Source organism: Phaseolus vulgaris, chromosome 6 (assembly GCF_000499845.2).
Source record: "Phaseolus vulgaris cultivar G19833 chromosome 6, P. vulgaris v2.0, whole genome shotgun sequence".
NCBI lineage: Eukaryota > Viridiplantae > Streptophyta > Magnoliopsida > Fabales > Fabaceae > Phaseolus > Phaseolus vulgaris.
The window spans coordinates 13,043,332-13,115,420 of record NC_023754.2 but is presented as its reverse complement, the minus strand read 5'-3'; the positions used below and the strand labels follow the sequence as shown (position 1 = coordinate 13,115,420).

Sequence of the window (72,089 nt, the reverse complement as noted above, 5' to 3'; positions counted from 1 at the left end):
CAATATAAAATTGGTTGAGTAAAACTCTCTCGCTCTCTCTCACTCCTTTTAATTTTGCTTTTGTTGCTGCTATAAACAATCGGTTAAAACGAAGTTTCAACCGATTGAAATTATGCAAAGAGTTTCTTAATCATTGTTTGATTGCTTTCCTTTATTGCTTAATCTGTGAATTATGTTGAATCTATAACATGTTCATATCATATCCATATCATGTTATTAGAATCACATCATCATTTAAATGTGACCTAATAATATATCATTAGTCTAAAATATAAATAAATGAGAATAAATTTTAATAATGTCATACCTTTACAAATCATTAAATTATGTCCTATATAAGTTTCTCAATCACCAAAATACCAGTAACACAACCTAACAATGAGAGTTAATCAAATAATTAAAAATAAATCTTCTTATAAAAAAAAATCAAACAATTTAACAAAACCCACCAAAGTTCTAAATATATGTATATGCAAGTATTTCCATCTAGTCATAATCTCAAAGTTATCTTGATTTTCATTATGTTCTATGCAAGCTAGAATATTAAGAAAAACACTACAAGAGCTCATTGATCATCTCAAAACTCAAAAAAATTGTTATACCTAAAAATTCTAAGCATGCATGATTGCATGGAGGAATGAAGTGGAAATTGACAAGAGAAAGGAGTAGAAGGAAGTTACTTAAAACAACACTCACAATAATTGTTATACTTCATCTTAATTAACTTGTAGGGAACTAAAATACCAAGGAAAGAATAAAAGAAAATAATTTTGAAATTTTAGAGAAAAAGAGGAGGACAATTGGAAGATGAAAAAAAATATGAAGAAGAAGTGATAGTTGATTTTGTGAATGAAAAAGGAATATTAAATTTGTATTTACACCAAAAGAATTGCCCATACTTTCCCCTTCCTGTTTTGAGTTCATTTCACTATAAGAAAATTTGGTATTACATACAACACCGATCCATATGTTAGAGACCAAATTTGTATGTAAAACATAGTTACATACAGAAAAAAAATTGTATGTAAAACTGTCGTAGGTAACTGTTACACACGTATTCAAAATCCGTATGTAATACATTAATACCAAAAATCAAGGAAACATAGGGAGAGAAGACGAGTAAGAAGTATTCAAGATATAAAACTTGTACTCATATAAAACTATCGCTTAAATTTTTAGATGAAGACACCATAACAGACATAAAAAAGAAGCATAGATTGAATATAAATAAGTACATTTTCTACCTTGTCGGCTCTTGAAGCTTTAACAAGTAATAACAAGTGTTTATTTTGATCCAATTGATAGCCAAAACAATCATCTCTATGTACATATGCTCAAAGTATTCCCTTACTGTGCACTAGCTAAAGCTTCCAACATTGAGTTATGTGTATGAATCTGGGACTGTAGAGCTATTACCACCCCCTAGAGTGACATAAGATTTTGGTTTGGCTGTTTTAACTTCCTCAAACAAAACTCTGGCTTTAGAAAACATGTCATATGACCATAAAAGCATTGTATTTATGGCCCCTAGGTTAGGAGCACAGTGCTCTCTCATTTATTTAAATGTGTATGGAATCATCAATATGCCCACCATCCATGGAAGACTTAATCTTGCTAGTGAAAGTAACTCCAAAGGCTTGGCGCGAGAAAGATTTCTAATATTGTCAACCTGTAGCCATGTGCGAAGGTCAATGCATCTTAATAAGGATTTATAAGTAGTTACACGTTCATCTAACCACATATATGCAAAAAGAAAAGTATGAACAACCAAATTCAAAACCTAAAACCCCATCCTTAATTACTAATTTTATGAAGAAGGAAATGTTGAATTTTAAGTTCTCAGGACCTAATATGTCCACCACCAAATTTCTCAAGGTTAGATTTGAGTTTACTCCAAAAGATTGAAAACAATACCTCTAGAATAACATTTCTCCACCTCCCATAGTTGCAAAGGTAACAAGCTAGCTCGTAATATACACCACTTGTTCTGATTACTCCTTTTCTTTCCATGTCCTAATGGCTTTCACAACTTCTTCAACTTTACCTTCCTTCAAGAAGATTCTCACCAACTCTAGATAAGTGATATAAAATATATATTAGGCTATCAACTACCAAATATCAGTAGCAAATAATCCCAAGAAACTAAAATACTACCTTTATAAGTAAGGGTTTTCAGAACTTCCCCACTTCTCTTCATCTTTCCAAAAAACTCACAGACAAGATCATAATTCCCTGACTCCAACATTACCTTGTAACAAGCAGCACCTGTAAGACTTGAATACAAAATTGCTTTGAGGATGATAACATCTAAAGGTAACATTTTCCTCATCAAATAATTTTCTCATTCAACCATAAAAGACTCTGAAATAAAATATAACTTAAAGTAACATGTAAATAAATAAAATGGAAATCTAAGCCACCATACAAGGATATATAATGCTTCTATACAGGGAAGATAGCAATAGTCACTTGATAACAAAATAGTTACCTTATAAATAAGACAAATAGATTTAGTGAGACTACTTTTTCCAAGAACATCTTATCTTGTTTTTTTCCAAATAACATGAAAATGACTTAACTATACTGAGCTAAGTTGTTACTTATTAATGACAAAACAGGCTAAAGATGATAGCACAAGAAGTACAAATTTAGAAAAACAATTCTCAAATAGATCCCGCTCATCCAAAAAAGTAAAAACAGTGGAGTTAATTGTACCCCCTGTTTCAATACTACAATATACATGCTTGATAAATTACTTGGTCTTAGATGTTTTCATCCTGTAATTACCTCCATTGCAAGTCCATAAGTTGCTTTGTTAGGTTTTAGAACACTTTTTGCCAGCTGCTTAAAAACCCATGACACACCTTTCCACTGCTTGGATGGAACACAAGCATTAAGCACCTAACAACAATTGAAGAAATTTAATGATTCAATAAGTCTGCAAAATTGCATTCATTAGAAAGTTGTATAATAAATTTTAAAATGTAGTTGTTGTCTTACAACATTGTATATAACCAACTCAGGTTCAAGAGCTGGATTCCAAAATTTTTTGCGATGCATAAATGCTTTGGGTTTCTGCCTCATGCATTCCACAATATTCAACAACTCTTTCAAAAGACTAGCTTGACCAAGCGTAACTGCAATGCTATGAAATAGAGGGAATAAAAAAACCAATGAAGAAAACTTGATGTTCAATGATAATTTGAGAAAACAGAGAAAGAATTTGAAGATGTACAAACGCTAGCAGAAGCAACACATAAAACGGGCTTGGAACATTCCAATTTGAGCAATATCTGTGCATCCTCGGTTTGGTAGACAAAAACTTTCTCCTTCGCGGCCATGAAAAAGTGGTCGCCAAAGGATTGAACTTAACCAGAGTAGCCTCCTTGTCGAGGCACAAATAGCAGTTGCAGCGACCGTGGACGAAGTTGACAACAACGAGGCAATTGTCATGACGAGGTTGCGTGGGAAGGGGAGGTTGGGAGAAGCGTAGAAAGAGAGGGCGGTGACAAAGGCAAAGGGTTGGTGGAGGGAACCAAGAGAGGAGCTAGTGGAGAGGTCGTAGAGGTGAATGGTGCAGACTAGGATTCATCATACTCATGGTGTGTTTTGTGCTTGGAAACATACGAAACTTGTTTCACATATATGAAAAACACTTTATGTTTTTAATTTTGTATGTAATACCTTTATTTAAGGATACAATCCGTATGTAATTATTCTCGTTTTATGGCGCCAAAATTATACACTGATTAAATTAATCTGTATGCAATCACCTTTTGCTTACATACGAAAAAATCCGTATGTAATCACCTTTTGCTTACATACAAAAAAATCCGTATGTAATGTCTATTTACATGCTTAATTAAATTCGTATGTAATCAACCCTTATACGACTCATGTATACATTATCTTTAGATAAATTAAAACTTACAAATAAAATTTAAATTTACATTTCACTTTTCACTTTTCAATTTATTTCACACACTTACACCATCACATAAAAAAAAAACATAGTCCTTACATTGAATGCTAAGAATGTTTATTTTAATTTACAGGTTAACACACTTTAAATAGTTTTCTAAAAAATTTTACCACTTAACTTATTTATTTATTACTTCATATTTTATTTTGTGAAAAAAAAAATTCTCACAATTTATGAGGGAATCACACTTGTTACATATTGATCTTCTTTTTGTGAGGTAATTTATATGTAAATTGTGACAAATTTTTTTCTTACAATTAATGCCAAATAATGAATATAATTTTTTCTATTTATATTGTGACATAATCAAGAGAATTGTTATAATTAAGTGCAGATTCCATTCTATATTTATTAGGACAGATTTGTTAGTGATTTGATTTGTACAACTTTAAACACCCATTATTTCTGGCTTTCATTACCTATTATTTATTTCCTTAATTAGATTGTAAAACAGTTTATAAATAGAGACTATAATCACATTTGTAAAATATCTCAGAAATATATTTCATCTATTTCTTTCAATATGGTATCAGAGCCAGTTCGAACCTATCCTAGCGAGTGTTTGTTGGATTTATCAGGCCAACCGCTATCAGCCCGTTATCAGACCACCCATAATATGTTGTCCCACGCACGAGCTGTCACTCTCGGCGTGAGGGGTGTGTGTTGGAGATCCCACATCGACTAGAGATTATGACATTTCATTGTATATAAGTGGGTGCAAACCTCAACCTCATGAGCCGGTTTTATGGGGTTGAGTTAGGCTTAAAGTCCACTTTATAATATGGTATTAGAGCTCCTGATCTGGGAGACTTTGCTTCTGCAATTTTTTTTAGCAACCTTCATTGCTGTAATCATTGTCCTTGGCAGCCTTCATTACTGCAATTAATTTTTTTTTTGGACAACCTTCATTGCTACAACTTTCTATTTTCCTTATCTTTTCTCCATTGACCACCACCACCACTTGCACCATTGACCGTTACTACCACCACCATTGACCGCTGCCGACCACCACCACCGCCGTCGCTCGTCAGAAACTGCATCGCTCGTCAGAACTGCCATTGCTAGCCGGAAACTGCCGCTGGAAACCGCCACTGGAAAAATTTTCCGGCGGATTTTTTTGTGTGAACAGGATCAAATTTTGCCAATCTGAAAAACGAAGTTGGTTTTGAGCTCTCATGGACTCCCTTAGTAAGCCATCTAGCTATTGTTCCTTTACTACGAGTGGTAAGAGTTCTAGTTTTTTTTATCCTTTAATGCTTCTAGTACTGAAAATATCTGAATTATAGACTCTGGTGCTACTGATCATATGACACCTCATTCCTCTTCTTTTTCATCCTACACTGCTTTATCTAGTAACCCATATATTACTGTAGCTAATGGTTCCACTACCCCCATTAATGGTCGTGGTAACATTCACCTTCAACCTTCATTTCCTTTAAAAAATGTGCTTCATGTTCCCAAACTATCCAATAACCTCTTGTCTATTCAAAAGATTACCCAAGATTTAAATTGTGCAATGGTATTTTTCCCTTCCCATTATGTTTTTCAGGATCTTGCCACGGGGAAGACTATTGGAATTGCTAAAGAGTAGGGTGAGTTATATTATTTACAGCATGAAGAAAGTAAAAAGTGTGCTAGACTACAGGCACACACTTCTAATCTTCAACAAGGTCATGAATCTTGGTCATCCTCTCAGATATGGCTTCAACACAGACGTCTTGGTCATCCTCCATTTAGTACCCTAAAGTCCTTATTTCCTGTTTTATTTACAAAAGTGTCTGCTTAGTCATTTCATTGTGATGTTTGTCATTTTGCTAAACACCATCGGACAACTTTTCCTCACAATGGTAATAAAATTTCTAAACCTTTTGATCTTATTCATTCAGATGTATGGGGACCTTCACCTATTCCCAATATCTCGGGTGCAAAATGGTTTGTTTCATTTATTGATGATTGTACTCAAGTTACTTGGATATTCCTCATGAAAGATAAGTCTGAAGTTTTTCACTTGTTTGTAAAGTTTTACAGAATGATTCAAACACAATTTGAAAGTCCAATTAAGAGATTGCGTTCTAATAATGGAAGAGAATATGTGAACCAAAACCTTTCCAAGTTCCTTCAGGAAAATGGAGTTGTTTATGAATTAACCTGTGTGGACACTCCTCAACAAAATGGGGTTGCTGAAAGGAAAAATCGTCATCTCCTTGAGGTTACTCGAGCTTTACTTTTCCAAACATTTGTTCCTAGATCTTACTGGGGGGAAGCAGTCCTGACTGCCACTTATATCATTAATAGATTACCCTCTCGGCTTCTAGAGGGTGTTACTCCTATTCAGGTTATGACCACATTCTATCCTTTTATTCCCATGTTAAATAGTCTTCAGAATCGTGTCTTTGGTTGTCTTGCTTTTGTCCATGTTCAAAGTCCTTATCGGGGTAAGTTAGATCCTCGCGCCATCAAATGTGTCTTCATCGGTTATGCCCCCAACAAAAAAGGGGTACAAATGTTATCATTCTCAAAGTCGTAAAGTTTATATTTCCAAAGATGTCACCTTCCATGAAACAAAGTCATTCTTTCCCAGTTCTCAGCTTCAGGGGGAGAGTATTCAAGAAGTTGAGGACCTTGAGTTGCCACCTTTTCCTTTGTTGCAGGATTTTGTTCTTAGGGAGAATGACAAAGACCCTATGCCAACATCATTACCAGAGAAGAATAATAAGGACAAATACTTTGGGAAACAATATCAACGAAGGCAACAAGAACCCGTCCTGATCGAACAACAACTTCAATTGTTTGAACCGGAGATAAGAACTCATACCTATGAGACTTTTGAGAACACCTTAAATGAAACTAACCTAGATGATTTACCTATTGCCTTGAGAAAAGAAAAAAGATCTTGTGCCAAATATCCTATATCTCAATTTGTGTCTACAAAAAAACTTTCTATGCAGCACCAGAGTTTTCTTTCAGTTATTGATTCTATTAGAATCCCTACATCAGTACAAGAAGCCTTAAAGGATGAGAACCGGGTTCGAGCCATGAATGAAGAAATGAAGGCATTAGAAAAGAATGAGACTTGGGAGATTGTAGAGAGACCAAAGGATAAGAAGGCAGTGGGTTGTCGGTGGATATACATAGTGAAGTATTAGTCTAATGGCACATTGGATCGATATAAGGCAAAGTTGGTTGCAAAAGGGTACACTCAAACTTATGGGATCAATTATGAGGAAACTTTTGCTCCAATAGCAAAAATGAATACAGTCAGAATTATTCTCTCCTTGGTAGTGCACTTTGGTTCGAAGATGCATCAATTTGATGTTAAGAATGCCTTCTTGCATGGAAGCTTGGAGGAAGAAGTATACATGGAGATTCCACCTGGTTATGGTAATGTTAATGAAGAAAATAAGGTGTGCAGACTTAAGAAGGCCCTGTATGGTCTTAAACAATCACCTCGTGCTTGGTTTGGAAGGTTTACTCAAGCTATGGTATCTTTAGGGTACTGACAAAGCCAAGGTGACCATACTTTGTTTATAAAACATTCTCAGAATGGTAAACTCACTCTACTTTTGGTCTATGTAGATGATATGATTATTACAGGTGATGATGAGATTGAAAAACAAAATTTGAAGCAGAGACTAGCTGCTCAATTTGAGATGAAGGATCTTGGGAAGCTGAAGTACTTCCTTGGAATAGAGGTTGCTTACTCGAGACATGGCATCTTTATTTCTCAAAGGAAATACATCATTGATCTTCTCAAAGAGACTGGTAAGTTGCGTTGTAAGACCACTGGAGTGCCAATAGAGCAAAATCATAGGATTGGGAATAATGAGGAAAACCCAAAAGTGGAGAAGACACAATATCAGAGACTTGTGGGAAAACTCATTTATCTATCACACACTAGGCCAGACATAGCCTATGCAGTTAGTGTGGTTAGCCAATTTATTCATGATCCAAGGGAAAGACACTTGCAGGTGTTGAATCAAGTGTGTTCAAGCTTTGAAGAATCCAAACCCTTTGAAGATTGATGGAAGGCTGGATGTGCTTGTTGTTGCTGAGCTGTCTTTAGATAGAATCTGGGGTAGATTATATGTGTTAAATCCACTCTTGATTGAATCCAAAGCTTAAGCATTCTCAAACCTTTTAAATGAAAGTGTTTTTCAAACTAAGTGAAAAACAACCTGTTGTTTTGTCGAAACAACTGATTGTTTTATACTTAGGTGTTTTTAGAAAGGTTGAAAACTGTTTTTGATGGTTGACTTGCTCTCAAACCAAAACAACCAATTGATTCGAGCATTCAACCGATTGTTTGTTTTGGGACCATAACAGAAAACTATTTTATGCTTTGACTGAGCTTTAAATGATTTTATAACTGATTACGCTCCAGTTTTAAATGCTTTGACCAGTCTTTGAATTCAATAAATAGTCAAGGTCACTTCTTTGGTGGTGTTGTAAGTAATATAGGGTTGATTGCTTAGTGGATTCCCCAGGGGTTTCTGGGAAGACTGAATGTAGCTCTTGGTTAAGAGTGAACCAGTATAAACCTGTGTGTTCAATCTCTCTATCCTTGAACTCTTTAAATTTAGTTTTATATTTGTGAATTGGTATAAACAACCGATTGTTTATGTAAAACAACCGATTGTTTTTCTAGTGCTGTGCTAAATTGCTTTGTGTTTTTGGCAAACTGAATTCTTAATCAAGTTTTCTCGAAGTAATTTCATTCTATACTTAAAAGTTTGCGAAAACCCTCTTTAAACCATTCACCCCCCTCTAGTTTAAAGCCATACATTCTTATAGCAGGAAGTAGATAGAATTCTTCAGTACTTAAAAGCCTCTCCAGGAAAATGATTGTTATTCAAAAAGGGAGAAAACTTATCCATGAAAGTATATACTGATGCTGACTATGCAGGATCGATTGTTGATAAGAGATCCACCACAGGCTACTGCATGTTCTTGGGTGGAAATCTGGTGACATGGAAGAGCAAGAATCAAAATGTAGTTGCAAGATCAAGTGCAGAGGCAAAATTTAGAGCCATGGCTCAAGGGGTGTGTGAACTCTTATGGATGAAGATCATACTTGATAACCTAAAAATAAAATATGAAGCTCCTATGGGTTTGACGTGTGATAATAAGTCCGCTATCAGTATTGCACACAATCTGATTCAACATGATCGAACAAAGCACGTAGAGATAGACCGACACTTTATTAAAGAGAAGTTGGATGATGGTCTTATAGCCACTGAGTACATCCCTTCAAGACTCTAATTGGCATATATGTTTACTAAGGGACTTCCAACAAAACAATTCGAAGATCTTACTTGCAAGTTGGGAATGATAGATATACATTCACCAACTTGAGGGGGAGTGTTGCATAATCAAGAGAATTGCTATAATTAAGTGCATATTCCATTCTATATTTATGAGGACAAATTTGTTAGTGATTTGATTTGATTTGTACAACTTTAAACACCCATTATTTCTGGCTTTCATTGCCTATTATTTCTTTCCTTAATTAGGTTGTAAAACAGTCTATAAATAGAGATTGCAATCACATTTGTAAAATATCTCAGAAATATATTTCATCTATTTCTTTCAACTTATATTATACTTTTTTATGAAAAACATTCTTAGTTCTTTGTTTGCGACTAATCAAACATATACTTGTAAAATATGTACAATGTTTAATTTTATGATGAATTTATTTTTGTCTCAAAATCTCCCACTAATTAATTGTGACAAAATTTCTTTACCACTAAAATTGATTTTATAGTAATTAATTACTTCATAAGAAACTCATTTATCAAAGTCATTTATGGGTGAAAGTCATGAATTTCACACTAAACTAATATTGTTGCCATAAAAACATATTTTTACAAACCATATATGTGTCATCCTATAGAAAAATAATCTTACATCATCAATATAATACAGATTTACAAGAAACCATTGTATAAATACATGTGAAAATTTTGTAAATACTAAAACAATAGTTTACATAATATCTTTGTAATTGATGTAAAAAGTAGATACAACATTAGTTGTACAAGGAACTTATGTAGTATCTACTATTTACATTCAATTACATAGACGATTGATATAAAATGCCTTGTGCAAACTTTATTGGTAGTCTTTGTAACTAATGTAGAAAATAGATACTACATTACTTTTTTTTAATAATTGATGTAGTGTATACTTTATGCACCAGTTGCAAAGACAATTGATGTAGAGTCTCTTTTATTTGGACATTAAACTATTTCTTCTCGCTCATTTCTTTCTTGAAACCACGTTTTAATGTGAATTATTTTCATTTTTTTCTCCTCAACTCGTGTTTTTCTTGTTTTCCTCCTCTTGACACCACCACTGACTACCACCATCTTCTTTGCAAGCATAGCCAAATGTTAAGTATTCCATTCCCCTAAAGCTCCTTTATTTCATTCTCTCATGTAAAAGGCACTCTCTCCTCCTGCATTGCGCCACTAGTCCTCTTCCTTCATTGTACACCACTGCATAACTAGGTGACTTGTGCACCACTGATGCCTTCCTCTTCTCATCATCACCACTTCCTTTGTCACTTCCAGGTTAGTTGATGGAAACTCATTCAGCCACAACATCCATATAATAAGGAAGATGAACACCTAGAGCTTTGTTTAGGGATTTACTAGCACATTGATGACTTTTATTTTGACAAGTGTACCAACTCAAAAGTGATAGATTGTCTCTAAGAACGAATATCGAAAACATCATTGACCACAATATTGCTTGAAATACACGGGACAACGATTATAGTTATATGAGTATAACACATGATAAACCCTTAAAGGTTACTCCCTCGACACAGTTCTTTGTTTGGAGGGCTTTTTCAAATAAGATAGTAACCAAACATAATCTGTTAAAAAAGGGAGTTATCTTGAGGGACACAGTGTCTGCCCTATGTGGGAGGCAGGAGGAGACAAATTCACACAGTCTTATTACATGTACTGTGTCAAATGAAGTTTGGAATTTATGTAACAGTTGGCTTGGTATTAGTTCAGTGAACCACAATGTCCTGATTAATCATTTTGAACAGTTCTCTTGTTCCTATTTCAATAATGAGAGTAATAGTTTATGGAAAAGTCTTTGGATCTCGGTGATGTGGAGTATTTGGAAGCATAGAAATAGGTCTATTTTTAATCATGCAAAGGTTGATGCAAAGGAAATGATGGATTGTGCCTTCATGACTGAATTGATTTCTTGAATTTTTGGAGGATTTGCATAAGCTTCAATGGAGGAAACGTGAAAGGATGGCTCTCATGGAGCTATGGATTCCTTGAAGGTGCATGATAGGTAGGGAGAGGGATTGGTTGGGCCATATCACTTGAGCTAGGTGAAGAAGATGATTAAAGTGTCTATCTTAGAGAGGCAAGACAAGAGAGTGAGATGGCTAGCAATTTTGGCAGCAATTCACTCATTCATTAATCTTGTAAAAACATGAGCCAAACACCTCAATTTATAGGAGAGAGGGCTGAACATTTTGGAGCCAAAATTTGAAAATTCAAAATAAAACTCTCCAACGAGAAGGTGCCATGTGGAGTCATGCTTTCCATGTTTATCTCACACCTTCCAAGCTAAATCATCTCCACTCCTAGGTTGCCATGTGGACGTTCATGTGCTCCATGCTAAGGTGATTTTCTTCCTCCAATATACCTTAGACGTTTTAAGGTTACATTGGGCTCAAAGAAGCTCAATTGTTACCCTAACTAGTCACTTTTAACCCTAACTAGACCTATTTTACTATTGGCCCAAATACAAGCCCAAAAACCTATGCTACTCTCAAATACATGGCCCATAAAATCCTAAAAAATTTTATACAATTTATTTAAGCTAAAGCTTGACCAAAAAATAATGTTGACTAATTAGTAGAAACTCAGTCTTCTTGTGTTCTTCTGACCAAAGCTCTAGTTTATGTTTTAATGAGTTGGAGGTCTTCTTGGATATGTTTGTACATTCCTTCACCCTAGAGTTGTCCTCTTGATTGGGCCTACAAAAGAAACAAAAGCCCAATTAGACCCATATTTGCAAATAAATCAATAAACAACATTTAGGTCTTCATCCTCCTTATTATGTGGTTGTGTGTGGCTGGGGGCTCTATCATCAGGAAATATTTTCCATGGCTCAAGTCTAGTCTTGGGCTTGGATGAAACATAAAGTAAGGAAGGTCATTTTATCTTTTTCTGACTGGTTGTTGTCTCCCTTAATTTGCATTAACATGGAAACTAAATAAATTTGCTCGCATAAAATTTACTCGTTTATACTTGTGCATGTATGAATGGCTATAATGTATGCTCGTTGTCTCTATGTTTTAACTCATGCGTAAATACGTTACTAGGTTTTTATGCATTCCAAGGGTTTATTTTCCATTTTCTTGTGCTGACTGAGAAGCATGGAAGGTTTTTGTTCTATCTGCAGGTTGTGGTGTAACATCATTGGGTGTGTTAGAGCTCCTTGTGATGGCAGCACGGTTGTGGAAAACAAATATCATTTGGTTGAAAAAGGATGCAGAGAAAAGAGACCAAAGACGGTGCATGAGACAACAGAAGGACTATGGGATCTGCAGCCTAGATTGGAAGCAACAAGGCAAAATCAGAGTAAAGCTTTTCTTGACAAGTGTAGAATGAGATACCTTTTGCAGCAAAATAGTTGATGCTAGTGCAAGTGAAAGCAATGCAGATTGTCTTAGTAGCTTTGAAGGGATATTTGACCATCACCGGAGGTCTTTGTGGGAATGGTTTTGGGAGTATATGTGAGGAAAGCGGTTTAAAGTATATTGTGGTGGAAATATGGAGATTTGCTACATAATATGTTTTATTTTGTTTTTTCTATAGTGTTGAAAAGTGCAGAGTTGCTGCTCTGAAAAACATTGGTTTTTATAAGTTTTTCAGTTTGTTGAGATGTTTTTAGATGTTTTCTTGTGATTTGTTTTAACACTTGTATAAGGGTTGTGACACCCTTAAAATGTTCTCTTTAATTAATTTAATCTTTCTTGAAAAAAAAATCAAATTACGATAAAACAATGATATAAAAAATATAATTAAAAAAATAAAAAAACCCTTGAAAAAATATGAGAGATCATGATATATTTGTTTTAGAAAAGGCGAAACAAGAAGTAAAAATTAAAACGAAATAGAACATACATTTTAGTAAATTTGGTTGTGGTTTCTCCATAGTTTATCCTTACTTGAGGTTCCATAAAAACTCCTATTGTTTAACCAAAGTCAGTTTATAAAACCTCCATTATGATTATTTATTATTGTAACTTAAAAAACTCTCAGTTAAAAATCGTGTTAAAAATTAAAACTTCTCCTTGTGAATGGTAGATTCTCCACCATGAATCCATTGTAAAGGCTATCATGCATCCAATAGCTTATGTTTCTAATGAATTGCCTAAATTTTCACTTTCATTTGGATAAACTAAACTTAAATTTTAAAGACTCCTAACTCTAACCAAACTATTTCTTGTGCTAAACTTATTAATGTGTTAGACAAAATTAATAAAAGGAACCAATTTATTGGACGTGTGTAAGTTACAAAACTAAAAGCTTTAAAAAAAACTTAAAGAATAAAATATTTATTTCATAGTTTTTATTATTTCCAATATAATTATTTTTAATTTAATTATAGTTATAATCTAATAATGAAACCGATAATGTTACATATCATAAAGTGAGGGTAATGATTGATATTTTATGAATTTCTCACATTTCATTGAACACAATTGCAAGTTAATTTTTGTCTGTAAGTTTCATCCAAATTAAAATGTTTTAAACAGTTAAAATCGTACATTTTTTCCATTTATCTCTGCTGTTTCCTTAAACAGGTGTTAATAATTTAAAACTAATTCGATTAAATTAAATAAAGTAGCTCCTCATTAGTGCTTACTAGATTCAAAAAAGCTGGTTTAACTTGATATATTAATTTGATCTGATAGGTAGAAGCTGAATTAGGGCAACCCAGAAAGCTGTATGTGAGTAACTTCAATCAATCACAATCAGAATCAAACCTGATTTTATGACATCAAAAATAATAATCCATCAGTCAAATGTAAAAGTAATGTAATTATAGCACTTCTTTCCCTGCACGCAGCTTTATTACATTTCAAATCAAATAACACCACCAACACTGTTAAAAGTACTGTTGTTTGTGATGAATTAGGGTTTGTAATCTGAGTATATTAACCAGTCAAAAGTTACGAAAAAGAAGAAGAAAATGTTAACGTTGAATAGTTTGATTTTGAACTGGTGAGATTCTCCATGAGTGGGTGAGAAAGTGAGAAGAGGTGAGAATAATCTGAGAGAAGCAAAAGAAAGAAAGAAGCGAGCCAGCAATAAAGACTGAGAGTGATGATACACACAGCAACAGCCTTATGGCAGTTCAAAACACATCTGCATTTGCATTTGCTTTGCATGTGACATTTTACTATATCTGGTCTTGTCTGTCTATAAATAAATCACTCATAACTTACTGTTCATAACCATTTAAGAAAATAATAGTAATGATAACAACAAGTATAAATCAAATTTAATTTAATTAAAAAATATGAAATAATTTATTATTATATATTATAAAAAAATATATTAAATACTAATTAATATAAAGATAAATAATAATTAATTATTATATTAATTAAGTTAAATATTATTTTATAAATTAAAAAATTATTAATATTTAAAATAGTTTCTATTATTAATAAAAATTTATAAGATAATTTAAAATAATTATAAGATTTTAACTACTAAATATTTTAAATTAATTTTTAATTAAATTAATGACTAATTTATAAAGTAATTTGTAATAAAAAAATATTAGTAGTTAATGTTATATAAATTTAAAAATTATTTTATAATTTTTTAATAATACAAACTAGTTTAGATATTAATAATTTTTAGTTTATAAAATAATATTTAACTTAATTAATATAATTATTAATTATTTTATCTTAAATTATTTGATATTTAATTATTTTTTTAAAATATCTAACTGATATATATAACTCCTGATTGTTAAAAGCTATTTCAAACCTTTTTATTCGTCTTTTTCTCACATTTTCACCATGCATGAATATAAGAACTTGTGGATGGAAAGCCATCCGTTACAATATCCATATAAGAAAGTGGTTAATGATCTATAATTTTGTTTAATAGTTTATTAGCATAAATGTTGGTTATTAATTCTGATTTTATTATTATTAATTTTGATTTTATTATCTTTAAACTATTTTATCGTTATTATTGCATTAATGGTCGGTAGTATTCCTATTTTATATATGATTGAGTAAATCAAATTGAATAAGATCACCTCAACAATTTTTGCAATCTTGTGGTGTTATTACCTTTTGCCTTCTCTTATTTCCTTCAATTAGTTCTTACAACTGGTATCAAGAGTCAGCCTGTTATCATGAACTCTACCCAATTATCAGTCTTTATCCTTGATGGAAAAAATTACAATCGGTGGTATGTGCAGATGAGAGTTTTGTTTGATTATCATGAGTTATGGGATGTCGTTGAGAGTGGAGTGTCTACATTAGCTGCTAATGCAACTGAGGCACAACGAGTAGCGCATCGTAATCAAAAGAAGAAGGACAATAAAGCTTTGTATCTCATCCATCAAGGGATGAATGACGAGACGTTTGAGCAGATAGAAGGAGCAATAACTACCAGTGAGGCTTGGACAATTTTGTCAACCAATTATAAAGGTGATGACAAGATCAAGAGGGTGCGTCTTCAAACCCTAAGACGCCAATATGAACTGCTGCAGATGGAAATCACAGAGAATGTTAATGTCTATATAAATAAAGTTTTTGCCTTAACAAATCAGATGAAGACCAATGGTGAAATACATTCGGAGCAGACAAAGGTGGAAAAGATTATGAGATCTTTAACTCCCAGATTTGACCATGTTGTTGCCGCAATAGAAGATGCCAATGAAATTTCAAAAATGACAGTAAGATTATTGTCTGGTTCCCTACGAGCGCATGAGCAGAGAATGAATGACAATAAGATTGAAAAACCAATTGAACAGGCTTTACAAGCACAAGCCTCAATTGGTAGCTCCTATCATAAACATGGTACTTATTGTAGTAAAGGTCGTGGTGGCCAGAATCATGGAGACGTTGAGCAAAACAACACTGGTTCCAATCATAATCCAAGTTCAAATAACTCTTGGCGCGGGGAACGTGGTCGCGGAAGACTAGGAGGTATTTATAATAAATCAAATATTGAGTGTTATAATTGCCATAAACGCGGCCATTATGCAAATGAGTGCAGATCAAAAGGTGATAATCATGTTGCCAATTATGCTCAAGAAGATAGTAATCACGAACAAGATGAAGAAGATCATGCAGTACTAATGGCAGCCACATCAAATGAAACTCCAAACAATCATACTTGGTATTTGGATACAGGTTGCACAAATCATATGTGTGGTAAGAAGGAGTTGTTTGCAAATTTGGATGACTCATTTCGCACAAAAGTGAAATTCGGTGATGGCATGTTCGTTTCGGTGACGAGAAAAGGGCGAATTCTTATCACTTTGAAGAATGGTGATCACAGGTACATCTATGATGTTTTCTATGTACTTGATATGAAAAGTAATTTGTTGAGTATGGGACAGCTGGCTGAAAAGGGTTACGTGATGCACATAGTTGAAAATAAATTATCAATTTTTGATAAAAAAAAGGTAGTTTGATTCTTAAAACCTTTTTATCAAAAAACTGCATGTTTCCAGTAGATTTGCATATGAGTTATTTCAAGTGCTTGAATGCAATAGTGAATAATGAATCGTGGTTGTGGCATTTACGCTTTGGGCACTTAAACTTTCAGAGTTTGGAAAATCTCTCCAAACGAAATTTAGTGAATGGTTTACCCCATATTCATCACCCTGATCAATTGTGTGAGACTTTCATTTTTGGAAAGAATCACAGGATACCATTTGTTAAGGAGCCTTGGCGTGCAAAATTTCCTTTGGAGCTTGTTCATACAGATGTTTGTGGCCCGATGAACATATCATCAGTTGGAGGTAATAAGTATTTTTTAACCTTTATTGATGTTTATTCAAGGAAAACCTGGATTTATCTATTGAAAAGCAAGGATGAGGTATTCCACTGCTTTAAAATATTTAAAGCATTTGTTGAAAGACAGAGTGGCAGACAAATTAAGATGGTGCGTAGTGATGAAGGGGGTGAGTACAAGTCTAATGAGTTCAAGAGGCACTGTGAAGAACTTGGGTTGCAGCATAACATAACATGTCCCTACACACCTCAACACAACGGAGTTGCTGAGAGAAAGAATAGAACAATCATGGACACGGCGAGAAGCATGCTTAAAGCGAAAGGTATGCCAAATTATTTTTGGGCTGAGGCCGTAACATGTGCGGTATATTTGATAAACATATCACCCACTCGGAGTGTTCCTAACACAACTCCGATTGAGGCATAGAGTGGATTTAAACTCAATGTGCAACACTTGAAGGTATTTGGGTCAATTACTTATGCTCATGTCCCCAAGGCAGCAAGATCGAAGTTGGATGATAAGGCAGTGAAGACCATTTTCATTGGATATAAGCATGGGGGATACAAACTGTACAATCCAATGACAAAGAAGGTGATTGTTAGTCGTGATGTTACATTTGCCAAAGATGAGGAATGACAATGGAATGCAACAACTGAAATGGATTCCAAAACACGATATATTTACGTTTTGAATAATGATGTGGAAGATGAAGTCACTCTTGAAGCACCTACAGTTCAACCTGAAGTTGTAATTCAACCTGAAGCTATAATTCAACCTGAAGTTGCAACTATGATGGAGCGACCAAGAAAGCAGCAACGACAACCTGTACACCTTCAAGATTGCGAAGTAAATCTTGATGATGAAGTTGATGACAATGGAGATTTAGTTCACTTTGCTTTTTTTGCAGATTCCGAACCCGTGAGACTTGCAAATGTCATTCAACACCCCAAATGGCAAAAGGCTATGAATGAAGAATTGATTGCGATTGAGAAAAATAATATCATGACTCAAATTGGTTTTAATCTAGATGTTCCAATTAAGATTTATGTTGACAATGTCTCTACAATTAATCTTGCAAAGAATCCGGTTTTTCATCAAAGAAGTAAACACATTGATATTCGATATCACTTCCTGCGAGACCAAGTTGGGAAAAACATGATCAAATTGGAATATTGCATATCAGAAAATCAGTTTGCAGATATTTTCACTAAGCCATTTGAAGATCAATGCTTTCATCAAGTTAAGAGATCTGTGGGGCATGAAGGTTGTTCCAAATCAGAATTAAGGGAGGATGTTGGTTATTAATTCTGATTTTATTACCCTTAAACTATTTTACCGTTACTATTGCATTAATGCTCAGTTTACAGGCCTGTTAGTATTTCTATTTTATAGCTTCCAATAATTATAATTTTATTACATATATGATTGAGTAAATCAAATTGAATAAGATCAGCTCAACAATTTTGCAATCTTGTGCAATTACCTTCAATCAGTTTCTACAATCTTTTGCCTTCTCTTATTTCCTTTAATTAGTTCGTACAATAAAGACCTAATTGAGTTTTTATGTATCCTTTGTAGGTCAAATAAAGTGGAGAACTATAGGATGAAGAAATTTACAGCGTACCCCATAGAAGACTTTCACACCATACAACAACTAGAGTTTTGTTCAAAAGATTACAAGAAGACTTAGACTCAACTTACCTCACCAGGTCCAAGTCCTTATCATTTTAGGCCACACTTTAATCTGAACATTTGTACATAATATATTAGAATTTTTTGGATCATGTATAAGGTCAAGTAGTATAGAATAATTGGGTTTTGTATTTGGACCAAGTAAAGTATGGTTTTGGGCTTGTATTTGGGCCTATAATAGATTTAGGTTAGATTATGATTTTTTAAACCTAGCTAAGGTTTCAATCGGGCTTTCAAGGACCCAAGGTGAACCCTAGACTCGTGTTAAGGAGGAGAAGACGCTCTAGGGTAAAGAATGCATGTCTCACATGCCTTGTTCGTGTGGAAAGTATGACTAGTTGGTTTCATGTTTGAAACTCTTTCAAACTTGATTTTTTTTCACCTTTTTTTCCTCTTCAAATGGATTCAAGTCTCCTATAAATAGAAATACTCCTCTCGTATTTTTCAACTTGGAATTAGTAATGAAATGTTACCCAATTTTGGTCATTCTACTTGATCCTAAGTTTTCCTTAGGTTAGTCTTCTTATAGATTAGCCTCGACTCTTTTCTAATGAGTTGACTTCACCTCTCTCTTGCACATTATTATCTCTTTCACTTAATCATAGAAATTTATCTTGCATTTATCAGTGCTTTCGCACTTCAATTCTCATCCATTATCCATCGAAAGAAGAAACTAGAAAGAAGACTAGAAGAAGAAGAAGGATTCATTTGGTATCTATGATTATTTTTAATATTTCCATGTTGTTCTTTAATTCTTTATAGTTGTCTTGAATGTTTGTATCGTTTAGATTCAAGTTATTTTCTCTTTCTTCGGTTCAAAATCTTTAGTTCTTCTTAAACCTTCATGTTTTAACTTTTAGGTGCTCCATTTGGTATTTCCTAATGAGATTTTAGGACTTTCAAATAAAAGAAAGATAAATTTTGTTATATAGAATTAACTTCTGGAACAGGTCCTATATCAATTCCTCCATATCGAATGACATCAGCGCAGTTAACTGAGTTCAAGATGCAACTAGAAAATTTATTAAAAATTCTCCATAATATATCAAATAATCTAATTGGTTAAAACTAGATTTTTTTTGTTCATTTCTTTTTCCTATAACTTGAAATGTTTTGTTCCAAATTAACAACTTGGATGAATATGGCTCAATTTAATTATTCAAACTTTTAACTACTAAAAAATACAACTTAACTAATTTAAAATTCATTCTTTTGAACTATACAATTTTGATCTTTAACACTTTTAACTCTTTAATATCTCAAACATACCATACATAACTAACCAATGTCTACAAAAAATATTTAATCATATTACACCATGAACATCTTTCCCATATCACCAAACATTCATATCAAGATTTAACAAATTTGAATATATTTAAACAACACATAATTCTTACATAAAATAAAATATTGTGACCATGTTACCAAAAATCATTAAATAAAAAATAGTTTTAGAGATAAAAAATAATTAGTCACTACTATATTGGTATCTAAATTAATTTTTATTATTAATAAAATTTATAAATTAATATCTAATTAGTTACCAAGGTCTTAACAACCAACTTTAAAATCTAAAATAATTAGTAAAAATATAAATTTATTCATTTAATTAAATAATAAAAATATAAATTTACAATTTTTTTTAATGTATTATACGAAGAAGTGGAAATCTCATTATTCAAAGTGGGGTAATGAAAATTTCATATTAAAGTTATGTTTTAAGAAATTCACCAAACATGTGTTGGTGGAAAGAGGATGATATTAAAATGAATTTTATATATATAAAAAAGGTGGATTAGTTCAGGTTATTATGGCTTTCACCAGAACCTTTTGGTAGCATATATGTTCCTAGAATCATATGGTGTAGGACCCCCCTTGTTCCCTTTCCGAGTGAAAACCTTGTCATTTTCAATGACCACATGCATTTATGTTAATTTAAAGTTCGAGGACTACCACTCAAATTATTGTTCTCCTATGCATAAACCATATCTTCATATCATGATGGTTTCATTAATCAAACTTAATGTCTAACTATATTTTAATTAATCATTTTATTGTTTTTTCTATTAAAAGATAAATATAAGTTAGATTGTAATTTAATTGAATTATCAAAGAATTTTAAAAAAATCATTAAGTTAGGTTACGCTAAATTTATGTATTTTTTTTAATTAGATTCAATCCAACCTATTCTATTCTTAATCAACCTAATCGACCAATAAATTTGTTCAAATAACAAAGAAAAATTAATTTAATTTATCTGAATTATTTGGGTCTGAACGAGTCCTCTAATTATCCAATTTAGTGAATATCCCTAATTAAAATTGTGTAAAGTTAAAAGATGGGCTAAAATTGATGCTACTGTAAGCAAGGGAACATGAGTTGGAAATCTAAGAGTTTTATTATCAGTGAAATAAATGTATTCATATGGAAGAAGGTGAAGAGGTTAGGTTGATGGGTGATGATATACTTATTCGGTTATTTAAGTGTATTTATTTAAACATGTTTAGAGAAAAAAATTCCCTATAAACATTTTTAGGAAGAAAAAAATGCACGAACAATTTTATATATAATTTGTTTATATTTTTCTTTAATTTATGTACAAATTAATTTTAATTTTTATCACTTTCTTTTCTTAAAAATATTTGTAGAAAAAATTACGAATAAATATTTTCTAATATATATATAATATCTCGACTAGGAAATTTACAATTTTAATATATTTTTGTGATGACACGTGTTACTTTAGGGTTATTTTATACTTTTTGAATCATTAGGCATACATCTATTATTTTGTAGGTCTTCATATTTGATGTTGTCTCTATCTTTATCATTTTGCAAGAGGTGGAAAAAACAACAATATATCTTTCCGTTTAATCTGTTTTTCATTTTGACTTTATTTTTTCATCTCTTGCACATTTTTCTTTATTTATAGTTGTGAATAAGCGGTAGGAGTACGAGTCTTTTTTTTTTTTTGAAAGATATAGGTCTATTTCATCATTGTTTTTAAGAAATAATAATGTTTTTTCATATTTTTTAGTCGATATTTTTATGATATATGTTTTTTTTTATCTCTTACACATTCTCTTTATAGTTGTAGACAAGCATTAAGAGTAAAGGTCCTCATCCTAGAAACATATGTAACTTGCGTCTCATCATTAATTTTTGAAAAAATAAAATATATTTTTTTTAATTTTTTAGATAATGATATATTGATAATCTATATTTTTTATACAACACACTGTAACTCTAAATATTATTACTTTAATATTTTTCCATATTATTTAATTATAAATTTATTTTTTATTATATAAATAGTTGTATATAATTTTCATGTTGTCAAAATATCATTTTTCCATATTTTAAAGACAATGTTTCAGGTTATATATATCTTCTTCTCATTCTTTATCTCTTACGCACTTTTTCTCATTGTAGACAAACAATTATTTCCTAGGAGAATGGATATGACTATTAGTTTTTAGAAGTACTAACACTATCTTTTGTAGTTATAGACAAGTGATATTAGTGGGAATCATCTTCCTATAAGCATATGCCAGTCATTTTTTACTATTTTAGCATATGCCAATTGTGTTTAACGAGTATTTGTTCGAAGTACTACACTATGTTTTTTCACATTTTTTAGTGAATGTTTGAAGTAGTGTGTCTTCTTCTATTTCTTTATGAAATCAATATGTATATTTTTTTAAAATAATTGTACTGTTTGGTCGTTTTTGAGTCTTGATCCGAGCATTTAAACCTATCTTTTTGGTCCGCTTAGCTTAGGTCTAATAGATAAAACTTGGCCTAATAAAAATAGGCCCAATGGCCCCAAAAGAGATTGACCTTAACAGTACGAAAATACGTTAAACACTCTAAAAACAACAAGAAACATAAAAATAACTGAATATATAGTTGAATTAGATAATTATATTTATTTATCATGAGTTTAGCAAATATAAATCGTTAGAGACAATAGTCTGTATATCAGCGCTGTTAAAATAAAGGGGATATACTAAATAATTTATTATGTGGTTACTAACTCCTAAAGAAGAATCTATGAGTGTTATAAAAGGGCCTTAAGATCCCAAACAAAGGTAAGTGTCATTCTAGATACTACACACTACACTCATATTTTTATGCTCTCACTCACTTGATCGCTAGAGTCTTGTCAACAGATGGAGCTCCCCCTCATTGTGATCTTCTAGCATTTAGCATTTCAAAGCAGTAGTGTTGAAAGATTGACCCAAAATCCACCTCCAACACCTGATCCAAATTTGTTGGCGAGAACAATAATGATAAATGTAAAGTATTATGAAAAATAACTTAAATATACAAAAAGAAAATGTTGAATTGAGTATTAAAATTATTTGTAGTATATGACAAGAGCAACATGTGACATGGCCTAGATGAAGTAAATATTCCTTCAACATATTCATTTTCACTTTAGGATATAATTAGTATGAAATTTCATGCTACACATATTTTTGATGAAATCAATATGTGGAAAGCATAATAGGTGGAAAATGATAAATGTAAAATATTGTGGAAAGCAGTTCAAATACACAAGATAGTTGAATTGTGTTTAAAATATTTTGTAATAGATGAAAATATCAACATCTAACATAGATCAGATGAAAGTTCTTCATCCTCTTGTTAGATGAGAGTTTCCTTCATCAGACTGGGTTAAAATTAACACTGATGGGGCTGAAATTAACACTGATGGGGCTGCTAGGGGATATACTGGTCTTGCTACTTGTGGAGGTATTTTTCGTGGGAGTATGAGGGAGTTTATTGGTGCTTTCTTTGTGTTTCTTGAAGTTCAATCTGCTATGATTGCTGAGTTTTATGGAGTTATACATGCTATAAAGGAAGCTCAAAAAATGGGGCTTAATAATGTATGACTTGAATGTGATTCGGCCTTGGTTTGTGCTACGTTTACTGTTAGGACTAATGTTTTGTGGATGTGAGGAATACTTGTCTTAATTACTATGAGAAAATAAGGTCTAGGGTTACTCATATTTTTCGTGAAGGGAATGTGTGTGTTGGTAAGTTGACTAATTTAGGATTTATTCACAGAGAATCATTTCATTGGTATAATAGGTTTTCATATAGTCTGTTCTTAGAATTATTTATGAATAGGTATAGTCTACCTATGTATCGTTTTTGTTAATATATGGACTTTAGTCTAGTCTCCCATATTTTTTTTTGTATTTTTTTTCTTTTTTCTTTTTTTAATAATACTTTTTTTTATGTGATAGTAGATAAATGTTGTTACTTGAAGTATCAAACTAGCTGAGATGTTAAGTTGCATAGTGATCCCTAACCTACCAACTTTAAAAATAAAATAAAATATACCAGATGAAGTTTTCTTTGGTAAACTCAATCTAATGTTGTAAACTACGTATCTTATAGTAAATCTAAACATTGACTTATCATATGCCGATTTATATATACTTTGCCTTTTGTGTTTGAAATTAGAGACCAAACAACTACAGTCACGAGAGTGCTTATAATAATTTTTTGGAAAAATAAAAAAAGAGTATGATATAATATAAAACCTAAAATTATAAGGATTAAGAATAATATATTTTTTTCTCAATATATTTACTTTTAAATTTTTCATTGGGTCTCCCAAAATTATTTTTAATCTAAAGTAATTAATATTTTTTTCAAGATAATTCACTTTAGTATATAATTTATTTTGAAAATCATTGATGTACATATTTTATGAAATTAATATTTATATTTTACTAAATAAAGATAAATGTAAAATATTTAAATGTTTTGATATTTTATATAAAAAAAAGAAAAAAATAATAAAATTAAAGAAATTAAACGTTTCATCTATAATTAGCATATGCCATAACAAACTCTACTTTTCCTTCTACTAAATTATTATAATATCGTTTATTTGAACCATTGAAAAATATATTCTTAGTCATCAGATTATATACTTCAAATAGTATGTTGTTAGGGGAGATTTATAATATATGAAACTCAGACACACCTCTTAAATGGTGTGTTTGTGTCAGACATACGCATCGGACACCAACACTTGTATGACACTCATAGGACATGTATTAGTGAAGTATACAATTCAAAAAAATATTTGTTGAATTTCTGACAATTCTAGCACGGTTCTAACATAATTAAAAAAAAAAATACATTAATTTTTTAAAAACTCAAATTTATTGTATAAATTATTATTATTATTATTATAAAAATAAGGAATAAACCCTTTTGAATCAACCATGAGAAACATCTTTCTACTAAAAAAAGCTAAAACATATTTGTCCACATAAATCTTTATTGTCAATGTATATAATTCATAATTATATAATATATAGATTTAAGTCCCTGTGTCCTACATTTTAAAGATTATACGTATCTCCGTGTCCATGTCGTATTAGTGTCTGTATTAGTGTATGTGGACAAAGTCGAAGCATTCTATTATACTAGTAAAATACTACTATGGATTATGATCAAATATATCATATTTGAGTACATACATTATCTGGACATAAAGTCTTCAAAACAAAAATACATTATCAACTCATAACACATTAAACTAAGAAAACATCGATCGAAGCCCATTCGTTTCCTCCCTCATTTATAACAAAATTTGTTTTTCTACCATATATGATAATCATAATCAGTACACATAACACTTACAAAGATAAATTAATAAAATTAAACATAATATCATATATATATATATAAATCATGGTTATCAAATCTTAATTTTACTTACAGTAGCACAAAATGTATAAACAATGACTATTTATTTAATGCGGTTTTAGGATTAGTCGCTGTCATTCAAAACGTAATGACATTTTTTAAATTAACTTCATTTACGAATGCTGCTATTTGTAATAGCCGCATTCTTAAATAAAGCGCATGATTTACGAATGCAGCTATTTAAATAGTCGCATTCTTAAATCAAAGCGCATGATTTAAGAATGTGGCTATTATAAATAGTCGCATTTGTAAATCAAAGCGCATGATTTAAGAATGCAGCTATTACTAATAGATGCATTCGTAAATCATTTTTTACCCTAATTTTGCACTTTCATACTTTCTTTCTTTTTGGCGCTTTGCGTTTTCTCTCTGTTTCTACTCTAGTGTTCCTCTCTTCTTCTGCGAGTTTTTAATGTGTTCTCGTACCATTGTAAGTTCGTTTCGATCCGCTCTCTTTCTTCTTCACCAATGGTTTATAAATTTTTTCGTTTCACTTATTTGTTTGTTTTCTTGCATTGGCGGAGGGTTCTCTGGCGCTTCATTTTCTCTTTTATTTCTGATCTCGTGCTTCCTCTCGTTTTCTGTGAGCCTTCATTGTCTTCTTTGTGCCATTGTAAGTTCATTTTGAGTTCTCTTTCTTCTTCACCATTGGTTTATATATTTTTTTCATTTCTCTTATCTATTTGTTTTCTTGTATTGGCGAAGGTCACCACTGCTTCATTGGCTGCTGTTTGGGTTTTTGCTATGTTGTATTTGCTCCGTCGTTGCTGCCTTAGGGTTTAGGGTTTTAATTTTTTTTTTTAAATTTAAATAAGAATGCGGCTATTTACCATAGCCACATTTATAAATCGCATTTACGAATGCGGCTAAATAGTCGCACTTGTATATCATCATCATTCATATGGATGCAATAAACTCACATTTATAACCACAAATCATGTTATAATGAAATGTAAGACATTATTTGAAATATTCTAAATCATGATAAACAAGTCTTACAATAAGCTAACACTTGACATATCATGAATCCACTAGACCTTAGTTGGTCTATGTTCTCGATGATAGAGTGACACAAAAACATTTGATTTTTTTTTTTGATAAGCACAAAAACATTTGATACCAAGTCATTCGTAGGTCTCTCTCAATTTCTTATAACATATGTCTTGTCTATGTGACTAGATAATAGTGAAGTTAAGATACATATGTTAACGTGAATTTTGTGTTTATCACCACCACCCAAGGCATGATAAATCTTGGGCATCCCTACATCACTCATCAAAGGCCATGCAATTCACCAAATATGAATAACCTATCCAGGGTCAAACCTTATGTACATATACACTAACACGTATACATATACATAAGCAATCTATTTATGATCTACTAAGCACGAAGGACTACCCAAAAATGACACATATCATGCATTTCCACCTTTTTCATATATCTTTCGAGAGTATATATAATTAATATCACCATTTTGTACATCATACTATCAAAACATGTATAAAAAACATATTTAAAATATAACAACATCACCATAACTTAGCACATTTTCATTTAAGAAAGCTCATTTCACTTAAGTGACATCTTCAAGATGCACTAGGTAATTCATTTCACTTAAGCCATATTTTTGTCGCTTGAGCAAAATACAACTTGAAAACATCACCTCTCTGGGATTTCCTCTCTCTAGCAATCGTCTCATCGCTTGAGTGTCGCTTAAGTGGTATAACTAATTCTTAAGTGATACCACTTTGTTGAAAGAAATCCAAAAGGTTTCAAAAGAATCCTCTATTGTTATAGGATGCTTGAGCGTTCAACCATCACTTGAGCATCCAAGACATGCGTCATACAATGACACATATCAAGCCATATGTATACAACCTTACACAATGCTTAAGCGTTAAGCATAAAACTTGAGTATTCAACACACGCATCATGCATTGATGCATGTTAAGACACATGTACACCACCTTACATTTAAATGTAAAGAAAAATGCATATCCAGTGCTTGAGTGACATGCTTCAAAAGGTTGAACCACACCATCTTTCGCTTAAGAAATCAACACTTCAGCAACATAAGGTGATTAATGCAATTAATACAAATCACTTAGACCTTACATGAGCGACAACATGTCACTCAAGCAATATCTAGCCTGAAAATAATTCTAAACACAAATTTTCACATGGATTCTTTAATGTTTCCAAATGCAAAAACCACTTCATCACGCACATATTTACCAAAATACTTTTTAAAGTAATAATACCATTTCATATCTCACATTATTTCTTTATTTCACAATAAATACTATAAATATATACTTGAATCCATCTCATATTGTATATTATACCATCTACTTACACAACCATTATATTGTTAGTATGTAGAATTAACTTTCCTCACATAAATTGAAACTTGTTCTATCCAATAATACTTTGATAATTTCTTTCAACAATCCAAAAATCTTGATAAGCTTCCAAAAAATCAATCCTCCAACAACACTTCCTCTTAACATATACCCAAGAAGAAAAATGTCTAAAACTTAGATAAAAGTGGTTCTACTTACTAAAGCTAAAATTTGATTAATTCAAGAGACTCTTCTTTATATTCAATCCGTTTCTCATGATCTTGATCTATCAAGAATTTGACAATAAAATAATTATTAGAATGAATTAAGAAATAAAAATTTAACTTCTATCTATAAACTTCAATTTCTATTAACTCACAATTTATTATTAAATATCTAAAATTTCACAAAAGTCAAATGGTTAAAACAAATAAGGAATTCAACTAATATGTACACAATAACACAATTGTGACACTATAAATTCAATAAAAGATGTATTAAATGAGAGTAAAATACTGTTATAGATAAGAAATGACCATCAAACTATTTTTATACATATTTTTTTTTATATATTTTGTCTTCTGGCTCCCCAAAATGTTTAGTTTGGTTTTAGATTCGAATTCACATTTTTCATGTAAAAAAAAGTAAAAAAAGTAGTACCATTTATATCATGCTATATAATAAGCAACATATATGCTTATTTTGTAGTATATAGCAAAATCTTCACTTTTATCCTACTGCTACCGTCATGTATCTTTTTTAACGAGGCAGATAGAATATGAAAATTTATTAACCACACCATTTCTTCCCAAGAATATTTAAATTTCCAACACCATTGATTACTCACCCATTGTTGAAATTCATCTATAAAGTTGTCTTGTTTTCACACAATAATATGCACAATATGTCCACATATACGTCACACTCAACAAGTTTTGGAATGATTCTTTCTATTAAGAACAAATTAACGTTAGAAGAATTAAAAAATATTTTAATTTGGAAGTGTAGAATAATATTGAAATTAAAATTTGAAAATAATTTTTACAAATTTTACTAAAAAAAATTATTAAATAGAAACTAATAAAGATAAAAAATAATTAATTACTATATTGACTAAATTAGATATTATTTTATAAATTAAAAATTATTAGGATTTAAAATAGTTTTTATTATTAATAAATATTTACAAACTAGACTCCAAAGATTTAACTAGCAATTTTAGAATCTAAAGTATTTTTATTTTTAAATTACTCTATTTTATTGATGATTTAATATAATTTGTTTGTATATAATTTTTGTTTATTGAATATTATTTTAGTTTTTTTTTATTAAATAATTTATTTGAGATATGTTGAATTTTCAGGTAAGGTGTTATGAATCTAAAAGTAATGATCATTTCATATTAGGTTTCTTGTCTATTTTAAATAAAATGTAGAATCTTCACTTTTGAACTATTTTACAACTCATTATTCTATTCTTGAATGATTAAGTGAAAAGGAAAGATCAAGAGACCAATCTTATTTTTAACCTATGAATTTGTATATAAAATAAAGTTAACATTTTGGAAGATTTCTTCAAATTCAAAATGTATGTGATTTATGAATATTTGCTACTATATATTGTTTTTTTAAAATAGAGTTATTGAATCCCCTTGTCATCTAATCTGAAAATATATTTTTGTGTGAAATGTTCATTAATGTGGATATATGCTTACATATGGTGAAAGTGATATAAGTGGTGGAGGATTCTTTCAACTAACACTTCCTTGTCTCTTAAGATAAAATTGTTGTCTTAGACACTTAACAAAAGAAAAAAAAAATAGAAATATATATATATATATATATATATATATTATTTGTCAGGCATTGAAAAGTGTAGAAAAGGACTTGAAGTTATCTTTAACAAAAAAATGTGAGAGTGGCCATTTCATTGGGTGAAAGAACAAAACCTCTTGGTCAAAATCAAGTCCCACCATTGATGTATTTTTTCTGTTTTCTTCTTCTTATTTGACTAAATCTTATTTTTAATGGCTTTCGTAACGAATCTATGTATTCATGCTAGGTGACAGTGTATAAACATCAATGTCTCAAAAGAAATAATGAGTAAGAAATCTAAAAAGAAAGAAAATAATACATATGAAATTTCTTAATTATAAATATATATCTTTTAGATTAAAAAGGGGCAAAACTTAAATGACAAATAAATTTATGCGCATTTTTATTAATTAGAATGAATAAGATTAAGAAAAAGATGTTTTATTATTTTTTCTTATTTTGCTTTCTCAAAAATATTTATAGAAATATTTATCCACACTTATTGATCCTCTTCTAAGAGATATATCCAATCACAAATCATTACTTATATGTTTCTTAATATTTATAAAACTATCTTCAAATTCATATTAAGAATAATACTTTATTCATTGACATTGTAAAATAATCTAAACCTAAACTTTATTCATTATTAGAGAATTATCAAACTACATTATGGACACTGTTACTTCAAAACAGAAGGAACTTCTGATTCTTCCAACCAAACATTTGTTGAAAACAAAAACATCTCATATGTCTAGAAAAGTAGGAAAGATTTGTTACAAAAATAACTTCTCATGCACCCCAGATGAGAGAAACAGCACAGATCTGTTCAAAACTAAAATAACTTTTCATTCACTCCAGAAGAGAACCAGAAGAGAAACAGCATGGAGAACAAAAAGTAGAAAAGTAGATAAAAAAAAAAGTATTACTTATACAGAATTGTAATGTGTTTCACTTTCTTTGATCCAAATATGGTTGAAAAGAAAAAGAAGTTGTGTTGAATTTGCCAGCATTTAACCTAGCAAGTTAGCATTATTCCTCTGGCCACCCTTCTGAGTTAATTTGGCAGTTGAACATGGTTGTTGGGCACTGGCACAGATCACAGTGACCTGTGTCTCTCTGCTGAATGTGGTCCATGGTTGGATATGATTACTCATCAATCAATTAGCTAGGGTATGACATACTGTTCATTGTACTAGAGAGCTGGAATATTTGAAATATGAGTATTGCAATGCTTCAAAATCAACCCTCTCTCTTCATTCTTATGTACAGGTTTGGAAAGCTGGTAAGGTACTACGGTATTTGTACATACATATATGGACCAGACCAAATTAATACTTTCAACAGTTTTGTGTCAAACTACACTTATAATTTTTCCTCATCAATTTACTCACTTCTCATTTTCACCCTTATCTAAACTCCTCATATTTTACATAGTTTCTCCAACCAATGTCAAGGACAACACATCACGTTAGTAGTTTATGCAAATGTAACTTCAATCAATTTAACTCTCTGTCAATCTTTACAAAAAATACCAACATAACATCATATATATATATATATATATATTGAATATCACTGTCACTTGTTTATATTTGTATACTGTTTTTTTACTCTCTTTTTTCATATGACCTTTTATTAAAGTAAATTGTATATTAGAGTCTTGTACTATTCTATAAAATAATATCAGTTGAGCAAATTATAGTTGAGAAAAATTTATGATTTTATTATTTTAAAATTTTCTATTCAGTTAAATATGGTGTTATGCTGTTTTATGTGATAAGTAATTTTTTAGTAATTTTTTCTCACTATTTATTTATGTGATATTAAATACTAGATGTGATAATATAGGGATAGAGTTGAAGTAAAAATCTATAATTTTTTTATTTATTTTTACATCTAATAGGTATGGAATTTATGTTTTATTATGTCTTTATCAAATAAAAAGTACATAGGTATATTTGTTTATAAATTTATTAAGTATTTAAAAAAAGTAAAAATAAAACCAAAGAAAATATGGTATAATTATATAAAATTTAAAATAGAATAAAAATAATTAGATATGTTTTAATAATTTAGAATAAAATCTACTACAAGAATACACTAAATTAGAGATCAAAATATAGTGTCAGGCAAATAACAAACACTATTAGAGTGAGTTAAAGCGTTTGCAATTCAACACAACCATCATCATGAAGTTTAGCGTTAGTCATGCATATTCTAAACAAACACAAATGGATCAAAACATGTGTACATCGGCTAAATCGATGCAAAGAAAAGCAAAATATAGAGGATTTTGTTAAGGTTGAGCCAACTCTACAAGAGAGGTGAGTATAACTAGGGTTAAGGCCAGCGCTAGCTATTGGGTGGGTATTAGGTCTTGGTCGAGAAAATGGTTAATTAGGTGGTTGTTAAGGCTTGGCAAACACAAGTTAAGTGATTTAGTGTTAACTGCACCTCATTTCTTCGCGTCAGATATTTGTTCGAGCTCCCATTTCTTCTTCAAATCCCTAATGTCTTTTTCCTTCCTCTACCTTATGGCTCCAAATTCTTCTTTCCTAGTTGGTTGGTGTCTCCATTTCTTGTTCCCTTAAGTGATTGGTGCTTCCATTTTTGCTTGCCCCCATATTTGGTTCCCCTATTTGTTGTTGTGTGTGGTGTAGTAAGGAAAACTTGGAAGTAGCTCAATTTGCATTGGTGAGGAAGGTCATGAAATCTTGCAATGACTTGGCCATGGGGTGAGTTAGTGAAGAGGTTGTGGGGTGGTTTAAGCTGAAGCTCAGGTGAGTGAGTTCTTGGTTCTTTAGTTCCTTTTTGTTTCCGTTCTTGGTTTTGCTTAAGTTGGTTCTTGATTGGGCTTAGTTGGTTCTTGGTTCTACTAACTTGGTTTTTTAGCATGTTCCATTTCATGGTTATCTGTATTTGGATTGAGTTGCTTCAGGGGTTGTAGGAGGATTCTTGCGTGGAGTTCAAAGCCTCTTTTAGTACTGCCTGAAATGTTAACTTTGGCTAGTTTTTAGAGTTCATAATACATTATAGTAATTTTAAAAATTGCATAAGATGTCCAATTTGAAAAATAAAAAATGCATGAGATGTCCAACAATTTTTGAATTCGCCTGAGCTGAAACCTCCATACGTTCGCTTGAGCGGAAGTTTCTATTGGCATGAAGATGGAAAAAAGTTTGGACTAAGATTAAATTGAACACATACAATTTAACTTTTGGACTGCATGAAAGTGTTCTTTTGTTTTTAACAAGTTGAACCAAAATTTCCAGAATGCGTATTGTTTACTAGTCAGAACAAGTTTACTAGTCAGAACAAACTATTCATCAGTGGAGTTCATGAATTTGTTTCAAATTCAATTGAGCAAGATGTTTATAGAGAAGATGAAGGGATAAGATGTTATTGCATCATATGTTCTTGTGAGAAAATCATTTAACCTTCTTATGTGAGGGGTCCTATGCTACATTATGACTTTAAACCAAACTACAAAGTGTAGGTTGATCATGGAGAAGAGGGGTCAAATCAGGATAACTTATGTTATGCATCCAACAACTATGGTGATATGAATTGTTTTAATCAGTTTGAGTCAATAAATGGCATGGTATATGATGCATATATGCAAGTAGCAAATATAAGAACTTGTTATAACAACTGGGATGATGATAGTATATATGAAAAGCAATTCCTTAAAGCATATGCACATAAGTTTTATGATATATTAGTAGCTGCAACTGAATACATTTATGATGGAGCAACCGAGTCAAAATTATCAACTTCTGTCTACTATAACCAACTGACATGATACGGAAAAGTTTTTAGATTACTTCAGCCAAATGTTAAATGATATAACTCCAAAACATAATTGCATACTCAAGAATTAATATGAGGACAAAAAAATTGTTTCAACTATTGGCTTGAAGACTCAAAAGATTGATTGTTGTGAAGCAAGATGCATGTTGTATTACAAGGATGACATTGAATTAACTAGATGCAAATTTGGTGGTATTCCAAGGTATTTTCCTTCGAAGGGTCAGAAGGGAAGATACAAAAATATTTCAATCAAAAGAATGTTTTATTTTCCCATCATAATAAGATTACAAAGACTATATGCGTCAATAGAATCAACAAGGCAAATGAGATGGCATTTTGAAAACAAAAAGAGATGATGATTTATTGCGACATCGATGTGATGGGAAAACTTGGAAATACTTTGATAATGTATATCCAAAATTTGTTTCTGACCCACGTCATGTAAGACTAGGCTTAGGTTCTAATAGGTTGACTCCTTACATCCAAGCTTCAACATCTCCTTCTTGTTGGCCTGTATTTGTTACTCCTTATAACCTACCCCATGAAATATGTATGACTAAATCATACATGTTTCTAACTTGTATTATACCTGGTCCAGGTAACTAAAAAAAAATAGATGGGTACTTGCAACCTTTTATTGATGACCTCCAACCATTATGGAATGATGACGTCTTAACTTTGATATCTCGACTAAAGAGAACTTTGTCATGCAAGCTTGCTTGATGAGAATAATAAATGATTTTCCAATATATGACATGTTTTCTAGATGGGGTATTAGAGGAAAGTTAGCATGTCCTCATTTTATGGAGGACACAAAATCTTTCACACTGAAACATGAGGGTAAAAGTTCTTGGTTTGACTGCCATCGATGATTTGTACCACCAAACTACCCTTTCGAGAGAAGTCATAGGAAATTTATGAAAAACAAAGTTGAATTGGATGTCCCACCTTATTTTTTTTAACCTTTTCTAGGTATAGACAATATCATAATTGGACAACAAGATTAATACTTTGGGATCTCCTATATTGAAAACATAATTTGTTAAGACATAACCTTAATGTGATGCACATAGAAATTTTTTTTTTTGACAATGTGTTCAACACTATCATGGATGTTAAAGGTAAAACCAAGGATAATCAAAAGGTAAGAACAAATGTCATTGAATTGTGTGTACATGAAGACTTGAAGTTGGTTTAGTTACAAAACAGAAAGTTAGCAAAGCCAAAGGCTAACTACATATTCACAACCAAAGATGAAAAATCAGTTTATAAATGGATAACTGAGCTAAAGATGTCGAGTCGTTGTGCCTCTAAGATTTCAAGATTTACAAATCATAACAAAGCAAGAATGCATGGCATGAAAATTCATAAGTGTCACGTTTTCATGTAGTGTTTACTCCCAATTGGTTTTCAATGATTGTCTGAATTTGTATGGACTGCCCTTACTAAAATATGCATTTTTTTCTTTAGATTTATGTTCAAATAAATTGATAATTGATGATTTAGTTCTAATGCAAGAAAATATACCAATCATCTAATGTAAATTTGAAAGAATTTTCACCATCTTTTTTTTATTCAATGGAACACCTTGTTATTCACCTTCCTATTGAAGCAATCTTTGGTAATCTAGTTCAGTACGGATAGATATAAATTAAAAGAAATAAATCAATAATATTGAACACAATTTTCATATCATATATTATGTCATCTTACTTTATTACATTGTATAAAGCATAAGTCATTATGTGATAACTATTAAAGATAACAACTCATACAGAATTCCACTAATTGAATGATACTCAAATATACTCATAAGAAAGCTATGAAGATAAGCTATAAATATTTTGAAGACTTAAAGTTCTAAAAACGCATTTATTTCCCTTGAAATTTCAAAATCTACAACAACTTAAACTAAAACTTACAGTTTGACATTTGCTCACTAAAATAGTCATAACTAGATTTTTAAATGATTCCAAAGTCATAATAAAACTCAGTTCCTATTTGCTTCAAATACTGAGGATCCACTAAAAGGAATGTGCAAAAAAAAGCTTTAAGTTATGTAAACTTTCAAACTACTCAAACACCTCAAATTGGCACTGTAAACTATACAATAATTATAAAATATCTATGCACCTAATTTAACTATCCAATATCACACCATTTCACTCCAAAACATCCTATACAATTAATTTCATTAAATTTTCCAAATCAAAACCAAATTCAATATAATTACATGGTCATAAATTTGTAAACTCAATCCAGATTGTAAAACAAACTAAATACATCTTTCATCCTACAATATTATAACCACCATCTTCAATCCTTACAAACCATTCTCACAATATCAAATGTCAATTAAGACAACGATTCAACATAATTTCATCCAATATTTTCTAATTCAATTCAAAATATATTTTAGTGATAATAATAGTCAATCTACAACATAACATCAAATAATCTTCGACCATGAGATGCTTAAAATGCAATTAACTTGACCAAGTTATAACCAAACATTTAGGTCTTCTACGGGTTCTATGAAACATTTAACTAAGTTACCTTACCTAATAACAAGTTATTCCAACTAAATTCCAATAAGTTTTTTTCAATACAGGAAGCTCAAACCTACCTAAAAAAACCCTAAACATCAAATCAAAGAAATAACTACAATTCTAAACTGCCATAGATTTATCATTTTCCATCAAAACCCACATGCAACATATCTCCCAAGGCATGCAAACAACCAAAAAACAAGAAACAAATAAAAACTTACTCTAAAAACTTTGATGAAATATATATTTTTTATTATCTGCTCCCTTCATTATGGTATGTTCAAATTTTGAAAAAAAAATAAACGATTAACTCAATCTAAGAAAAATAGTAAAATAAATTTTAGAGAGATGATGACTTTTATAAAATAAAATTAGAATAGTTAATTTCTTTCATTTTTATTTATTTTTAACTTAACTAATAAAATATTCCCATTTCATCCTATTAAAAATATTTATACTTTTAAACATAATTTAATCAATCCTTACATTTTCATCACACATTTAAACAAAAAAGTAATCACTATATTATATTATCTTATATTATCTGTGAATTTTCATGGTGGATTATTTTGTAATGGTACATTTTTTTTGACATAAAATATAACAACAAGAAACATATCACCATAATCAAGTTAAAACATGATAATTAATAAAAAAAATTTATAAAAATATAAAAAAAAATATTTATATGACTCAAAATATAACTAATTTAAGGATGCAAAATTTTATTTGTCTATTAGTATGTTTACTAGTCTTATGTACGATAATTATGGGTTTTAAAAAGGGGGTGTGAATAACATAAGTTTACACTACAAGAAAATACAAACTAAATTTAGATTAAAAAAATAATTAGTCACTATATTAACTAAATTAGATACTAATTTAGAGACTAAAATATTATTTGTATCTAAAGTGGCTTCTATTATTAATAAAAATTTATAAAGTGGTTTCTAAATTGGTATCTAAATTAGCTACCCAGGTTTTAGCTACTGATATTTTAGATTCTAAATTAGTCTCTAAAAGACTGATAAAGACTAATTTAGAATATAAAGTAGTAAGTAGTTAAAATCTTGGTAGCTGATGGTTAAATACCAATTTAGAAACTATTTTATAAATTTTTATTAATAATAGAAACTAGTTTAGATACCAATGCTTCTTTTGGTTTATAAAATAGTCTCTAATTTAGTTAAATAGTAGCTAATTATTTTAATCTCTAAAATTAGTTTATATTTGATGATTTTCTTTTAGTGTTATATGATTAGGATTAAGTTTATTTTTGAGCTTTAAGGTTACATTAAACGAAAACCATCATGGCAAACTTGAAAACAAACAAGAATGAATGTGAACTCGTCAAACTTTGTGGGTTATAGAAGAAAATTTTCTTATTTCTTTTCTTTGCAAATTTAGGACATTTCGCCCTCAAGTTGTCTTCTCGCTTTACTTTTCTCTTCCAACTATCCAAGAACAAAACCTAGGTTTCCTTTCACATTTTTAAGTGATTTTTAAGGATCCAACATAGCTAATATGTAGGGAAACAATGGTAAGTTATCTTCTATTCTCTCCATTTCAACTTTCATTTTACTTATCATGGAAGTGGTCATAAAAGAGTTTGGCAAATGCTATTCACATGGTTCCTTCTTTTTTATTGTTTAACAAAGATTTTGATTTTGAAGGTGTTTTCTTTATTAGATTCAAAATTCTTGAACTGATCAAGTAGTCGGTGGTGTATTACTTCAACATTTATATTGGGTTGTGAGAAGTAGAAGGGTGTATATGTATTTATGTAATTAATACTATGGGTGGAAATTGATGAAACTACAAAAAATTATGACTTAATTAAAATTTGAAGGGTGAGATGAATGTGGGAATGCTTGAAATTATGAGAATTGGAATTGGTTCAATAAATTGTCTTGAAATGTAAAATTTCTTGATGAATTATTGTGCAAATGATTAGGTCATATGTTTATTAATGATGTTTGTAACTGATTAAAAAAAAATTGGAAATTTTTTAATTGTTGTGAATGTTTTTTGGTGTCATATTGTTTTTTTTATATCTAACTCAATCAAAATCATTTTACTCTAGTAAGATTGAAATTTAAGAGCCGATTTTGGTGCAAAGTCTTCTCATTTAAGTTATCAAGTTGTCTTATAGTTATCGATATACTCAAGTGACAATTGAGAGTTGGAGTGAGGATATTGTCGCAATGATTCTCCTTCTATCGGGAGTATGGTTGCCCAAGTGACCCAGTAGTCACTTAAGCTACATTTGAGAAATGAAGGAGACATAAACTGACTTTAGTTTTTAAGAAATATCACTCAATTAATCATAAATTGTTGAAGTGGTGTATTTTTGTTTACTTATGAATTGATCTATTTAGATGTCTCTTGCAGTATAAAATTGAAGTAATAAAGAACCCAATTTTGTTTAACAAACTGTTGAACAACATTGCAAACACATGTCTGAATAATTTTCCAGCAAGAATGATAGAAAACACCACCAAAACCATCATGACCAGGAACACCATTACCATTAAGATTAAAAACAACATTCTTGATTTCCAAAAAATTAGGACATTTAATTAACATCATATTCTTCTCAGAGGAAACTAACTCAAGAATATAAGTACTAATAAAATCTTCCATATGACTTGTATCTGGAACATTAGAAATAAACTCAGTATAAATATTTTTATAAAAGTCCACATATGATCCTCAATAACCTCATTATCAATTCGTAGATGATGAATCCTACTATAATTATTTCTCCTCTTGACCACAACATGGAAAAAAGTAGTATTTTGATCCCTATCTTTAAACCATAACATCTTAGCTTTTTCTTTCCAAAACAAATATTGACAGTGAAGAGCATGATCAAGCTCCTCCTTAGAAATCTTTTCTTGATAGAGAAGTCCATTAATATTAGACAAAGTAGCAATCTTGAAGTTTTTTTGAATACCAAGGAGGATACCCTACTTAAGAAGAACTGCATTGTGAACATTACCAAAAGAAATTTTATTCCAGTCTTGAAGCTCAATTTTCAACCTTTTTAACTTATGTAGTAAAATAAATATAGGACAACCAACAACCTTATTAGTCCAAGAATCATGAATAAGCTTCATACATGAAGTGTCTTGAAGCCACATAGAAAAGAAAAAAAAATAATTATTAACCTTCCTTAAAGAATTACTAGCAAGACTAGCAAGAATAGGGGAATGATCAGAACAATTTTTAACAATAACCTCATAAGTACAAGAATCCCATTCATCCAGAAACACTCCATTACATAAAGCCCTATTCATTCTTCTATGACTTCTGTGCAAACCTCTTATTCCATTATACCAAGTATAACATGATCCAGTAAAAGGCATACAAGAAAGATCATTACCTTAGTATTAATCCAATCAAGGAATTCATTACAAGAAACCTGATTAGGAGTCACCCCCATTTTGCATTCATTCGTCGAGAGCACAACATTAAAATCTCCTAGAACCAAGGCCTTGTGAAGAAACTAAGATCCCTCCACAAAAATCGTCTAACCAAGTATTTGTTACCATAAACACCTACAAAGCTAAAGCATTTATCATGCAGAAGGCAAGTTACAAAAATAAACTAATCATTGACCAAGAAATTTTGGACAAGATTAGGAACCGACAAACACCAAAGTTTAACAACTTTATTAACAATAGGAGACGTAACCACCAAATGCATATTAACCAATTTGAAAAGGACATCGAAAGCATCAATGTACAACATCATAGGTTCAGCAAGAAAAACCAGGAGGGGTTTATGGAGTTTAAGTAAACTAATCAAGATCTCCACAATTTTGTGGTTTCTCAGTCCTTTAACATTCCAGAAAAATGAAGAGACCTTCATTGTGACGTTGTAGAGAGAACTACCTTAGCATTTTTTTTGGATTTACCAATCCCCTTAGGTGGTCTCCCTGGTTTTATTTTAGTGGGAACTATTTCCTCCCCGGTATCACTGGCATGCTCCTCCATCTCATTAGAATCAACCCAAAATTTGGAGACGACCCAATTTTCAATAGTGATATGGTCATAATTAAATTCAACAATGGAAGTCGAAATAATTGCCGCACCAATATGAGGATCACCTCCCACATCTGTAGTTTCCAAAACCATCAAGAGAGAAAAATTGATTTTGCAAGACCAACGTATCATTATCGGGGAGTAGTGTTTTAACATCCCCAAGAGATTTAACCTTCCGAGGGGAGGTATGTCGCGACAGAGATGGTACAATCACAATAGCAGAGACCTCCACATGATGACCATCAATAGGAGTCTTAATTGGTGTTTTAGTATCCCCAGGTGATTTAGCCCTCCGAGGAGAGGTAGAACACGACAAAGATGGTACAACCACAGGAACAGAGACTTTCACATGATGATCATCCATAGGAGTCGTAACTGAATGTACTACAAGTTGTGACTCTGAGCCCTTGGCATGCATAACAATGGGTGAATTCCTTACCATCCCAGTTCTAAAATATATGAACTGGGAGTGAACAACCCCTGCCTGGGTGAGGGCCTATCATGATCCTAGGTATCCTCGAGAGGAGACATATCTGTAAAATCATGTGATCAAGGATGCTACAGGACAAAATCTGTTTAAGGTACAAATGAGAGGCAAAAGTTTCTCATTAAATCTATTTCAGGAGGAGCAGACAATATTTTCAACAAAGAAAATTACTGAAATGGAAGATGATCCACCAATTAAAGGAAATCGATTACTCTCTGACATATATCATAGATGTAACGTTGAAATATGTGAACCTACTGATCACAAAGAACCTGCTGATAACAAAGAAGTTATCAATGACCCAAAGTCGAAAAAGACAATGGAGGAAGAGGTGTATATGATTGAGAATAACAAAACTCGGGAGCTTGTTGACATACCTCGAGATAGAAAGGTACATCAAATGGATGTCAAATCAACATTCCTAAATGGTTTTCTTGAAGAGGAAATTTCTGTTGAGCAACCTAAAGGTTTCATTGTGGAAGGAAAAGAAGACAAAGTTTATAAGTTGTCTAAAGCTATTTATGAGTTAAAAGAGGTTCTCAGAACATGGTATAACTGAATTGATGATTATCTTATCAATTTAGGCTTTGACAAAAGTCTTTTAGAATCTGCACTTTATGTCAAATCCAAAGGTGTTAAATGGAGGTTAAGCAAAGCAAGGATGAAAAAAAAATTACAGATTTGTTTACCAAGTCACTTCTAGACAACAAGTTTGAGTTTTTAAGACAGAAGATTGGAATTTACAGTTCAAAAAATCAAGGAGGAGTGTTGGATATTGTGTTTTTTGTAACTACATATAAATGCACATAAGTGCACGTGTTTTATTCTTCTATTTTAATTGTTGAATTAATATTTCTAAGTAACTGCTCATAAAATCATTTAAGAGTCAGTCACACGCATTAGTGAACACCTCAATGACCATTACAGAACATACATATGGATCAAGATTGGATTAACTCAACTCGCATACTTGTAGGTATTTGTCTGGAGTTTTTATTAATGATAGGAATCAAGATGTCTGTGGATTCTTGAATCCCTATTTCATTAACCCAACTATAGCGTAGAAAATTGAAATCCAAACATACATCACCAACACTTTCATTGGAGAGGCAAAACAAATATATTTTTCCCCTTATATTAATTAGTAAGTTAAATTATAAGTTGTCAACTATTACTATTTCATCTTTTAAATATTTATGAACTTTTTTCATGGATGATGCTTGGGTCATTGGAAGTTACTTGTGTTATCCGCAATTGATAACATTATTGTGTGGATCTGTTCACTGCATAAGAAGTCAACCATACATCTCAAGCAAATAGTTGAAGTGTAATTAGATGAACTTACCTGCATATAATACTTAAACATCTACTGACAAGGTTTTTTCTATTAATCAAGGCATGATGTGGGTATAACATATTCAGAGGTTGACCCAATGCAAATATCAAAAGCTGACATGGTTGAACCTAAAGGTTTGTAATTTTCTGTCTTCCTCTCTTTATTGTTTGTCAAAATATCAATATTCAATTTTAATTTAGATTGAATTATAGTTTAATAAACAACTAGGAGGTTATAAATGTGGCTACTACGTGCAATGGATGACTACCATTATAAAGGTAGGCATTCAACGAGATTGGGAGCATGTAATAATATTTAAATTATTCTTGATAATAAAAGTATATGTACATTAACACTAATTTTACAAATGCTTAACCACTACATTCGGAAGCAATGGACTATGTGAGAAATATTTGGGCCACATACTTCATTAAATTCTATAACTCTAAAATGGTTAATGAATAGTTTATAGGTTTAAGTAATATACCATGTTTTCTAATGTATAAGAATTAGATAGATAGAAATATATATTGGTGCTTGTAATTGATTTATCATATATAATTTCATTGTTTGACAAAATGTGTATTTGTCTGAATCTTTATCTGGTTGGATTTTTAAATGAATAGGTTACTTTAAGAGGAGAAAACATAAAAAATAATTTGAACTAAAAAAAATATCACTATAAATGACGGTTCTGTCTACAACTGTCGTTTATACCTTTCTCTAGGTATACTTTGACCTTATTTGCTGTAAGTTATATTCAACAGTTGGTCAAAAAATTATCGTTTAGGAGTCCCTTATAGACTACAATTTTGAATCGTCGTTTATAAGTCAAAAGTATAGACTACATGCTGATAAACTACGATTGTAAAACCACTGTCTAAGAACTTTAAAAACTATTGTCTAAGAACTTTTTTGCACTAGTGATTATATTGACTAAATTTAAATAATAAATATGAAAATAAAAAAATCAAATTTGTAGTATAAAAAATTAAAAAAAATTTAATAAGCAAAAATTAAAAAAAAAAGATAGTAAGTTTTATTTAATTAAAACAATATCAAGAAGTGAATGTTATTTATTAAATAGTGTTATTTAATAAAATCTTATAGGAGGTAAATGCATTTTTTTTTCTTATTTAATAAATATTTTTTATTTGTACACATCATGATGTATATAAGAATTGTGACTACCTTATCATTATTATAAAAAATACATAAAATATTTATTTTGAGAGATTTTTCTAACAGTATTATTATTTAAAAATTATTCATCTGATGTGTAAGAATTGAATTTTTAAAAATATAACTATTAATGAATAAAGAAGACAAAAAGTCTATCAATAGGTTATAACACATTCTTTATTTCAATAGAAAATTTATCTTTCTAGAAGTATTTTTTCCTATATTTTCTATAAAAATTTGAGTTGTTAAGTTATATATCTCTAATAACAAATTATATTGTTGAAGAGTTCGATGATAATTCATTAAGATAGGCATAAGTCTTCATTCTCCAACTATTATGTTTAATTTCTTTTTTTTTTAGTGAGATTGAAAATTTGAAAATGTTGGTTTGATTAAGTGTTGATTGTAAAGATGATAATTGAACTTTTATCTATCTATAAAAGAACCATTGTTCAGTTTGGTTAAAAAGACATAATAAATGGACAAATTTTATTGTTGGTTGAATTGCATGTAGATTATATACACTTTGTTTAGAATTGTTGGAGATTTAGAATATTACTATGGAGTTTTAAAAGGAGAATCATTCTTGAATATATAAGTGTTAGAGAGAGTTAAAGTGTAGTATAAATTGATAATATTGATATTCAAAGCATAATAAACATATAATGTTTATTGAGATTAGATGTATATGACTTGAGTGATGAATTATCGCTCAAATAAGACTTAAGTTATGAGTTATCATTGCATGTACCATTTAAATTTACTCTTGTCAATATGATTTTTCAAACAACAAAATACAATATTGTAAATTGAATGTGAATATTTGTATTGTACTTCTATTGGATACCTTGGATGGTATTGTGACCTATTGTAGATGTACGAGATTTGTTTAGGATGGTAGTGTGACCTAAGGGTTTAAGTATTAAGCACGGACACTAGTTGTAAAATAGAAGACGTTTTACCTTCATCGAGATATGAATCACGTATATTAAAACATTAAATAATGAGAAATAAAAAGATATTTGTGCATTTAGGTGCAAGAAACCACCCTAACATAAGATAGATGAAAATTACTTTTTCAATATATTTCTAATAAGTCAAATATTTGTTTCTAATAAAGAATATTTAATAGGAATCCTCTAAAAAAAATCAAGTATGACAAATTATCCTAGAATTGTTGAGATATAATTCATAATTTTTATAATCTTATTTATGTATTTTTTATGTTGTTATCTAATAATAAGTGTTTTTTATATATAGTAGCTTATTTTACTAGTTTATAAGTAAATGTGATGTATATGTTTAATAAATAACTTTTATTTTATGAACATTTTAGCTTATAAACTATAAGGTATTTCAACTATTTTTTTTTTCTTTGGAAAAGACAATCCTGTCATTTTTAAAGTTAAGTATATTTTAAAAATAATTATTTCAAAAAAAAATTATTTTAAATTTTAAAAAAGTAATAATATATTAAAATAAAGACATGGTATTGCGTTTAATTTTTTAAATGAATGAAAGGTTTGGTTTAGACTATTTTGGAAAAAATCTGACCTGGTGGAGGTGACTGAATTTGGATTCTCTCCTGTATTATTATTGCAGTAACTCTCCATTTGTGTTTTATGCGGTTGGACCGATCTTATGGTTGAAATTTAAACAGAAGTTGATTGTAAAAACAGTAACAACTGTAATTTAACTTAAGCTTATATAAGTTAAGTTGACTTATTAAGATAAACATAGGAGTTATAAAGTTAAAAGATGATGAGAGATTAAAAAAAGTTGAAGAAGTGAAGTGAAGTAAAGACGATGACTTTACCTTTTGATAGAGTGTATAAAGCAATAAAGAGATGCATTTTAATATGGGAAAATGATGATAAAAAGAAAAGAATAAAATGTATGGAAGTTGTTTGGTTGGTTGATGATAGATGTGTGGAGGGTGAGTGGGTTTTTGAGAGTTGGGGTCACACTTCCCTCTCTCTCACGTCCTTTTCAGCCATTAATTAAAATACATAAAGCTAACACAAAATCATCCTCTTCTCTTCTCTTCTCTTGGGCGGGAAAAAAAATCACATAATACTATCACTTTCCTCTCTCTCTCTCTCTTTCTCTCTATATTCTTTCCATTTACCATCTTGGTGACAGAGAATCATGGCGCTTGCATTCCATGGCTTCTCCATAAGGCACACATTTATATATATATATATATATATATAATATATATATATATATATATGGATATTTATTAATACATTTTTATGATTTTAATTTGTTGAGTTTTGTTTGTTTAGTGTGTTTTCACTGTTATGACTGTGACTGTAACTAACTGTGTCTCTTTCTTCTGCGGTTGTTATGATTTGGTGTGGCAGGGACTACACTTCAAAGATGAGGACTGTGGACGTTTTCAAATGCTGGCCATTTGCCGCCGATGGAGTCAGCCGCTGGGAGGCGGAGTCCTCGCTGCCGCCAATGACGGTTCCGAAGATGAGTGGATGGGAAAATGAGTTCGGGGGACTGAGATCTAACATCGCTGGAGATGGTGGAGACCGAGGAAGGGAGAATCGTCTAAGCCAGGCAGATTCGGACGAGAGTGAATCGGAGAAAGTGGATAAGTTTGTTACCTGTGGATGTGCTGTGGAGGAGGAACAGGAGAAGATCGAGATGATTTGTCCGGTGTGCGGAGATTTTAACGCTGCGACGCTGACGGCGGTGAACGCGCACATCGACGGTTGCCTTGTGCGGAGGGTGAGGGAGGAGCGGCAGCGGATGCGGCGGTTGAAGTTGAAGGCGCCGAAGAAGCGATCCATCGCGGAGATTTTCGAGCTGAAGGAGGGCGTGGAAGAGGAGAAGACGCAGTCGGAGATCGAGACGGTGTTGAAAATCTTGCCGTTGGACTCCGGCGAGGTTTCGAGTGCTGTTACGAAGCTCCGGTGGCTCTCGGAGCGGCTGGAGGCGCTGAGATCCAACGGAATTTCCTTTGAATCGGTGAAATCCGTCGGAGCAAACGCGAATTCCCCGGAGGAGGAGAAATTGGAGATGCTGCGTCCTGTTTGTAGGGTTTTCAACGCCGCAACTGTGACTGCGGCTAACGCGCACATCAGCGGTTGTCTCGCGACGTCGATGAGGGAGGAACGGGGCCGGAGATCGAGTTTGGATAATCCGAAGCCGAAAGCGCCAAAGAAACGCTCTATCGCTGATATTCTGACTGTGGCGCTGCCAATCGACGCTTACGGGGACGGCGAACTCGCTGCCGAGGGAGAGAAAGACGATGAAGGCGAAAAGTTCGGAGAAGAATTTGTGAAATACGGTTTCTCCGGCGTAAGAATGAAGAGTAAGAAGTGTACGAACAACAACGTAAGAAAAAAGAAAAAGGTGAAGAAGGTTATTATGAAGAAGAAAAACAAGGTGGAAAAACATAGCGTTTTGTCTCTGAACGGCGAGGGTAAGAAGATAAACAAACGGAAGAAGAAAAAGAAGAAACTGAACAACTTCTTCACTGCAGAGAAGGTATGTTTCCATGTATGTCGTTATTATACATATGTCAATCAATGTCATGTTATGTTATGTGTGATTTTCATGGCATAAAATATAAGTTAATCTTCCATGTATGGATGCATGCTAGTTGCATAATTTGGTGGGTTTTCAGGCATAAAATATTAACAATAGTGTAGTTTCCGTGTATGGGTAGTTGATCGTGCCATGCGATAATAGGTTGGCGAACTCTACCCGTGGCTTTTTCTGCATCAAACTCATGCCAAAAAAGTGTGGGTTTTGAGTTGATAGATAGCCTTACAATTTTGATTTAGATGAAGAGAGTAGTTAGGCACTTGTGAGAAAGTTGAGGTAGGAATATTGAAGATAAGGGGGGTTTTATAGATGGGTTACTAGCTACTACTAGGTGGAAGAATTGAGTCTAATGATGAGGGTTTTTATTTTCCTTTCTAGTAACTACTATTGGATAATAATTTGGGGTAAAATTAAGTAATGGGCCATGGGGGAACTAGATAAGTGTATTCTCCTCTATGATGATGGCTAGTTTTTCTGACATAGGTTGGATACAGATGACCGCTGGATAAGGTTTGGGTTGTGGGATCTGTGAGTGAAGGTTCAGAATTTGAAGGATCGTTTGTTGGGTCTCTTATAGGGATGTTTTCTTATGCCATGTCAGAGGACACTGCGTCTCAAAATTTAGGCTGGTTTCTAGTAATATGGAGTTATTATCCTTTGAACTACTATGTTGTTTATCAAAGATGTTTTCTTACATTAAGTGAGATAAAAGGAGAGAAAAATATAAAAGAAATTATGATATAAAAAATATTGTAGGAAGTTCATATAACAGTTACATTATTCTTGTCAAGCCTATAAAAAGAAATTTGATCTACACTATTTTTTTTCAAATTGAAAAAGTATGAAAAGTGGGGTATGTAATTTAATGAGTGGCTAACAGATCCAAACCTAGGAGGAGAGTATGTAGCCACTGAATACATGGTAATTCTATCTGATATATCAGTACATTGCACGGTGCCGATATAATGTGTGTGATCTTTTGGTCGGTGCTAACTTTTTCCCTAGACTGGATAATCAAAAACCAGATGAACATATTAATGCAGTTCAAATTCAAAGTTGGAGGATTGGGTTGGCCTCTCAGAAACTTTAAATCTACAAATTTCAAGTCTAATTTTAGCTACACCTTTTCTTTCCAACTTCTTATCCTCATTCTAATTATACTTTTTTTTATACCTATCAAATGAGTTTTATAGATGAGAATACAGTAAACTATACATGGTATCAAGACTTCACAAGTCAGAGAATTCTGGACAGTATAAAAACTTGTAAGTATAGAGGTGCATATATATATATATATATATATATATATATATATATATATATATATATAAGTATTCATTCTATGAATGTTTAGAACTCTTTAGAATTTAAAGTACGTTCTTTATTATTAATAAGGGCATGCATTTATTTGCCCTTACTAATAAACTTTTTTACCTTCAAATAGATGCTCAGTTATATATATTTTTTTTCTCATTAATAAATCTAGTTTTACAATCAGGAAGGTACTTCTTTTCTTATTTTAAAGGATTCGTTCATTATTGATTTCTATATATATATATATATATATATATATATATATAAATTAGGGTTATGATAATAATTATTTATCCTGTGTGGCTGAACTTTTGCTACACGTAAATTTGTTATTTTTTGGCATAATTACAGTAAAATGTAAATATAGTATAGTTGAATATCCAAATTATTTATTGAATGAAAACTAAATCTGGATACTGAAACCTACAAAAGTTATAAACACTAGTAGAAACAGTGTGGTCATGAATGTGTTCAATTTTTTATAATAATAAAAAAATGATAAAAAATATCTTATTTTAGTTTTTAAATTTTAAATATTTTTATTTTAATAAATACATATTTTTATTAATTTTTTATGTACAATTAATTTCTCCTTTTTGTTCCTTGTTTTATCTGTTTATTTATTTATTATTTTAAAAACGTAGTAAACAAAGTAACTGTTCTTTACTGGTAATTTAGTAATATAAAGATAAAAAAAATTAAGAATAAAATTATAAGACGAGTTGTAAAAAATAGAAAATAATCGTTTTTATTAATTTTAGCCTTTAAATTAAAGGATAAATATGTTCAACGTATAAAACTTTAAAAGATTATTTGATAACCTTTTCTTCTAAATCATTTCATAAGACTGATTTTGTACTAAAATTTAAGAAATTGAAAAGACTTTCTTATTTGTACTAAAATTATAGGTGCCATTTTTTGCTAGTATACTAAAGAACTTCATAAACTATCTGTCAAGCAATTTTTCCTTTTTTGATTTCTCAAAGCGAATATTTTACCACAGAAAAATACTATTATTCAGTGACGGCAATTTGGTTATTTTACCATAAAAAAATCAAAGTAGAAAAATATGTTGTTAGAACTCAGAAGGCATTCAACTGAATCCAATTGTAATCTATATAATATGTATAACTAGTAACTAGTCGTACTACTATTTATATATATATGGATACTTATAAACATAATTTAAAGAACATTTAAGATTAATTAAATATTAAGGTTTTTTGTTGGTAATTAAAAATATATTTTTTTTTTAAATTTGCATACATTTTATTTTTTAAAACTTTTGAACAGAATTAGTAGAATATTATTTTTGCAATTTATATATATATATATGTATGTATGTATGTATAAAAGTATACTTGTTAACTGAGCAAGTTTGAGTATTGGTTAAAAAATTAAGGAAACTTGAGCTTTCTTTTAATTTGTTATAAAAAAAATTGTGTATTAATTTACTTTGGCATAAACAATTACCATATATACATACAACAAGACACTATGTGCATAGATCATCTTATTTTTGAAGTGAGGATTCAATTTACTACATAGTTATTATGGATTACTTAAGCTTAATTTTAATGTTTTCTAATAATAATTATTATTGTTATTATCATAAATTGAATAAGCTCTTAAAAATTTCCTTTATTAATAAGCAGTTTTAAGGATATTCGTAGTTAATATTATTAGTTAAAATGATAATATTAATATGCAGTTTAAAATTATAATATCTAATTTCCTTTGCGCTGATTACATATGCAGTTTATTTTAAACACAATTTTTTACTTATACACAATTTCTGTATTTATGGGTTTAATTTTTACACAATCAATGAAAAATTGCCTACACGATGATTTGTGTAGTCATATATATTGTTCAAAAAATATCATTACATCACACACTCACGACCACTACTTAGGAAATTGGACTACTTAGGAAATTGAACTCTTTAACTGTGTGTGAACTCATTGAATGTTAGACAAACTTTTCCTTGGACTTTATACTTGTTTAAAGTTTTAACTAAAATCACTATCAAGGATATGTAGACAGATATCATTTCCATTACAGGTATGTTTAGAGAGTTATATTTTGGAAGAGTAATTTTCAATCGACATTCTCTAACTTAATTATTCTTAAAAATAAACCAACAAATTAGCATAAATTTATTTACTTTAAAAATTAAAATGTATGCAAATTTATCATTTTTAATCTTTTCATTAAAAATTATATAATTTATTAATAAAATTGACGTATTTTCCGTCTCTAATATCGTACCCCCAATATATCTTAGGTTAATGCATATAATGTAGATGTTCCACACGATGCATATATAATTTATTGAATCCAAAAAGAAGATTATCTAAGATTTCATAAGGAGATGAATTTTGATATGCTCAGTATAAAGTGATCTGATATTTTATATAGTTGTTATTAACATCTTCAAGTTAATTAAATAATTTGATACTACATGATAGGTTTGGAAGACAAAAAAATTACATCTAATTAAAGTCATCAATTAATCAAGTTCTGCTATACTACATGTAGTATATTTGCTTCATAATTATTAGTATGGCATGTTTGAGGTTATTAATTACTGCTCATTTGTTTATAATATTTATGCAAACTGGAAACATAGCAAAAGGTAATTATTGAGTTATTTAGTGCATGTCAACGTTGCATCTTTCTCACCCCCTATTTATGACTGAGAGTAGGAGAAATTTAACAGTTAGTAATACTACTTTAAAGTTGTTTAAATATTTTTTCCTAGTCAATTAACACAATTTTTAAAGAAAAACAATATTAGTTTATTCATGAAAATAATAACTTTTATTATGTTTAATAATTAAGTTTAAATTTAATATATAAAATTATGAATTATTTAAAATTCTATATTTTTTAATTAAAACAAAGTAAAATATAAATAATTTTGAAAAACATATAACATAAAAAAATAAAAAATACATTTGTTTCTAATATATAACATAACTCATGGTAAACATAACTAATATATTGAAAAAAATTATTATATTGCCTGTTACTTCTAAAAGGGTCCACAGTGGAGTTCGACCCAAACTTTGCAAATTGCATTAGATTTTCAAACAGATTAATTTTAAAAGTTTATTTTGGTATCAATAAATTTAAAATTTAAAATGGTTCGAGTGTTTAAGCTTAAAGAATTTTATTTACAATTATTTCTTTCAGGTTTCTTTGAGTGATTATCATTTTTAATTTTACGAAATAATATTAAAAATATTTTGTATGTTTTTTAAATCACAAAATATTATAAATTCTTGATGTAACATCCCAAAATGTTACTATAAATAACATAATCAATTAAATATATTTATAAACAACTTAAACATAAACATGTAAATATAAGTATAAGTATATAAACATACGTAAAAGAAATATAATAACTTAAATACATGAATTTACAAAACAACTCATTACAGAGGTCTTTTTGAAATTAACTTTTTAAAAACCTAAAAAGCACACGTATTTTGGGAATTTTAAGAACACTGTGCACTACACCTTCCAAAAACACAAGTCTTACTTTGAAACATTTTTAATTGAAAGGGTAACTTTTCTTTAAACCACTAATAAATGCCTTAAGAAGCTTCCCATAAATTTTCTCGTAAGGCACACCATTTTATTTTATTTACTCTTAAGTTATTAATATGAGAGGAATCAGACTTCTTCAAACTAGGAAGTATCCCTGACACATGCATTGTATGGATATTTATAATTAATATATGCATTTATCACTGTCTGTGTATGCATGAAATATAAACATTTAAACTTGGAAATATGAGAGGAAATAACCCTCTTCATTGCAATGGATGTTGGAGTTGGAATCTTAACTTGCTTTCACGTTACTTTTGTGTGTTAGTATTGTTATTATTTATCATTATTAGACTTAATCAAGTTGTTAAATTTTGAATGTCTCAGGGAGATGCTTGTAAGCGCAAAATGCAAAATCCAGTCTATAGTTTAAGGAAGCTAGGTACTGTCGGGAATAAAAAGGTTAAAATTGATGACATCGATGCTTCTTCTGCACATGAAAAGAAATTGGGTGTAAATATTTTATCAGTAGAAAGGAAGGAAAAGGTTAAAAACTGGGACTTGGTTGTAAAGCAACCAAAGGCAGCGTCTCCCATTAGTTCCATTCCTAAGAATCACAAACATATTTCTGGAAGTACTTCAAGTGGTAGTAGTAATATTCAAAATGGTACTGAGGAAAGCCACTATGATGTTCAAGCACCATCAGTTTATAAGCATTTGGGATTTTCTGCTGAGGATTCGGCGATACTTAGTCCGAAAAAGAGAAACTCGTTTGATGAAACCGTGTTCAGTTTATCTTCAGATACGCTGGCCTCTTCATTTGGAAAGGAGCAGTCCTCTGGAACTGTTGAAGGAACTGCGAATTTGGAAGAAAGAAGAAAGGATAACATTGCCATTAACACAGATAAGAGAAAGGAGGTTAGTCCTAGAGTTGAAAGTAAACAGTTTTCCAATACCCTGGAACAGGTTTGCGTGCAAAATTTTTTAAAGCCGTGTACCAATCAAGAGAAATCAAAAAACGTATTTGAGAATTCTGAATCATTATCCCACATGACAATTTGTGATAATAATTTACACCGGTTTGATGGCAACACAACCACTATGCATGTTTCTCCACATGGTAACGTTTCTAGATCTCTCTCAGCATTTCAAGGGGGGCAGGCTTCTGGCATAAATACGCAAGCGTGTGAATCTGAAGCTTTTAGTTACGCTGGAAAATTCATTGATCATTTGGGAGGTCCAACTTTTCAGCCTACACATGCAAATACAAGGACATATTTGGAGCCTTCACCCTCTTATTCTGCTTCCTTCAATGAAGTAAATGAGAGAACTGAATTTTCATTCCACACATATGGGAACAAGGATAATAATGGCCAAGCTATGGGTGGCCGATCGTTGTCAGGCACCTTTTCTGCAGATATGATTGATAATTCGTTTCTCTTGCCCGGCTGGGGTAAAGGAAGCGTAAGGAATTACTGCATGGAGCAGAACTCTTATGGTTTGCCTCTCAATTCTCATGGTGAGCTAATCAACTTCGGTTCAAGTGGAAAAGTTGGGACGATCCAGCCAGAGACATCATGTACTTTTAGAGGTTCTTTAAGAACACCTGTGAATAATGTTTTCCATCAAAATAGCCAGGACTATTTAAGGATTGGTAAGAGGCATGTTGTCCAGAAGATTCCTCAGGATCGGGGAAATTCATTTCCGCATTATTCAGGTAGTTGGTTAGGTGTTAGAGAGTTACATGGCAGGAGGAAAGCAGATATCTACCCGCATAATTCTGATTGGTGTTCCAATGTCCATGACCAGCCACTTGATTCAGAATTGAACCTTATGAGAAACCCTTTCATTGAACAAAATCAACTTGGCAAGGTGCCAAATCATAAGGAATATGGAATGATTTCTCCGAGAGGAAGCCCGGTTCTTGTTTCACCTATTTCCAGCCAACCAACAATGAGGTTGATGGGAAAAGATGTTCCGATCGGTAGAAGCAGCAAAGAAAAGCAACAAATTTTCGGAGGAGTTCTTTGGGCTGAAGAGGAATCCAGAAGAAGGCATTATTCTGTAGATACCTCTATGGATAATTCTTTATTAGGAAGATGCTATATGCCTGATTGGGCTACTGGTTCCGAATTACAGAGACAAACGGAGAATGTGTTACAATCTGTGAAAATTCAAAGCAATCGAGCATTACAAAGTACCCTGTTGATTAAAGGTGACTCTGAATTTCTTAACCTGCAAAGTGATCATATATCTCAGAATGCAAGCCATGGAACCAGCATAAATTCTAGTACTAATTTGCATCCTATTTCCCAAGCACCTACTTCCTGTGCAATATTTAGTAGGCAACCAGAACACTTGCCCGAGCAGTTTGTTTCTGGAGCTAAAACACCAGGACTCTGCTTTCATTCTCAGGTACCATCTCCTCCTTACAATTTCCATCTGTCTACTTTAAGCAATGGTGAGCAGAATGACTGGAAGAAGCACCATCGTGTAACGAATTCAGCTTTTGGATTTCCTTTCTTGCACCCAATTGTTGAAGAACAGGCCAAATCATCTTCGCTCAAGAGGTCCTATAGCAGTTTTCCAGCATGGTCATCAGGCTCAACATATCAAAAGATGTCTGGGAGCTCTACTACTACAAGTTTTCATCAAAATGCATGGAGAAATGATTCAACTATCCCATTCGTGAATCATTCAGATGGTTTGTATCCTAATTCTGTGATTTCTCACTGTCCCAGGAACGCCCCTCTTTCCCCAACATCCAATTCTTATCCTTATTCTCCATATGCTTCAGTTTCCCTCGTTGCCAAACCACCTGCTGCCATAGATGATTGTAGAAACATACTTAGGGTCACTGACAGAGTCATATTAGATGATATGATTGCCAAAGACCAGCATCCATGCACCAATGCCAGGAAGAGACCCGCAGCTAATACTTTTGATCCTGCAAAACCTAACAAGTTACTTCACATATAAGTGCAGAAAAACTAAGCCCCATCACTGGGCTGGCTCGAGAGACTTCAAGTACAAATTTGCAGCAAAACAGCAGAGAAGTTGAACTTAAACTCTAAGTGGGTGCAAGAAGTGAATGTGTTTTGATTGAAGCTCAGAATCTAAATCCTAGAAGCCATCTTGGCTTTGATTCTTCTCACCGGGATGGTAATATCAGGTCCTGTGAAACTTGGTCCTGGTGCTAAGCATATTCTGAAACCGTCACAGAATGAGGAAAACTCAACACCGATCCATTCTGCCGTTCCTATTGCTGCGACTTCTGACTGTGGTAGGGATCTAGAACATCAAGGAAAGACAAAAAAGATGTACATATTTGAAGTGTAAATCATCATTTTATGATGTGACCTTTTTGCCTTGATAGTTTATGGACACCTGTGAACATAACAGAATTGTCCTCGTATAATATTGCCAGATTGCTGAAACAGGTGGAAAATAGATCTCTTATCATCTTATCAATCCTGGGAAATAGTCAATAGCTTTTGACTAAACACTCTTTACCGTTTGCAGAGCTTTAAAATTAGTAAAACAGGTAGTTGCAGATTTTTTTAGCTGAAGAGTGTAATTACATACAAATATTGCTATACTTTTTGTTTTTTTGAATCTCAAGGATGGGATTGTTATAATTTCATCAGAAAACTTCCTACTGAATTACTATTCAAAATACAATCTTTTTGTTTGAATAATGAAGCAGAATATGAAGTCTTGCTTACATGTTTAGAATAATTAGTAGCATTAGGTGCGAAAGATCTAATGATAATGATAACAGGAAATTTAAAATTAGCAATCAAACAATTAAAGAGTACAAGTCTATAATAGTAATTTGCTTAAATATTTTGATAATTATGAGATAGAACATATGGAAAGATTTATGAATATGGAGGCAATTAAATTAGCCCAAATTGCTTTAGGATGCAAACTTTTTTTTTCTAAATTTGATAAAGGGAAATTACCAGAACAATTCGAAATCGTATCATGATGAATGATAGAAAGATAATGTAGTGATCATTTGTACAAGACAAGTGTTGATGGAACTTTGTTAAAATGTTTGGGAGAATCTGAAGCTTGTGTTACATACGTTGAAATTCGTGAAGGTATCTGTGGTGCTCATCAAGCAGGGAGAAGAGAAGAGTGAAATGCTTATTACTTATTAGAATTTCTAATTCTATAATCCAAAAATAGTCATCCAAAAATAGCAAGAATTTCTAATTTTATAATTAAAAAATAGTCATCCAAAAATAATCTAAAAATAGTCATGATCTTTTATGTCAATTATTAAGAATATGAATTAAAATACCTAAATTCATAGCGATGATCGTCGATTGTTGCAGAATCTTTACGGTAATCACAAACATATCATGGCTCCCCAACCTCCATCAACAGATCTGAACAAGGCCTTAGCCAACATCCAAATAAATCTCACCAACATCCAAAGCCAACTGGCCGAACACACTAGCAGACAATCTACCTTAGAGGCTCAAAATGACCACCTTCACTCTACCTTCACGTCCATCCTGGATCAGGTTGCTCTCTTGACTCCAACGGAGACTAAAATTCCACACATGAACCAGCAAAGTAGCCCTCATTCCAATCACTCAAACCAGCAACCATCCACCACCCCTTCCATACGACCACCCACACTCAACCTATCCTTCTTTGACGGTACAAATCCACTGGATTGGCTTTTTCAAGCGGACCAATATTTCTCCTTCTATCAAATACCGTTGGACCAACGCATTCCTATGGTGGGATTTCATATGCAAGGAGACGCTCTCTCATGGTTTAAATGGCTGCACAATAACCACCTACTCACAGATTGGCACTCCTTCACAAGGGCTTTGGAGCTTCGTTTTGGCCCCTCCACCTATATCAATCATCAAGTGGAGTTGTTCAAACTCCAGCAAACTATGTCGGTCACTGAATACCAAGGCAGGTTTGAACGCTTATGCAATTGTGTGGTGGGTCTCACTCCTGAAACTATACTTAATTGTTTCATTTCTGGTCTGAATGTTGAAATCCGCAGAGAACTTACTATATTGAACCCATATTCTATTGCCCAAGCCATAGGTCTAGCTAAGCTTATTGAGGACAAACTCAGAGATTCTAAACTTAAACAAATTCGATTTCCAGCACCTACCTATCCCCACCCTAACCCCACTCCCTTATTCACTAACAGAAACAACACACCCACACCACCCCCAGCCCATATGCCCATCAAACGTTTATCCTCCTCACAAATGCAAGAGAGACGAGCCCTAGGGTTATGCTACAACTGTGACGAAAAATTCTTCCCTGGCCATAAATGCACTTCCTCTCGATTTTTGCTCCTTTTAGATGACCCAGAACTCCTAGCTGAACCCAACGAGGAGATTTCCCCCACATAGGACCACACCAACACTATTCACTTCCACCTTTCACCTCAAGCCCTATCTGGTACTATTTCCCCAAAAACCCTCAAATTCACAGGTCTAATTCATCACCTCCCTGTTACCGTCCTCATTGACTCGGGAAGCTCCCACAACATTCTTCAACCACGTATTGCCCACCACTTAAACCTAGCCATATCCCCTAGCCCACCCCTCTCGGTAATGGTTGGAAATGGGGCGTTCATTAAGTGCCAGGGTATTTGACCATTGGTGGACATATCTCTCCAAAACTCTACCTTCACTATTCCCTTTTACCTTCTTCCGATTGAAGGTGCGGATGTTGTTTTGGGCGTGGAATGGTTGAGCATGTTAGGGTCCATCTAAGCAGATTTCTCAATCCCCAGCATACAATTTACCTACAACAACCAACATATTACGTTGCAAGTCGCCCACTCATCCAACCCATTAGCTACCACTTATCACCAATTTTGCCACTATCTATCCAATAACTCTATTGCCTCTTTACACCTTCTATCGGTGGACACCCAACACCACTCCCATACAACCTTAGCCACTACCATTGATAATCCCGCATCCCCGTTATCTCACCTACCCTCACCCATCAAATCCCTTCTTCAGGAGTACCAAGGTATTTTTCAAAAACCAAGAGGGTTACCTCCACAGAGACCACATGACCACCATATTCCCCTATTACCTCATACCCCACCAATCAAAGTGAAATCGTACCGCTACCCACATCACCACAAGGAAGTTATTACAACACTGATCTCAGAAATGCTGCAAGAGGGCATTATTCAACCTAGTACAAGCCCATTCTCTTCACCAGTGCTCTTAATAAAAAAAAAAGATGGAACATGGCGTTTCTGTGTGGATTACGGAGCCTTAAATGCAGCCACCATTCGTGAACACTTCCCCATTCCCACCATTGATGAACTGCTCGATGAGTTAGGCTCAGCTACTGTTTTTACTAAAATAGACCTACACTTAGGGTACCGCCAAATACTGGTTCTCCCAGAAGACACTCACAAAACAGCGTTCCGCACTATAGATGGCCACTATGAATTCTTAGTGATGCCATTTGGTTTAACTAACGCTCCTTCTACTTTTCAGGCAGCCATGAATGATCTTCTCAGACCATACCTCCACCGGTTTGTCTTAGTTTTTTTTTATGATATTTTGATTTATAGTCCAAGTTTGCAGGATCATATTGCTCACCTACAAACTATATTGGAAGTGCTACACACTCAGCAATTTTTTGCCAAGCTTTCAAAGTGCAGTTTCGCAACCGCGGAAGTTAGTTACTTGGGTCACATTATTTCTGCACAGGGAGTCCAACCAGACCCAGAGAAAGTCAAAGCCATACACGACTGGCCTCAGCCACGATCACTCATGGAATTACGGGGTTTCCTCGACCTCACCGGATTTTACAGGAAATTCATAAAGCACTACGCCACTCTCGCCGCTCCTCTCACTGACTTATTACAATACCACAAATTTACATGGACTGAGCTCGCGCAGCAAGCATTCGAAAAATTAAAATTACACATGAAGACAATGCCTACACTGCACCTTCCAGATTTTAAGCTGCCCTTTGTGGTCGAAACAAATGCCTCCGCAGTGGCCATAGGAGTCGTCCTCAGCCAATCCGGGCAACCACTAGCCTTTTTCAACAAAAAGATGAATCCCAAGCTCCAAGCTTCCTCCGTATATGTTCGAGAGATGTATGCCATAACCGAGTCAGTAAAAAAATGGCGTCAATACCTCATAGGACAACATTTCAGAATCATAACAGATCAAAAGAGCCTAAACACCCTCCTCTCCCAAACCATTCAGACCCCAGAACAACAGAAATGGACTGCTAAATTGCAGGGATATGATTTTCAAATTATTTATTGACCTGGGAAGGAAAATGCCGTGGTTGATGCTATTTCAAGGCAAGGTCATGATTCCTCTACCATACTGCTTGCAGTGTCATCCCCAATCCCGCAGCTTATTCAAGAACTCCAAATTTTTTTGCCACCACAGAAGGCCAGGGAGTGCTCCATGCGTGCACAAGCAGTCAACAACAGCCAAGCTTGTTCTCCACTAGCCACGGTTTACTTTTTTTTCATCAGATATTCGTGCCAGCATCATCTAATTTCCGCCAGCGCATTATGACAGAGTTCCATGCTTCCCGGTATGGTGGCCATTCCAGCATCAAACCAACTCTCAAGCGCATAGCCGCTTCATTCTATTGGCCGAAATGGACCAGAGACGTCCATCGTTTTGTCCAACAATGCTCCACATGCAAAAAAAAATAAGTATATGCCAACCAAAACTCAGGGTTTACTGCAACCATTACCAATTCCAAAACAAGAATGGGAGGACATATCAATGGATTTTATTACTCACCTTCCAGTCTCATCCGGACACTCGGTCATTTGGGTATTATGCGACAGACTCACAAAATATGTGCACTTCATCGCTCTGCCCACACACTTCACGGCCCAGCAACTAGCCAAGCGTTTCTCAGTAGAAATTTGTCGCCTCTACGGACTACCAAAAACCATCGTCTCGGATCGCGACCCCTTGTTTGTTAGCACTTTCTAGCAGCACCTGTTCAAAGGACAAGGAACAACGTTAAAATTTAGCTCGTCATACCATCCCAAACGGACGGTCAAACAGAGGTACTGAACCGCGGCTTAGAGGCCTACCTGAGATGTTTTGTGGGAAACCAACCAAACAAGTGGTACAAATATCTTCACTTGGCAGAACTTTGGCATAATACAACGTACCATTCGACTATTGGAACCTCCCCGTTCCATGCGTTGTACGGTCGACAACCACCCACAGTAGTTGACTTCTTAAGCGTCCCAAACGCTAGAACCTCCATCCACGAGACATTGTCGGCACACACCGTCATCCTCCACGACCTCAGGGAGCACTTGCGTCGCACACGCCAGCGCATGTGTGACCAACCTAATTGCCACCGCACAGACCGTAGTTTCGAACCAGGAGAATGGGTGTGGGTACGACTCCAACCCTACCGGCAACACTCATTAGAACGGCGAACACACCAAAAGCTTGGCCCGCGTTTTTCAGGCCCATACCAGGTCCTACAAAGCATCGATGTCGTCGCATATGAGTTTGGCACACACCGTCGGCGCGAGTCCACCCAGTTTTTCACGTTTCGCTGCTCAGACCTTTCAAAGGACCTGCGGGAGAACACCAGGGTCTGTCTACCAAATCCAAGAACTTGGCACTTCCAACACCACTTAACTCATCTCCCAACCCAAATCAGAACGCTCTGAACTCACCGTACCAGGAAACCAATGACAACACGCCATGTGTTATACTCACAAATCACACCGACTTAGCTGGCATCGAGCCTCACGCTCACGCGCCCCACCAGCAAGCCATCTCCACACCTCATAATCACCTCAACACGCGTTCTGATAGAATCAACAACAGAGCGCCACGTGTCCCACTCACTAATGACGCGGTTTCCCCACGCCTCGAGCCCCACGCGCACCAACAAACCCTTCCCACGCCCATTAATGGCCTGAACGCGCTTCTTGAGGGAGCCAACAAGAGTGTGTCGCGTGTCCAACTCACTGATGGTGTAGCTTCCCCAAGCCTCGAGTCGCGCGTCCCACTCACTGCTGGTGCAGCTTCCCCACGCCTTGAGCCCAACGCTAGCACTCCACGCAATACAAACCCTAATTCTGAAGCACCTCAAACGACGCCACCCCCTCCAAACCCTAAAACCCCAGCACCACTCCCTACAAACCCTAATGACCCAACAACCAATACCCAACCCAACTCACCCTTAATGGCCCATCCAATTCCTGCACCCCCGTGCCAGATTGCATACACCCCACCCCATATCCAAACTCACGAGAATCCACAACAGCCCAATAACCGTCCAACGACCCAACTAATTCCAAGATCCAACTTTGAGGACAAAGTGTCTAGTGGGGCGGATAGTAATGTTAGACTGGGCCCATACACAAGCACAAGACCAAAAAGACAGCCCAATTGGATGAAGGACTTTATAATAGGATAGACTCATGTGTTCTTAGTAAATGTCTGCCATTTTATTATTATTATGTTTTTATTATTGAAAGGTTTTTGTAAGGCCCATGGGGCTTTTTTACCCTTATAGGGGACTAAGCAATACGAAAAGAAGGCAGAGAAGTTTTTGGTAACCCTAGTTTTAGAATAGCAGTAGCAAAAGCCTAACAAAATCGTATCATGATGAATGATAGAAAGATAATGTAGTGATCATTTGTACAAGACAAGTGTTGATGGAACTTTGTTAAAATGTTTGGGAGAATCTGAAGCTTGTGTTACATACGTTGAAATTCGTGAAGGTATCTGTGGTGCTCATCAAGCAGGGAGAAGAGAAGAGTGAAATGGTTATTACTTATTAGAATTTCTAATTCTATAATCCAAAAATAGCTAGAATTTCTAATTTTATAATCCAAAAATAGTCATCCAAAAATAATCCAAAAATAGTCATGATCTTTCATGCCAGTTTACAAAAATATGAATTAAAATACCTGAATTCATAGCGATGATCGTCGATTGTTGCAGAATCTCTACGGTAATAAAAAACAGGAGGTTTGTGGTCTTCCTCAACCAAATAACCTAATTCCTCTATGGGACCTTAGTCTCTCTTCTTAATGGGGAGAAGAAGGTGTGTTTTTGTTTTGTGTGTTGGGGACCATAACCAATAGCCTATATTTATATTGCTAATTAAGATTCCCATAATCCCCTTAATTAGGCAATATTGGTATCTACTCATTTAATCCATATCCACATTATTAAGGTAAATAGGAAATATAATTGTATATTATAACCCATTAATAGGAAATCAATCCGTTATTTCCTTACAATCTCTCACTTGGGTTATATATTACCTTGAACACAATTATATCACAATTCTTTAGGCGCTCATCTGTATCCTATTTATTTTAATTTTCCTTATGAACAATCTGGTCCATCAAATACAAAGATAAGGGAATTACCGCGATATTTATCACAATTAATTTGTGACAAGACCACGACAATCACCACATATCAATATACCAAACGACATAAATCTAATGTGGATGAGTAGAATGGAAATTTCGTAAAGTGTTATCTCAAAGTAATGGCAATTTCCAACTGATGCTACTTTATTCTTTAGTGAGATCATTCCAAAATCTTTATACACAATTAAAATTATTTAATAAAGAACATAGTGAATTCAATCATAGACATATAAACCATCAACTTTATTCTACAGAAACATAATAAGCAATAGAATATCCAAAACAAAACATAGAACAAGAACACTCCCACTAAACCAAGGTATCATCTTGAATAACACCCATAAGTGCAGTGTGCTCATGAAAGACCTTAGGTATCAATCCCTTGGTTAATGGATCAGCTAGCATAGATTTTGTTCCTATATGTTCTATACAAATTTGTCTATTTTGAACTCTTTCTTTCACAACTAGAAACTTAATGTCAATAAACTTTGACTTCGTTGAGCTTCTATTGTTGTTGGAATAAAGGACTGCAAAGTTGTTGTCACAATAAATCTTTAGCGGTCTTTCGATTCCGTCTACAACTCGTAATCTCGTAACAAAATTCTGAAGCCACAGACCGTGGTTGGATGCCTCATGACAAGCTACAAACTCCGCTGCCATAGTTGAAGAAGCTATAAGAGTCTGTTTTACAGACTTCCACGATATGGCTCCTCCAGCTAATATGTAGACATAACCAGATGTGGAGTGCTTGCTATCTTGACATCCCGCAAAATCAGAGTTAGAGTACCCAATGATCTCCAAATTCTCTGACCTCCGATAAGTGAGCACGTAGTCTTCTGTTTTCTTCAAATAACGCAACACGCATTTGGCTGTTGTCCAATGTTGTAATCCCGGATTACTTAAGTATCTACCCAATACTCCCACAATGAATGCTATATCGGGACGAATACAAACTTGTGCATACATTAGACTCCCTATAACAGATGCATAAGGAATCTTCTGCATTTCTTTTCTTTCAAGATCATTTTTAGGGCATTGTTTGAGACTAAATTTGTCTCCTTTGGCTACAAGTATATCTCTTGGCTTACTATCTTTCATGTCGAATCTACTCAGAATTTTATCGATATAGGTCTTTTGTGACAATCCAAGAATACCTCGAGGGCGATCTCTAAGTATTTGAATCCCTAATACAAAAGATGCATTACCAAGATCTTTCATTTCGAAATTCTTCGTCAGAAATTTCTTGGTTTCATGCAATAATCCTACATCACTACTAGCAAGTAGAATATCATCGACATATAACACCAGAAAGATATTTTTACTCCCACTAAACTTGTGGTACACACAATCATCAACAACATTTGTGGTAATGACTTGATGAAACCCTCTTGGTTTTAAATATCCATTTGCAGCTAATGGGTTTCGAGCCTTTAGGCAATTCAACGAGATCCCAAACGTCGTTGTCATTCATAGACTTCATCTCTTCATTCATGGCATCGATCCATTTAGAAGCGTCTAAACTACGCATGGCTTGATAGAAGTTGATAGGATTTTCCTCTGTTAAACCAATTGCATCCTCATGTTCTTGCAGAAATACGATGTAATCATCCGAAATCGCATTGTTCTTTCTCTAATGGATCTTCTTAATGGAAATTCTTGAGGTTGTTGAGTTTGATCATTAGGTGGTGCGTGAGGAAGAACTTCATTGTCATTTTGTTGTACAACAATGTCAGGGATAGGAGCCTGAACATCGTTGTTGAGTTCTGGTGTTGTGTCATGAATAACAAATGGTACAATGACCTTGTCATTTTCAACAACAAACTCTTCCTCAAAACCGACATTCCTTAAATCTTCTTCCCTCCCAAACTCAATTTCCTCAAGAAATCTCGCATTTCCCGTTTCAAAAATAGATCTTGATGTGGGATCAAAAAACTTGTAGCCTCGAGAGCATTCAGCGTACCCAACAAAATAACAGTTAACTGTTCTTAAGTCTAGTTTTGCTTCGTGCGGCTTATAAGGTCGCGCTTCAGCAGGACAACCCCAAATGTGCAAGTGCCTAATGCTAGGTTTCTTGCCTGTCCACAACTCATAAGGGATTTTGGCAACTGCCTTACTTGGTACTCTGTTAAGGATATAAACTGTGGCCTTTAATGCTTCTCCCCAAAGTGATTATGGTAAAGAAGAATGAGCAATCATACTCCTAACCATTGTTAGAATATATGGCCTTAAACGAAAAGGGGGTGAATTGTTTAAGAGGGATTTTCGCAAACTTTGAAGGTATAATGAAAATCAATGCTGAATTACAGAGAAAGAAATCAAAGAAACAAATAACCAAAAATGTTTCAAGATGATATCAGAAAAACAATCGGTTGTTTCTTCGAAACAATCGGTTGTTTTAATCAGCAGTTTATAAAAACAACTTAAAAACAGAATTTAAAGAGTTAAGGGTAAGAGATAAGCACACAAGCAATTTATACTGGTTCACTCTTACACCAAGAGCTACATCCCGTCCCCAGAAACCACTGGGTATTCCACTATGCAATCAAAACCAGATTACAAACACCAACACACCAAAGTAGTGACCTTGAAACCCTCAAGAAACACACTACCTTTGGCAAACCACACCAAGAGTGTTGATCTTGAACCCCTCAAGAACACACAACACTCCTTAGCAACACCACTACAAAAATACAGTAATCAAGGAAGAAGGGAATAGAATACACCTGGGTATTACAAAGCTTAAAGATCAGAATTACAACCCAATCCTATTCCACACACTTAAGAATGATCCAAAGCTCTTTCAAATCTTGGAAAAACTGTTTTGATAAAATCTTTCTGTTATTCCAAGATTAGGAGCGTAAAACCACCTTTATATAGACCCACGAAGTGGTCAAAAGCATTTAATAAAGGAGCCAAGTTAGTTATGATCATTTAAAACATATTAAAATCGCTTAACAGAATTCTGTTAAGGTTTTCAGGAAAACAATCGGTTGTTTTGTCGAAACAATCGATTGTTTTGGTTTGACAGCAAAGTCAACCAAGTTTTTCAAAAATAGCTAAGGTAAAACAACCTGTTGTTAGGTAAAACAACCTGTTGAATTTTTTACAGCTTTTTAGAAAACACATCTTTTCAAAAGGTTAAAGATTCAAATGAACTTGGATCAACTTAAGAAGTGAATTAACAAGTTTCAAACAACTAGACAACACACACACACCCAGCAGCAAGGTCTTCAACCTTTCCTCTTGGATTTGGAGACATCAAAGCATCTTGTTCAACAATCTCCCCCTATTTGATGAAGACAAATCCCTGGTTTGTTTGTGTTGTAGTTTTTGAACTTGAAAGGTCCTGCAAAACAGAATTTGTGCATATACAAAGCAGGTATACCAGCAGAATACCAAGGCACACAAAACCAGTTTTCTGCATAAGCCTTTAAGCAGAAAAACCAGTCAAATAACCATAAAAACCAGTGCCAAAATGAGACTTGTGTGTAGTAGAACTATGGTGAATAATAACATGGCAGCAGCAGAATTTAAACCATGATAAAACCAGATAACACCAGAGTGTATCAGCAGCACCACAACACATAAAACCACACCATTCTCCCCCTATTTGTCTTCTCAAATAGAATGAAAGAAGGGATACAAACAACAGAATTTCCAGCATTGAAAACCAGCATATAGCAGCAACATAATAAACCAGAAAACCTGTGTGTTGTAGCACCACCGTTGCAGCAACAAATCTTTGATACCATATCAGAATTGCAGCAAAATCTATGGTGTATCAGAGCTATGACAGCAGCAAAATCAATGTACCATAAACCCCAGAAATTTCAGCAAGGAGACCACAATTTCTCCACCTATCTTTTCTTCATCCAGCAATACCAGTTGGTCAAATGATTGCTCAAGAGGCGGATTTGGTAGAAATATTCTTTCTTCTGTTAAGAGCAAACCTTCCAGATGTTCCAAAGATTACATTCACAAATATTCATCAACCCCATGACCACCAATGTGGTTACCATTCATAAAAAGCTTTGAATTTCAAGGAAAACAAAGAATATATCTCTTTATGATCTAATTCAGAGGCACAAAGAATGCATATTTGACTCATAATGGGTTATGAAAGAAAAGAAATAGTTGTAATCATGCATAAGAAATCATGATAGCTTTATTCATATGTTCCAGAGGTAAAACAATCGGTTGTTTCGTGAAAACAATCGGTTGTTTTTCTGAGACAGCAAGAAAATGTTATTTTTCAAAGCAAATCATCTTTCAAAGTGATGGGAAATGCATAATGAAATACATTGATACCTTTGCATTACCTCAAGCATTTTAGAATGTCATTTGGTCTTATGAAGCCAAAAGCATAGGATGAACATATATAACTTACTTTACATAGGTCATGAATTTTTGACTTGTCAAGAATTTGAGTAAGGTGTATGCTCTTGAACTAGAAGCATCACTTTGATCATTCTTCATCATAGCACTTGTACTTGAAGGGTCCTGTAACACAGAATTGATGCATATACAAAGCAAGTATAGCAACAAGATAACAAGACACACACAAACCAGTTTTCTGCATATACAACATTAGCAGAAAAACCAGAAAAAAAAAATTTGAAGTAATCAAGTGCTTTCAAGTGCAGAGAAGCAACAACATAATGCATCAGTTTTAAAGCTATCTTATACAACCAAATCAAGCATAAACAGCTCCCCCTATTTGATCTACAAATAGACAATGAGAAGGGTTGTACAAAGCAGAAATCATAATGATAATAGAGTAGTCCAGCAATACAAACAATTTTAGGACACTGCCTCTTCATGTGTCCCAGCTTCTTACAGAAATGGCAAATGAATTCACCATTCTGCATCTTTGTTTTCTTCTTTTGAGAAGTTCCCTCCGCAGTATCCTTAGCTCTCCTTTTCATCTTATTCTTCGAGGTCAAAGCCAAATGAGCATTATCAGCCTTATCTCATTGATGTCTCTCTTCCTCTTGCATGCAATGAGAAATAAGCTCATTTAAGGACCATTTATCCTTTTGAGTGTTATAACTCACCTTAAATTGACCAAAGTGTGTAGGCAGAGAGATCAAAACCAAGTGCACAAGCAAGTCCTCAGACAACTCTAACTTAAGTTACTTGAGCTTTGATGCGAGATTAGACATCTCCATGATGTACTCTCTTATGTTTCCTTTTGCCCTGATACTTCATGGAGACGAGCTTACCCAAAAGGTTACTCGCTTCCAATTTTTCATTCTTCGTAAAGTACTGTTCAATTCCTTCAAGGAACTTTTTGGCATCCCCACTCTCATAAATAGAGCCCCAAAACGCTCCCGGAATGGAACACTTCATGATCATCAGACACATTCGGTTAGAGCGATCCCACTTCTCAATTTTAACCTCATTTGGGTTATCCGAAGTAGGAGTGGGTTGTTCCACCCTAAGTGCCAAATCCAAATCCATACAGCCGAGAACAATTTCCACGGTTTCTTTCCAAAATTTAAAGTTTGTCCCGCTAGGCATAGAGATATTATTGGCTTGAGCAGAAAAATACGGAGCAGTAGCAATAGAAACTAAATTTAGAACAAAAGAAAATTCAATAAATCTTACATAAGTTTAGAAAATCATAAAATTAAATAAAGGTAACCCCATCCCAAGATATCGGGCACTCCAATAACATTTTATCTTTGGACAAAATATTAATTTGTAAATGAAATCTTGGTGTTGTAATCAAATGATGGCAACAATAACATGTTAAATAATAAATCTTCCTTTGGGCCGATTTAAAATTCACATGTAAACCAAATAGTCATCACTCATTCTATCACAACAATCGTTCACGTAATTTCATTAAAATTCACCTTCCTTTGGGCCGATAAATAATTACAAAATTACATGTACGAAAACATCTATAATTCAAAACAAAATAATATCCACAAAAGAGGACACTTTGGAGACATATTGATTCAATTAAATTGTTTTAATTACAGACTTACCAATATTTAATTATAAAAAATAAAACCGTAAAATTAAAAGTAAACCATATGAGAATTAAACTAATGGGATTCTTCTGCTTAATAAACTGTATGACAATCACGACAAAGTTTCACCTGTATTTATTTATAACACTAACAAATTAACAATGATTTGATGGATCCAAAGTCCATATCACAAAAAATGATCAAATTTCATTAGTGATGGCCAAATAATTTAAATAATCACAATAACAACAATAGAGAATTGTTAGGCTTTAATAAAATTTATCAAAGAACCGCTTATGCCATATATATCTTTTGACATGTAGGTTGAATTAAAAAAAAAAAATATCAATCAAAATAAATGCACACAACGCACGATTTCGGAAAAAAAAATTGCATAATTTGTTTAAAGCGCATTCCACATAAAACAAAAGCTATAGCATAATCAATAGTCCACTGGATCCACCGAAACAATAGTCCACAAAGAGTGTTATGAATTGATTTTATCAATATATACACAGCCATCAAAATACAATGGTTGGATCCATCCACTGAAGAAAAAAATAATAATAAACCAATAAAAGAATATGAGGAATTACATTTTACATATAAAACAAAAAATGGATCCATAGTCACCCAATGAGAAGACCCTTAATATTGAATGTTGACTGTAAAGAGGCATATTCATAACTCAAACCAAATAAAAAAAATAGGGTTTAAGATGATAAAATTAAATATGTCTCTAATTCATCAAACATGATCGGCTCTGATACCACTTGTTAGAATTTCTAATTCTTTCATGCCAATTATCAAGAATATGAATTAAAATACCTGGATCCATGGTGATGATCGCCGATTGTTGCGGAATCTCTACGACAATCAAGAACAAGAGGTTTGTGGTATTCCTCAACCAAATAACCTAATTCCTCTATGGGACCTTAGTCTCTCTTCTTGATGGGGAGAAGAACGTGTGTTTTTATTTGGTGTGTTGGAGACCATAACCACCAATAGCCTATATTTATATTGCTAATTAGAGTTCCCATAATCCCCTTAATTAGGCAATATTGATATCTACTCATTTAATCCACATTATTAAGTTAAATAGGAAATATAATTGTATATTATAACCCATTAATAGGAAATCAATCTGTTATTTCCTTACAATTATTTGCTAAGTATGTTGAAAAATTGTATGGAAATATGAATCTTGTAAGGAATGTGAAAGATATGAACCTATACAAGTGCCTATATATATGAAGCTCCATGCAATAGTTGAATCATGGCTTTTTAGAGGACCAATAATTGATCTAATTGTGCAAATATATTCTCATTATTTGAAAGAACATAACTACATATTAATATCAATATATTATTTCATAAAATAGGTTGAAGTAATTCCCTTGAAAAATGTAAAACAAATAGATGCTATAATTTTCATCGAAAATAAATAGATTTGAAATATTAAAAATAATTACCACTTATAAGGGGACAATTTTGTTAGAGATATAAACTAAAAAGTTATGAATTGAACTTTCAATAATTTTAAATTATTTTCACCAATGAATGAGTTTTTTTTTTAATTAAGATACTCTTTATGAAAAAACAAATTTATGTTTTAAGAGATACCAATAAATTTTTTTAAACTTTTGTATGGACGCAAATATTTTTCAATTTTGATTAAACATATAAGAGGGAAAGAATGAGAAAAGACATAAATAACTATATTAGTTTATTCTCATATCAAGTTGTTTAATCACTTTCATTAGATTAATTCACTACATTAAAACAAAACAAAAAATAAGAAAGAACACCAATAAACATCAATATTTTGAATTCTACAAATCTTATACCGCCACGACTTCTGAAACACTATCACAAGTTTTCACAAGTAACATTATTGACAACTTCAATCAAGATCAAATACAAAGGTCAAGATCTTGAATCCTAGAAGATCTCTTACAACCACTTGAGAAACACTATTACAAGAAACACATTGATCATCCCTAGTTAAGAACAAACAAATTCAAGAACATAAAAAATGGAACAAAGTCACTTGGATAAATTGTAGCACAAGACGAGAAAAAAATATACAAGCTTGATTTGGAATGTGATTATATGATCCAGAAGTCATTGATTCACTTTAATAATTCCAAAAAGAAATTTTAAGCATATAAAGTTTATCTTAAAGTATTGAAATATTCGAAACAATTTTCAAATTAAATGCTCAAAGATAGATCGAGATAGTTCTAATATAGATTTATCAGTTTTAATGGATTAAAATATATTTTATTGATGTCATGTTATTGAATTTTAATCCATTAAAATATTTTTTAATAATTAAAACAACATGATCATCGTACCTTACAGTGTTTTAATGAAAATTAACAAATTGAAATAAGTTTTTAATTGATTAAAATGCTTCTTAATACAAATCCAATAAATTTAAGAATATTTTAATAAATTAAAATATTTTTAATCTATCAAATGAATTAATCAATCAAAGCAAGACCTAATATAAAGAAACTATTTACAAATATGAAACACACAAATTACAACTCAAATCCAAGAGTAGACACCAAATCAATGTTTTCAACACTTGTGTCGGTTAGAATGTATGGCTTTAAACTAGAGGGGGGTGAATGGTTTAAAGAGGGTTTTCGCAAACTTTTAAGCCAAGAATGAAATTACTCCGAGAATAACTTGATTAAGAAATCAGTTTGCCAAAACACAAAGCAAAAAACACAACACCAGAAAAACAATCGATTGTTTTTGTGAAACAATTGATTGTTTCGCATAAACAATCGCTTGTTTATACCAGTTCACAAATATAAAACTGAAATTAAAGAGTTAAAGGATAGAGAGAATGCACACAGAGGTTTATACTGCTTCACTCTTAACCAAGAGCTACATCTAGTCTTCCCAGAAACCACTGGGGAATCCACTGAGTAATCAACCCTAGATTACTTACAACACAACCAAAGAAGTGACATTGATCCCCTCAAGACACACACTTCCTTTGGTCCAGCATAACACCACTAAGAATGCTGATCTTGATCCCCTCAAGAACACACAACACTTCTCAGCTATACACACAGAGTTTCTTTCAAAAGTACAAAGGATTACACTTGTTACAGAACAAATCTGAAATCAATACAAGATGAAAATCCTATCTCACACTCTTTGATCAATGCAATCTCTAAGCAATTCTCAACTTTTCAAAATCTCAAAATCAGTTCAAAACTCCAATCTGTTTTTATGTATTTAATCAAAGTTGTTTGTTGCATAATCTTAACAAACTATTAATTGCATTTAAAGATTGGTCAAAGCATTAAAAACTGGAGCGTAAACAGTTAGAAAAACATATATTGCTCAGTCAAAGCACAAAACAATTTTCTGTTATGGTCCCAAAACAAACAATCGGTTGTTTCCATGAATCAATCGGTTGTTTTGGTTTGACAACAAGTCAACCATCAAAAACAGTTTTCAACCTTTCTAAAAACACCTAAGTATAAAACAATCGGTTGTTTTGACAAAACAACAGGTTGTTTTTAACTTAGTTTGAAAAACACTTTTCAATTAAAAGGTTTGAGAATGCTTATGCTTTGGATTCAATCAAGAGTGGATATATACAATTAATCTACCCCAGACCCTATCTACAGACAGCTTAGCAACAGCAAGCGCATCCAGCCTTTCATCAACATTCAAAGGGTTTGGATTCTTCAAAGCTTGAACATACTTGGTTCAACAATCTCCCCCTATTTGATGAAGACAAATCCTTGGTGCTTGTGTTAGATCTGATTGAATCTGAAGCAGTACTTGCAAAAAAAAACATATATACAAATCAATGCTTCCTACAGCAGCAGTTTAGATTTTCACACATTGAAAGCTCATTTTCAGACAAACAATTGGTTGTTTATACGAAATAATTGGTTGTTTCTATCAGCAGAAGCAGAAACAAATTTAATATCAGAGATTTGAGCATATTTAAACAGTTTCAGAGAAAGATACACAAGAACCAATCAATTCTCCCCCTATTTGTCTTCACAAATAGACTCTAACATGTATTAAAAAAGATTTAAGAGAGATTATTAAGGTCAAGGATACCTAACTCATTTCTTAGAAAGAAGAACCTCTCTTTTGGTAATGGTTTTGTGAAGATATCAGCTAACTACAGTTTAGTCTCAACAAACTTCACTTCACAGTCCCCATTGCTTACATGATCCCTGATGAAATGATGACGTAT

General features: G+C 32.6%; 1 protein-coding gene and 1 long non-coding RNA gene across 5 annotated transcripts; one reads left to right on the top strand and one right to left on the bottom strand.

Annotated features, from left to right (window-relative positions):
- The first annotated feature begins 44,840 nt into the window (after nt 1–44,840).
- LOC137831152 (uncharacterized) lies at nt 44,841–55,120 on the top strand. Of its 3 annotated transcripts, none has more exons than XM_068638711.1 (4): nt 44,841–45,201; nt 45,388–46,525; nt 51,845–54,161; nt 54,255–55,120. In XM_068638711.1, exons 1-4 carry the CDS (start codon nt 45,170–45,172, stop codon nt 54,434–54,436), a joined length of 3,669 nt encoding a protein of 1,222 aa, XP_068494812.1. In that variant the 5' UTR covers nt 44,841–45,169; the 3' UTR covers nt 54,437–55,120. The 3 variants fall into 3 exon arrangements, with proteins under 3 accessions (XP_068494812.1, XP_068494813.1, XP_068494810.1); XM_068638712.1 differs by having other exon boundaries at nt 44,842–45,201; nt 51,845–53,872; nt 54,005–55,120; XM_068638709.1 differs by having other exon boundaries at nt 44,846–45,201; nt 51,845–55,120.
- A 3,000-nt stretch (nt 55,121–58,120) lies between these two features.
- Nucleotides 58,121–60,390, bottom strand: LOC137831151 (uncharacterized). 2 transcript variants are annotated; one of them, XR_011084356.1, is made up of 3 exons: nt 59,550–60,382; nt 59,248–59,451; nt 58,121–59,134 (listed from the first exon to the last, which is right to left on the bottom strand). It is a non-coding gene; the product is annotated as an uncharacterized lncRNA (long non-coding RNA). The 2 variants fall into 2 exon arrangements; XR_011084355.1 differs by having other exon boundaries at nt 58,121–59,451; nt 59,550–60,390.
- Nucleotides 60,391–72,089: the final 11,699 nt, after the last annotated feature.

Coding starts and splice junctions, on each gene's coding strand:
- LOC137831152 (XM_068638709.1), top strand. CDS start 45,170: ATGGCGCTTGCATTCCATGGCTTCTCCATAAG. Junction 45,202..45,387: donor TTCCATGGCTTCTCCATAAG/GCACACATTTAT, acceptor TTGGTGTGGCAG/GGACTACACTTCAAAGATGA. Junction 46,526..51,844: donor ACTTCTTCACTGCAGAGAAG/GTATGTTTCCAT, acceptor TGAATGTCTCAG/GGAGATGCTTGTAAGCGCAA.